At 45.5% G+C, this 60,948-nt stretch overlaps 2 protein-coding genes and 1 long non-coding RNA gene across 5 annotated transcripts; 1 reads left to right on the forward strand and 2 right to left on the reverse strand.

The window, feature by feature from the left end:
- Positions 1-22,470: 22,470 nt before the first annotated feature.
- Positions 22,471-34,953, reverse strand: kmt5c (lysine methyltransferase 5C). 2 transcript variants are annotated; one of them, XM_045715305.2, is made up of 10 exons: positions 34,616-34,953; positions 34,112-34,244; positions 33,707-33,872; positions 33,341-33,450; positions 33,063-33,226; positions 32,698-32,717; positions 32,318-32,454; positions 30,449-30,615; positions 28,903-30,183; positions 22,471-24,510 (listed from the first exon to the last, which is right to left on the reverse strand). In XM_045715305.2, the coding sequence occupies exons 2-10, from the start codon at positions 34,222-34,224 to the stop codon at positions 24,314-24,316; spliced, it is 2,355 nt and encodes a 784-aa protein (XP_045571261.2). In that variant the 5' UTR covers positions 34,225-34,244; positions 34,616-34,953; the 3' UTR covers positions 22,471-24,313. The 2 variants fall into 2 exon arrangements, with proteins under 2 accessions (XP_045571261.2, XP_014049366.3); XM_014193891.3 differs by having other exon boundaries at positions 22,471-30,183.
- Positions 34,954-40,266: 5,313 nt separating this feature from the next.
- On the reverse strand, positions 40,267-53,577 carry LOC106601579 (serine/threonine-protein phosphatase PP1-gamma catalytic subunit B). 2 transcript variants are annotated; one of them, XM_014193888.3, is made up of 8 exons: positions 53,426-53,577; positions 53,057-53,166; positions 43,197-43,328; positions 42,708-42,938; positions 42,510-42,614; positions 42,006-42,229; positions 41,265-41,399; positions 40,267-41,084 (listed from the first exon to the last, which is right to left on the reverse strand). In XM_014193888.3, exons 2-8 carry the CDS (start codon positions 53,109-53,111, stop codon positions 40,968-40,970), a joined length of 999 nt encoding a protein of 332 aa, XP_014049363.1. In that variant the 5' UTR covers positions 53,112-53,166; positions 53,426-53,577; the 3' UTR covers positions 40,267-40,967. The 2 variants fall into 2 exon arrangements, with proteins under 2 accessions (XP_014049363.1, XP_014049365.1); XM_014193890.3 differs by having other exon boundaries at positions 53,057-53,163; positions 53,426-53,554.
- Positions 53,578-57,264: 3,687 nt separating this feature from the next.
- LOC145875990 (uncharacterized) lies at positions 57,265-60,516 on the forward strand. Its single transcript, XR_014391389.1, has 8 exons — positions 57,265-57,597; positions 57,685-57,861; positions 57,952-58,013; positions 58,096-58,182; positions 58,270-58,311; positions 58,380-59,321; positions 59,603-59,714; positions 59,809-60,516. It is a non-coding gene; the product is annotated as an uncharacterized LOC145875990 (long non-coding RNA).
- Positions 60,517-60,948: the final 432 nt, after the last annotated feature.

The following is a 60,948-nucleotide window of genomic DNA, read 5'->3' on the forward strand; positions in this document are numbered from 1 at the left end:
ACAGTGGGGAGAGACTGTATATGTGTGTGTGGGGAGGGGTAACAGTGGGGGAGAGACTGTATATGTGTGTGTGGGGAGGGGTAACAGTGGGGAGAGACTGTATGTGTGTGTGTGGGGAGGGGTAACAGTGGGGAGAGACTGTATATGTGTGTGTGGGGAGGGGTAACAGTGGGGGAGAGACTGTATATGTGTGTGTGGGGAGGGGTAACAGTGGGGAGAGACTGTATATGTGCTGTGTGGGGAGGGGTAACAGTGGGGGAGAGACTGTATATGTGTGTGTGGGGAGGGGTAACAGTGGGGAGAGACTGTATATGTGTGTGTGGGGAGGGGTAACAGTGGGGAGAGACTGTATATGTGTGTGTGGGGAGGGGTAACAGTGGGGAGAGACTATTGTGTGTGTGGGGAGGGGTAACAGTGGGGAGAGACTGTATATGTCGTGTGGGGAGGGGTAACAGTGGGAGAGACTGTATATGTGTGTGGGGGGGGTAACAGTGGGGGAGAGACTGTATATGTGTGTGTGGGGAGGGGTAACAGTGGGGGAGAGACTGTATATGTGTGTGTGGGGAGGGGTACAGTGGGGAGAGACTATTGTGTGTGTGGGGAGGGGTAACAGTGGGGAGAGACTGTATATGTGTGTGTGGGGAGGGGTAACAGTGGGGGAGAGACTGTATATGTGTGTGGGGAGGGGTAACAGTGGGGAGAGACTGTATATGTGTGTGTGGGGAGGGGTAACAGTGGGGGAGAGACTGTATATGTGTGTGTGGGGAGGGGTAACAGTGGGGGAGAGACTGTATATGTGTGTGTGGGGAGGGGTAACAGTGGGGGAGAGACTGTATATGTGTGTGTGGGGAGGGGTAACAGTGGGGGAGAGACTGTATATGTGTGTGTGGGGAGGGGTAACAGTGGGGGAGAGACTGTATATGTGTGTGTGGGGAGGGGTAACAGTGGGGGAGAGACTGTATATGTGTGTGTGGGGAGGGGTAACAGTGGGGGAGAGACTGTATATGTGTGTGTGGGGAGGGGTAACAGTGGGGAGAGACTGTATATGTGTGTGTGGGGAGGGGTAACAGTGGGGAGAGACTGTATATGTGTGTGTGGGGAGGGGTAACAGTGGGGAGAGACTGTATATGTGTGTGTGGGGAGGGGTAACAGTGGGGGAGAGACTGTATATGTGTGTGTGGGGAGGGGTAACAGTGGGGAGAGACTGTATATGTGTGTGTGGGGAGGGGTAACAGTGGGGGAGAGACTGTATATGTGTGTGTGGGGAGGGGTAACAGTGGGGGAGAGACTGTATATGTGTGTGTGGGGAGGGGTAACAGTGGGGGAGAGACTGTATATGTCTGTGTGGGGAGGGGTAACAGTGGGGGAGAGACTGTATATGTGTGTGTGGGGAGGGGTAACAGTGGGGGAGAGACTGTATATGTGTGTGTGGGGAGGGGTAACAGTGGGGGAGAGACTGTATATGTGTGTGTGGGGAGGGGTAACAGTGGGGAGAGACTGTATATGTGTGTGTGGGGAGGGGTAACAGTGGGGAGAGACTGTATATGTGTGTGTGGGGAGGGGTAACAGTGGGGGAGAGACTGTATATGTGTGTGTGGGGAGGGGTAACAGTGGGGGAGAGACTGTATATGTCTGTGTGGGGAGGGGTAACAGTGGGGAGAGACTGTATGTGTGTGTGTGGGGAGGGGTAACAGTGGGGGAGAGACTGTATATGTGTGTGTGGGGAGGGGTAACAGTGGGGAGAGACTGTATATGTGTGTGTGGGGAGGGGTAACAGTGGGGGAGAGACTGTATATGTGTGTGTGGGGAGGGGTAACAGTGGGGGAGAGACTGTATATGTCTGTGTGGGGAGGGGTAACAGTGGGGGAGAGACTGTATATGTGTGTGTGGGGAGGGGTAACAGTGGGGGAGAGACTGTATATGTGTGTGTGGGGAGGGGTAACAGTGGGGGAGAGACTGTATATGTGTGTGTGGGGAGGGGTAACAGTGGGGGAGAGACTGTATATGTGTGTGTGGGGAGGGGTAACAGTGGGGGAGAGACTGTATATGTGTGTGTGGGGAGGGGTAACAGTGGGGAGAGACTGTATATGTGTGTGTGGGGAGGGGTAACAGTGGGGAGAGACTATGTGTGTGTGTGGGGAGGGGTAACAGTGGGGAGAGACTGTATATGTCTGTGTGGGGAGGGGTAACAGTGGGGGAGAGACTGTATATGTGTGTGGGGAGGGGTAACAGTGGGGGAGAGACTGTATATGTGTGTGTGGGGAGGGGTAACAGTGGGGGAGAGACTGTATATGTGTGTGTGGGGAGGGGTAACAGTGGGGGAGAGACTGTATATGTGTGTGTGGGGAGGGGTAACAGTGGGGGAGAGACTGTATGTGTGTGTGTGGGGAGGGGTAACAGTGGGGAGAGACTGTATGTGTGTGTGTGGGGAGGGGTAACAGTGGGGGAGAGACTGTATATGTGTGTGTGGGGAGGGGTAACAGTGGGGGAGAGACTGTATATGTGTGTGTGGGGAGGGGTAACAGTGGGGGAGAGACTGTATATGTGTGTGTGGGGAGGGGTAACAGTGGGGAGAGACTGTATATGTGTGTGTGGGGAGGGGTAACAGTGGGGGAGAGACTGTATATGTGTGTGTGGGGAGGGGTAACAGTGGGGAGAGACTGTATATGTGTGTGTGGGGAGGGGTAACAGTGGGGGAGAGACTGTATATGTGTGTGTGGGGAGGGGTAACAGTGGGGGAGAGACTGTATATGTGTGTGTGGGGAGGGGTAACAGTGGGGGAGAGACTGTATATGTGTGTGTGGGGAGGGGTAACAGTGGGGAGAGACTGTATATGTGTGTGTGGGGAGGGGTAACAGTGGGGGAGAGACTGTATATGTGTGTGTGGGGAGGGGTAACAGTGGGGGAGAGACTGTATATGTGTGTGTGGGGAGGGGTAACAGTGGGGAGAGACTGTATATGTGTGTGTGGGGAGGGGTAACAGTGGGGAGAGACTGTATATGTGTGTGTGGGGAGGGGTAACAGTGGGGAGAGACTGTATATGTGTGTGTGGGGAGGGGTAACAGTGGGGAGAGACTGTATATGTGTGTGTGGGGAGGGGTAACAGTAGGGGAGAGACTGTATATGTGTGTGTGGGGAGGGGTAACAGTGGGGGAGAGACTGTATATGTGTGTGTGGGGAGGGGTAACAGTGGGGGAGAGACTGTATATGTGTGTGTGGGGAGGGGTAACAGTGGGGGAGAGACTGTATATGTGTGTGTGGGGAGGGGTAACAGTGGGGGAGAGACTGTATATGTGTGTGTGGGGAGGGGTAACAGTGGGGAGAGACTGTATATGTGTGTGTGGGGAGGGGTAACAGTGGGGAGAGACTGTATATGTGTGTGTGGGGAGGGGTAACAGTGGGGGAGAGACTGTATATGTGTGTGTGGGGAGGGGTAACAGTGGGGGAGAGACTGTATATGTGTGTGTGGGGAGGGGTAACAGTGGGGGAGAGACTGTATATGTGTGTGTGGGGAGGGGTAACAGTGGGGGAGAGACTGTATATGTGTGTGTGGGGAGGGGTAACAGTGGGGAGAGACTGTATATGTGTGTGTGGGGAGGGGTAACAGTGGGGGAGAGACTGTATATGTGTGTGTGGGGAGGGGTAACAGTGGGGGAGAGACTGTATATGTGTGTGTGGGGAGGGGTAACAGTGGGGAGAGACTGTATATGTGTGTGTGGGGAGGGGTAACAGTGGGGGAGAGACTGTATATGTGTGTGTGGGGAGGGGTAACAGTGGGGGAGAGACTGTATATGTGTGTGTGGGGAGGGGTAACAGTGGGGGAGAGACTGTATATGTGTGTGTGGGGAGGGGTAACAGTGGGGGAGAGACTGTATATGTCTGTGTGGGGAGGGGTAACAGTGGGGGAGAGACTGTATATGTGTGTGTGGGGAGGGGTAACAGTGGGGGAGAGACTGTATATGTGTGTGTGGGGAGGGGTAACAGTGGGGGAGAGACTGTATATGTGTGTGTGGGGAGGGGTAACAGTGGGGAGAGACTGTATATGTGTGTGTGGGGAGGGGTAACAGTGGGGGAGAGACTGTATATGTGTGTGTGGGGAGGGGTAACAGTGGGGAGAGACTGTATATGTGTGTGTGGGGAGGGGTAACAGTAGGGGAGAGACTGTATATGTGTGTGTGGGGAGGGGTAACAGTGGGGAGAGACTGTATATGTGTGTGTGGGGAGGGGTAACAGTGGGGAGAGACTGTATATGTGTGTGTGGGGAGGGGTAACAGTGGGGGAGAGACTGTATATGTGTGTGTGGGGAGGGGTAACAGTAGGGGAGAGACTGTATATGTGTGTGTGGGGAGGGGTAACAGTAGGGGAGAGACTGTATATGTGTGTGTGGGGAGGGGTAACAGTGGGGGAGAGACTGTATATGTCTGTGTGGGGAGGGGTAACAGTGGGGGAGAGACTGTATATGTGTGTGTGGGGAGGGGTAACAGTGGGGAGAGACTGTATATGTCTCTGTGGGGAGGGGTAACAGTGGGGGAGAGACTGTATATGTGTGTGTGGGGAGGTGTAACAGTAGGGAGAGACTGTATATGTGTGTGTGGGGAGGGGTAACAGTAGGGGAGAGACTGTATATGTGTGTGTGGGGAGGGGTAACAGGGGGGAGAGACTGTATATGTCTGTGTGGGGAGGGGTAACAGTGGGGGAGAGACTGTATATGTGTGTGTGGGGAGGGGTAACAGTGGAGAGAGACTGTATGTGTGTGTGTGGGGAGGGGTAACAGTGGGGGAGAGACTGTATATGTGTGTGTGGGGAGGGGTAACAGTGGAGAGAGACTGTATATGTGTGTGTGGGGAGGGGTAACAGTGGAGAGAGACTGTATGTGTGTGTGTGGGGAGGGGTAACAGTGGGGGAGAGACTGTATATGTGTGTGTGGGGAGGGGTAACAGTGGGGGAGAGACTGTATATGTGTGTGTGGGGAGGGGTAACAGTGGGGAGAGACTGTATGTGTGTGTGTGGGGAGGGGTAACAGTGGGGAGAGACTGTATATGTGTGTGTGGGGAGGGGTAACAGTGGGGAGAGACTGTATATGTGTGTGTGGGGAGGGGTAACAGTGGGGGAGAGACTGTATATGTGTGTGTGGGGAGGGGTAACAGTAGGGGAGAGACTGTATATGTGTGTGTGGGGAGGGGTAACAGTGGGGGAGAGACTGTATATGTGTGTGTGGGGAGGGATAACAGTAGGGGAGAGACTGTATATGTCTGTGTGGGGAGGGGTAACAGTGGGGGAGAGACTGTATATGTCTGTGTGGGGAGGGGTAACAGTGGGGGAGAGACTGTATGTGTGTGTGTGGGGAGGGGTAACAGTGGGGGAGAGACTGTATATGTGTGTGTGGGGAGGGGTAACAGTGGGGGAGAGACTGTATATGTGTGTGTGGGGAGGGGTAACAGTGGAGAGAGACTGTATGTGTGTGTGTGGGGAGGGGTAACAGTAGGGGAGAGACTGTATATGTGTGTGTGGGGAGGGGTAACAGTGGGGGAGAGACTGTATATGTGTGTGTGGGGAGGGGTAACAGTGGGGAGAGACTGTATATGTGTGTGTGGGGAGGGGTAACAGTAGGGGAGAGACTGTATATGTGTGTGTGGGGAGGGGTAACAGTGGGGAGAGACTGTATATGTGTGTGTGGGGAGGGGTAACAGTAGGGGAGAGACTGTATATGTGTGTGTGGGGAGGGGTAACAGTGGGGGAGAGACTGTATGTGTGTGTGTGGGGAGGGGTAACAGTGGGGGAGAGACTGTATGTGTGTGTGTGGGGAGGGGTAACAGTGGGGGAGAGACTGTATATGTCTGTGTGGGGAGGGGTAACAGTAGGGGAGAGACTGTATATGTGTGTGTGGGGAGGGGTAACAGTGGGGGAGAGACTGTATATGTGTGTGTGGGGAGGGGTAACAGTGGGGGAGAGACTGTATATGTGTGTGTGGGGAGGGGTAACAGTAGGGGAGAGACTGTATATGTGTGTGTGGGGAGGGGTAACAGTGGGGGAGAGACTGTATATGTGTGTGTGGGGAGGGGTAACAGTAGGGGAGAGACTGTATATGTGTGTGTGGGGAGGGGTAACAGTGGGGGAGAGACTGTATATGTGTGTGTGGGGAGGGGTAACAGTAGGGGAGAGACTGTATATGTGTGTGTGGGGAGGGGTAACAGTAGGGGAGAGACTGTATATGTGTGTGTGGGGAGGGGTAACAGTGGGGGAGAGACTGTATATGTGTGTGTGGGGAGGGGTAACAGTAGGGGAGAGACTGTATATGTGTGTGTGGGGAGGGGTAACAGTGGGGGAGAGACTGTATATGTCTGTGTGGGGAGGGGTAACAGTGGGGGAGAGACTGTATATGTCTGTGTGGGGAGGGGTAACAGTGGGGGAGAGACTGTATATGTCTGTGTGGGGAGGGGTAACAGTGGGGGAGAGACTGTATATGTGTGTGTGGGGAGGGGTAACAGTGGGGGAGAGACTGTATATGTGTGTGTGGGGAGGGGTAACAGTGGAGAGAGACTGTATGTGTGTGTGTGGGGAGGGGTAACAGTGGGGGAGAGACTGTATGTGTGTGTGTGGGGAGGGGTAACAGTGGGGAGAGACTGTATATGTGTGTGTGGGGAGGGGTAACAGTGGGGGAGATACTGTATATGTGTGTGTGGGGAGGGGTAACAGTGGAGAGAGACTGTATATGTGTGTGTGGGGAGGGGTAACAGTGGGGAGAGACTGTATATGTGTGTGTGGGGAGGGGTAACAGTGGAGAGAGACTGTATATGTGTGTGTGGGGAGGGGTAACAGTGGAGAGACTGTATATATGTGTGTGGGGAGGGGTAACAGTAGGGAGAGACTGTATATGTCTGTGTGGGGAGGGGTAACAGTGGGGGAGAGACTGTATATGTCTGTGTGGGGAGGGGTAACAGTGGAGAGAGACTGTATATGTGTGTGTGGGGAGGGGTAACAGTGGGGGAGAGACTGTATATGTGTGTGTGGGGAGGGGTAACAGTAGGGGAGAGACTGTATATGTGTGTGTGGGGAGGGGTAACAGTAGGGAGAGACTGTATATGTCTGTGTGGGGAGGGGTAACAGTGGGGGAGAGACTGTATGTGTGTGTGTGGGGAGGGGTAACAGTGGGGGAGAGACTGTATATGTGTGTGTGGGGAGGGGTAACAGTAGGGGAGAGACTGTATATGTGTGTGTGGGGAGGGGTAACAGTGGGGGAGAGACTGTATATGTGTGTGTGGGGAGGGGTAACAGTGGGGGAGAGACTGTATGTGTGTGTGTGGGGAGGGGTAACAGTGGAGAGAGACTGTATATGTGTGTGTGGGGAGGGGTAACAGTAGGGAGAGACTGTATATGTCTGTGTGGGGAGGGGTAACAGTGGAGAGAGACTGTATGTGTGTGTGTGGGGAGGGGTAACAGTGGAGAGAGACTGTATATGTGTGTGTGGGGAGGGGTAACTGGGGGAGAGACTGTATATGTCTGTGTGGGGAGGGGTAACAGTGGGGAGAGACTGTATATGTGTGTGTGGGGAGGGGTAACAGTAGGGAGAGACTGTATATGTCTGTGTGGGGAGGGGTAACAGTGGGGGAGAGACTGTATATGTGTGTGTGGGGAGGGGTAACAGTGGATGAGAGACTGTATATGTGTGTGTGGGGAGGGGTAACAGTGGGGAGAGACTGTATATGTCTGTGTGGGGAGGGGTAACAGTGGGGGAGAGACTGTATATGTGTGTGTGGGGAGGGGTAACAGTGGGGGAGAGACTGTATATGTGTGTGTGGGGAGGGGTAACAGTAGGGGAGAGACTGTATATGTCTGTGTGGGGAGGGGTAACAGTGGGGAGAGACTATATATGTGTGTGTGGGGAGGGGTAACAGTGGGGGAGAGATTGTATATGTGTGTGTGGGGAGGGGTAACAGTAGGGGAGAGACTGTATATGTGTGTGTGGGGAGGGGTAACAGTGGGGGAGAGATTGTATATGTGTGTGTGGGGAGGGGTAACAGTAGGGGAGAGACTGTATATGTGTGTGTGGGGAGGGGTAACAGTGGGGGAGAGACTGTATGTGTGTGTGTGGGGAGGGGTAACAGTGGGGAGGGGCAACAGTGGGGAGAGACTGTATATGTGTGTGTGGGGAGGGGTAACAGTGGGGAGAGACTGTATATGTGTGTGTGTGGGGAGGGGTAACAGTGGGGGAGAGACTGTATATGTGTGTGTGGGGAGGGGTAACAGTGGGGGAGAGACTGTATATGTGTGTGTGGGGAGGGGTAACAGTGGGGGAGAGACTGTATATGTGTGTGGGGAGGGGTAACAGTGGGGGAGAGACTGTATATGTCTGTGTGGGGAGGGGTAACAGTGGGGGAGAGACTGTATGTGTGTGTGTGGGGAGGGGTAACAGTGGGGGAGAGACTGTATATGTGTGTGTGGGGAGGGGTAACAGTGGGGGAGAGACTGTATATGTCTGTGTGGGGAGGGGTAACAGTGGGGGAGAGACTGTATGTGTGTGTGTGGGGAGGGGTAACAGTGGGGGAGAGACTGTATATGTGTGTGGGGAGGGGTAACAGTGGGGAGAGACTGTATATATCTGTGTGGGGAGGGGTAACAGTGGGGAGAGACTGTATATGTGTGTGGGGAGGGGTAACAGTGGGGGAGAGACTGTATATGTGTGTGTGGGGAGGGGTAACAGTGGGGGAGAGACTGTATATGTGTGTGTGGGAGGGGTAACAGTGGGGGAGAGGCTGTATATGTCTGTGTGGGGAGGGGTAACAGTGGGGGAGAGACTGTATATGTGTGTGTGGGAGGGGTAACAGTGGGGGAGAGGCTGTATATGTCTGTGTGGGGAGGGGTAACAGTAGGGGAGAGACTGTATATGTCTGTGTGGGGAGGGGTAACAGTGGAGAGAGACTGTATATGTCTGTGTGGGGAGGGGTAACATTGGGGGAGAGACTGTATATGTCTGTGTGGGGAGGGGTAACAGTGGGGGAGAGACTGTATATGTCTGTGTGGGGAGGGGTAACAGTGGGGGAGAGACTGTATATGTGTGTGTGGGGAGGGGTAACAGTGGGGGAGAGACTGTATATGTCTGTGTGGGGAGGGGTAACAGTGGGGGAGAGACTATGTGTGTGTGTGGGGAGGGGTAACAGTAGGGGAGAGACTGTATATGTCTGTGTGGGGAGGGGTAACAGTGGGGGAGAGACAGTATATGTGTGTGTGGGGAGGGGTAACAGTGGGGAGAGACTGTATATGTATGTGTGGGGAGGGGTAACAGTGGGGGAGAGACTGTATATGTGTGTGTGGGGAGGGGTAACAGTGGGGGAGAGACTGTATATGTCTGTGTGGGGAGGGGTAACAGCGGGGGAGAGACTGTATATGTCTGTGTGGGGAGGGGTAACAGTGGGGGAGAGACTGTATATGTCTGTGGGGAGGGGTAACAGTGGAGAGAGACTGTATATGTGTGTGTGGGGAGGGGTAACAGTAGGGGAGAGACTGTATGTGTGTGTGTGGGGAGGGGTAACAGTGGGGAGAGACTGTATATGTGTGTGTGGGGAGGCGTAACAGTGGGGAGAGACTGTATATGTGTGTGCGGGGAGGGGTAACAGTAGGGGAGAGACTGTATGTGTGTGTGTGGGGAGGGGTAACAGTCGGGGAAAGACTGTATATGTATGTGTGGGGAGGGGTAACAGTGGGGGAGAGACTGTATATGTCTGTGTGGGGAGGGGTAACAGTGGGGGAGAGACTGTATATGTCTGTGTGGGGAGGGGTAACAGTGGGGGAGAGACTGTATATGTCTGTGTGGGGAGGGGTAACAGTGGGGGAGAGACTGTATATGTCTGTGTGGGGAGGGGTAACAGTGGGGGAGAGACTGTATATGTCTGTGTGGGGAGGGGTAACAGTGGGGGAGAGACTGTATATGTATGTGTGGGGAGGGGTAACAGTGGAGAGAGACTGTTTATGTGTGTGTGGGGAGGGGTAACAGTAGGGGAGAGACTGTATGTGTGTGTGTGGGGAGGGGTAACAGTGGGGGAGAGACTGTATATGTGTGTGTGGGGAGGGGTAACAGTGGGGAGAGACTGTATATGTGTGTGTGGGGAGGGGTAACAGTGGGGGAGAGACTGTATATGTGTGTGTGGGGAGGGGTAACAGTGGGGGAGAGACTGTATATGTGTGTGGGGAGGGGTAACAGTGGGGAGAGACAGTATATGTCTGTGTGGGGAGGGGTAACAGTGGGGGAGAGACTGTATATGTCTGTGTGGGGAGGGGTAACAGTGGGGGAGAGACTGTATATGTCTGTGTGGGGAGGGGTAACAGTGGGGGAGAGACTGTATATGTCTGTGTGGGGAGGGGTAACAGTGGGGGAGAGACTGTATATGTCTGTGGGGAGGGGTAACAGTGGAGAGAGACTGTTTATGTGTGTGTGGGGAGGGGTAACAGTAGGGGAGAGACTGTATGTGTGTGTGTGGGGAGGGGTAACAGTGGGGGAGAGACTGTATATGTGTGTGTGGGGAGGGGTAACAGTGGGGAGAGACTGTATATGTGTGTGTGGGGAGGGGTAACAGTGGGGGAGAGACTGTATATGTGTGTGTGGGGAGGGGTAACAGTGGGGGAGAGACTGTATATGTGTGTGGGGAGGGGTAACAGTGGGGAGAGACTGTATATGTGTGTGTGGGGAGGGGTAACAGTGGGGGAGAGACTGTATATGTGTGTGTGGGGAGGCGTAACAGTGGGGGAGAGACTGTATATGTCTGTGTGGGGAGGGGTAACAGTGGGGAGAGACAGTATATGTCTGTGTGGGGAGGGGTAACAGTGGGGGAGAGACTGTATATGTGTGTGTGGGGAGGGGTAACAGTAGGGGAGAGACTGTATATGTGTGTGTGGGGAGGGGTAACAGTAGGGGAGAGACTGTATATGTGTGTGTGGGGAGGGGTAACAGTAGGGGAGAGACTGTATATGTGTGTGGGGAGGGGTAACAGTGGGGAGAGACTGTATATGTGTGTGTGGGGAGGGGTAACAGTGGGGGAGATACTGTATATGTGTGTGTGGGGAGGGGTAACAGTAGGGGAGAGACTGTATATGTGTGTGTGGGGAGGGGTAACAGTAGGGGAGAGACTGTATATGTGTGTGGGGAGGGGTAACAGTGGGGAGAGACTGTATATGTGTGTGTGGGGAGGGGTAACAGTGGGGGAGATACTGTATATGTGTGTGTGGGGAGGGGTAACAGTAGGGGAGAGACTGTATATGTGTGTGTGGGGAGGGGTAACAGTGGGGAGAGACTGTATATATGTGTGTGGGGAGGGGTAACAGTGGGGAGAGACTGTATATGTGTGTGTGGGGAGGGGTAACAGTGGGGAGAGACTGTATATATGTGTGTGGGGAGGGGTAACAGTGGGGAGAGACTGTATATGTGTGTGTGGGGAGGGGTAACAGTGGGGGAGAGACTGTATATGTGTGTGTGGGGAGGGGTAACAGTAGGGAGAGACTGTATATGTCTGTGTGGGGAGGGGTAACAGTGGGGAGAGACTGTATATGTGTGTGTGGGGAGGGGTAACAGTGGGGGAGAGACTGTATATGTGTGTGTGGGGAGGGGTAACAGTGGGGAGAGACTGTATATGTGTGTGTGGGGAGGGGTAACAGTGGGGGAGAGACTGTATATATGTGTGTGGGGAGGGGTAACAGTGGGGGAGAGACTGTATATGTGTGTGTGGGGAGGGGTAACAGTGGGGGAGATACTGTATATGTGTGTGTGGGGAGGGGTAACAGTAGGGGAGAGACTGTATATGTGTGTGGGGAGGGGTAACAGTGGGGAGAGACTGTATATGTGTGTGTGGGGAGGGGTAACAGTGGGGAGAGACTGTATATGTGTGTGTGGGGAGGGGTAACAGTGGGGGAGAGACTGTATATGTGTGTGTGGGGAGGGGTAACAGTGGGGGAGAGACTATATGTGTGTGTGGGGAGGGGTAACAGTGGGGGGAGACTGTATATGTGTGTGTGGGGAGGGGTAACAGTGGGGAGAGACTGTATATGTGTGTGCGGGGAGGGGTAACAGTAGGGGAGAGACTGTATGTGTGTGTGTGGGGAGGGGTAACAGTCGGGGAAAGACTGTATATGTATGTGTGGGGAGGGGTAACAGTGGGGGAGAGACTGTATATGTCTGTGTGGGGAGGGGTAACAGTGGGGGAGAGACTGTATATGTCTGTGTGGGGAGGGGTAACAGTGGGGGAGAGACTGTATATGTCTGTGTGGGGAGGGGTAACAGTGGGGGAGAGACTGTATATGTCTGTGGGGAGGGGTAACAGTGGAGAGAGACTGTTTATGTGTGTGTGGGGAGGGGTAACAGTAGGGGAGAGACTGTATGTGTGTGTGTGGGGAGGGGTAACAGTGGGGGAGAGACTGTATATGTGTGTGTGGGGAGGGGTAACAGTGGGGAGAGACTGTATATGTGTGTGTGGGGAGGGGTAACAGTGGGGGAGAGACTGTATATGTGTGTGTGGGGAGGGGTAACAGTGGGGGAGAGACTGTATATGTGTGTGGGGAGGGGTAACAGTGGGGAGAGACAGTATATGTCTGTGTGGGGAGGGGTAACAGTGGGGGAGAGACTGTATATGTGTGTGGGGAGGGGTAACAGTGGGGAGAGACAGTATATGTCTGTGTGGGGAGGGGTAACAGTGGGGGAGAGACTGTATATGTCTGTGTGGGGAGGGGTAACAGTGGGGGAGAGACTGTATATGTGTGTGTGGGGAGGGGTAACAGTGGGGGAGAGACTGTATATGTCTGTGTGGGGAGGGGTAACAGTGGGGGAGAGACTGTATATGTCTGTGGGGAGGGGTAACAGTGGAGAGAGACTGTTTATGTGTGTGTGGGGAGGGGTAACAGTGGGGGAGAGACTGTATGTGTGTGTGGGGAGGGGTAACAGTAGGGGAGAGACTGTATGTGTGTGTGTGGGGAGGGGTAACAGTGGGGGAGAGACTGTATATGTGTGTGTGGGGAGGGGTAACAGTGGGGAGAGACTGTATATGTCTGTGTGGGGAGGGGTAACAGTGGGGGAGAGACTGTATATGTGTGTGTGGGGAGGGGTAACAGTGGGGGAGAGACTGTATATGTGTGTGTGGGGAGGGGTAACAGTAGGGGAGAGACTGTATATGTGTGTGTGGGGAGGGGTAACAGTGGGGGAGAGACTGTATATGTGTGTGTGGGGAGGGGAGGGGTAACAGTGGGGGAGAGACTGTATATGTGTGTGTGGGGAGGGGTAACAGTGGGGGAGAGACTGTATATGTGTGTGTGGGGAGGGGTAACAGTGGGGAGAGACTGTATATGTGTGTGTGGGGAGGGGTAACAGTGGGGGAGAGACTGTATGTGTGTGTGTGGGGAGGGGTAACAGTGGGGAGAGACTGTATATGTGTGTGTGGGGAGGGGTAACATTGGGGGAGAGACTGTATATGTGTGAGTGGGGAGGGGTAACAGTGGGGGAGAGGCTGTATATGTCTGTGTGGGGAGGGGTAACAGTGGGGGAGAGACTGTATATATGTGTGTGGGGAGGGGTAACAGTGGGGGAGAGACTGTATATATGTGTGTGGGGAGGGGTAACAGTGGGGGAGAGACTGTATATGTGTGAGTGGGGAGGGGTAACAGTGGGGGAGATACTGTATATGTGTGTGTGGGGAGGGGTAACAGTAGGGGAGAGACTGTATATGTGTGTGGGGAGGGGTAACAGTAGGGGAGAGACTGTATATGTGTGTGTGGGGAGGGGTAACAGTGGGGAGAGACTGTATATGTGTGTGTGGGGAGGGGTAACAGTGGGGGAGAGACTGTATATGTGTGTGTGGGGAGGGGTAACAGTGGGGAGAGACTGTATATGTGTGTGTGGGGAGGGGTAACAGTGGGGAGAGACTGTATATGTGTGTGTGGGGAGGGGTAACAGTGGGGGAGAGACTGTATATGTGTGTGTGGGGAGGGGTAACAGTAGGGGAGAGACTGTATATGTGTGTGTGGGGAGGGGTAACAGTGGGGGAGAGACTGTATGTGTGTGTGTGGGGAGGGGTAACAGTGGGGAGAGACTGTATATGTGTGTGTGGGGAGGGGTAACAGTGGGGGAGAGACTGTAAATGTGTGTGTGGGGAGGGGTAACAGTGGGGGAGAGACTGTATATGTCTGTGTGGGGAGGGGTAACAGTGGGGGAGAGACTGTATGTGTGTGTGTGGGGAGGGGTAACAGTGGGGGAGAGACTGTAAATGTGTGTGTGGGGAGGGGTAACAGTGGGGGAGAGACTGTATATGTGTGTGTGGGGAGGGGTAACAGTAGGGGAGAGACTGTATATGTGTGTGTGGGGAGGGGTAACAGTGGAGAGAGACTGTATGTGTGTTTGTGGGGAGGGGTAACAGTAGGGAGAGACTGTATATGTCTGTGTGGGGAGGGGTAACAGTGGGGGAGAGACTGTATATGTCTGTGTGGGGAGGGGTAACAGTGGGGGAGAGACTGTATGTGTGTTTGTGGGGAGGGGTAACAGTGGAGAGAGACTGTATATGTGTGTGTGGGGAGGGGTAACAGTGGGGGAGAGACTGTATATGTGTGTGTGGGGAGGGGTAACAGTAGGGGAGAGACTGTATGTGTGTGTGGGGGGAGGGGTAACAGTGGGGAGAGACTGTATATGTGTGTGTGTGGGGAGGGGTAGCAGTGGGGGAGAGACTGTATATGTCTGTGTGGGGAGGGGTAACAGTGGGGGAGAGACTGTATATGTCTGTGTGGGGAGGGGTAACAGTGGGGGAGAGACTGTATATGTGTGTGTGGGGAGGGGTAACAGTGGGGGAGAGACTGTATATGTGTGTGTGGGGAGGGGTAACAGTGGGGGAGAGACTGTATATGTGTGTGTGGGGAGGGGTAACAGTGGGGAGAGACTGTATATGTGTGTGTGGGGAGGGGTAACAGTAGGGGAGAGACTGTATATGTGTGTGTGGGGAGGGGTAACAGTGGGGGAGAGACTGTATATGTGTGTGTGGGGAGGGGTAACAGTGGGGGAGAGACTGTATATGTGTGTGGGGAGGGGTAACAGTGGGGAGAGACTGTATATGTGTGTGTGGGGAGGGGTAACAGTAGGGAGAGACTGTATATGTGTGTGTGGGGAGGGGTAACAGTGGGGGAGAGACTGTATATGTGTGTGTGGGGAGGGGTAACAGTGGGGGAGAGACTGTATATGTGTGTGTGGGGAGGGGTAACAGTGGGGGAGAGACTGTATATGTGTGTGGGGAGGGGTAACAGTGGGGGAGAGACTGTATATGTGTGTGGGGAGGGGTAACAGTGGGGAGAGACTGTATATGTGTGTGGGGAGGGGTAACAGTGGGGAGAGACAGTATATGTCTGTGTGGGGAGGGGTAACAGTGGAGAGAGACTGTATATGTGTGTGGGGAGGGGTAACAGTGGGGGAGTCTGGTGAAGTTCATTTCCAATCAAGGGCTTTGGGATGGAGATGCAATATGGCAGTCGTACCAACAATCAATCAATCAATCAATCAATCAATCAATCAATCAATCAATCAATCAATCAATCAATCAATCAATCAATCAAATGTATTTATAAAGCCCTTCTTACATCAGCTGATGTCACAAAGTGCTGTACAGAAACTCAGCCTAAAACCCCAAACAGCAAGCAATGCAGGTGTAGAAGCACGGTGGCTAGGAAAAACTCCCTAGAAGGCCAAAACCTAGGAAGAAACCTAGAGAGGAACCAGGCTATGAGGGGTGGCCAGTCCTCTTCTGGCTGTGCCGGGTGGAGATTAGAACAGAACATGGCCAAGATGTTCAAATGTTCATAAATGACCAGCATGGTCAAATAATAATAATCACAGTAGTTGTCGAGGGTGCAACAGGTCAGCACCTCAGGAGTAAATGTCAGTTGGCTTTTCATAGCCGATCATTCAGAGTATCTCTACCACTCCTGCTGTCTCTACAGAGTTGAAAACAGCAGGTCTGGGACAGGTAGCACGTCCGGTGAACAGGTCAGGGTTCCGTAGCCGCAGGCAGAACAGTTGAAACATATCTCATCCGCCACCTGGTGGAATGGACTTTGTGGATCTGAGGCTCTTTCCCTTGTTGCCTCCATCATCCTCCAAATCCCACCAACATCAGCCTCCTCAGAGCGCAACTGGTCCTTGTTTGGGAACACACACACCAAAGCACGCAACAGGCTGACCAATACAAGGGTTGACAAATTGGTGGCCATCTGGGCAAAAGTTTTTTGAGCCTGACAACGAGCCATCCTCAAACAGTGAAGATGAGGCCTCAGAGTCTGATGTTCAAGAGGTGGACATTGAGGAGGTCCAGGGAGAAGACATGGAAGCCTGAGAGGAAGACAACCAAAGAAAAGTCTTCATACAACAACATTAAGCATGTTACAAGACAGATGGCTAGAACAACCCATTCAGCTTTAGTTTCTAGACTATAATTTTACATTTACATTTACGTCATTTAGCAGACACTCTTATCCAGAGCGACTTACAAATTGGTGCATATTTTACAGATGTATGTTGAAAAAGTTTTGGGGAGATGCGATGGATCATTGGGGATCATTCAATATTCCCTTTCTTTTGTTGTTCAGTGAAATCATCCCATGTGAAGATTCAAGTCATTTAACTAAAGTACAATTTGTACCTAAATTGTTTATTTTTTTTTCTATTGGAAGGATTTAATCATTTGCAAATATGTCTACTTATGATAAAGTAAAAGCTTCATGTTCTGTCTCCATATGATATGGTAAATATATCCAATGTAAAAAACATTAATTTGCATATATTTACATTAATTCCCATATATTCCCGTTAATTCCAACGGAAAGTTTCCACCTCTGAATATTCCCCAAAATGTGCAACCCTAACAATGAGAAAAAAAAATCCAGAAAATCACATTGTAGGATTTTTAATGAATTTATTTGCAAATTATGGTGGAAAATAAGTATTTGGTCACCTACAAACAAGCAAGATTTCTGGCTCTCACAGACCTGTAACTTCTTCTTTAAGAGGCTTCTCTGTCCTCCACTCGTTACCTGTATTAATGGCACCTGTTTGAACTTGTTATCAGTATAAGACACCTGTCCACAACCTCAAACAGTCACACTCCAAACTCCACTATGGCCAAGACCAAAGAGCTGTCAAAGGACACCAGAAACAAAATTGTAGACCTGCACCAGGCTGGGAAGACTGAATCTGCAATAGGTAAGCAGCTTGGTTTGAAGAAATCAACTGTGGGAGCAATTATTAGGAAATGGAAGACATACAAGATCACTGATAATCTCCCTCGATCTGGGGCTCAACGCAAGATCTAACCCCGTGGGGTCAAAATGATCACAAGAACGGTGAGCAAAAATCCCAGAACCACACGGGGGGACCTAGTGAATGACCTGCAGAGAGCTGGGACCAAAGTAACAAAGCCTACCATCAGTAACACACTACGCCGCCAGGGACTCAAATCCTGCAGTGCCAGACGTGTCCCCCTGCTTAAGCCAGTACATGTCCAGGCCCGTCTGAAGTTTGCTAGAGAGCATTTGGATGATCCAGAAGAGGATTGGGAGAATGTCATATGGTCAGATGAAACCAAAATAGAACTTTTTGGTAAAAACTCAACTCGTCGTGTTTGGAGGACAAAAAATGCTGAGTTGCATCCAAAGAACACCATACCTACTGTGAAGCATGGGGGTGGAAACATCATGCTTTGGGGCTGTTTTTCTGCAAAGGGACCAGGACGACTGATCCGTGTAAAGGAAAGAATGAATGGGGCCATGTATCGTGAGATTTTGAGTGAAAACCTCCTTCCATCAGCAAGGGCATTGAAGATGAAACGTGGCTGGGTCTTTCAGCATGACAATGATCCCAAACACACCGCCCAGGCAACGAAGGAGTGGCTTCGTAAGAAGCATTTCAAGGTCCTGGAGTGGCCTAGCCAGTCTCCAGATCTCAACCCCATAGAAAATCTTTGGAGGGAGTTGAAAGTCCGTGTTGCCCAGCGACAGCCCCAAAACATCACTGCTCTAGAGGAGATCTGCATGGAGGAATGGGCCAAAATACCAGCAACAGTGTGTGAAAACCTTGTGAAGACTTACAGAAAATGTTTGACCTGTGTCATTGCCAACAAAGGGTATATAACAAAGTATTGAGAAACTTTTGTTATTGACCAAATACTTATTTTCCACCATCATTTGCAAATAAATTCATAAAAAATCCTACAATGTGATTTTCTGGATTATTTTTTCTCATTTTGTCTGTCATAGTTGAAGTGTACCCATGATGAAAATTACAGGCCTCTCTCATCTTTTTAAGTGGGAGAACTTGCACAATTGGTGGCTGACTAAATACTTTTTTGCCCCACTGTACATAGTCCCCCCCATTTTAGGGGACCAAAAGTATTGGGACAAATTCACTTATAAGTGTATTAAAGTAATCAAAAGTTAAGTATTTGGTCCAATATTCACAGCATGCAATGATCAAATCAAGCTTGTGACTCTACAAACTTGTTGGATACATTTGCTGTTTGTTTTGGTTGTTTCTGATTATTTTGTGCCCAATAGAAATGAATAACTAACTCATTTTGGAGTCACTTTTATTGTAAATAAGAATAGAATATGTTTCTAAACACTCCTACATTAATGTGGATGCTACCATGGTTACGGATAGCTCTGAATGAATCGTGAATAATTATGAGTGAGAAAGTTACAGACACACAAATATCCTACCCCAAGTAATTAGTATTTTGGGGGGGGGAGGTATGATATTTATGCCACTGTAACTTATATATGGGACCAAATACTACACCTTTGACTACTTTAATACACATAAGTGAATTTGTCCCAATACTTTTGGTCCTCTAAAATGGGGGGACTATTTACAAACAGTGTTGTAATTTCTTAACGGTTCACCCGATATGGATGAAAATACCCTAAAATGAAAGCTGACAGTCTGCACTTCAACATCATAGTCTGCATCATTTCAAATCCAAAGTGCTGGAGTACAGAGCCAAAACAACAAAATAATTGTCCCTGTTCCAATACGTTTAGAGCTACCGGTATATCAATTAACTCAATCTAACAAAATAGTTGAAACCCCAAGCTCTAAGAGCAAAGAGTCTGACATTAAACTACTAACAGGAACTGTCAGAAAGAAAGATGTTCATAATAACGATAAAAGCCATATCCCTGGCCATGGAGCTGACATATTTATTCAGTCCTCTCTCTGTCCAAGCCATAATTTACACTAATGCCCTGACACCACCAGCACTGGACACTCATTTGGAGCTTCAGCCTCCTGTCACCTGGGAAATAATGTCCTGCTACACTACCTCCTTCTAAGCCCTCTGCTTTCTCTCTCCTCTCCTCCATCTCTGCCCTGCTCTCTAAATCCAGCTCTTCTCTCCTCCATCTCTCTTTTCTCTCTCTCCTCTCCAGCTGAGCTCATTTTTCAGGGTTACAAATGGGGGTGTTCTCTCTCTGTCTCTCCGCTCCACTGGCAGAGTGACTGAGCTGTACTCCTACTGTACTGTCTACCGCTGGTCTCCTCTAGACTCCAACACCAAGTCCACTCAGTCCGTCTCAGCCATCTCTAAGACTACACCACTACACTACACATGGCTACAGCTACTCTCTGCCCCTCTGACAGCCTGTAATCACCAGAGGGTGTTAAACATGGGGGCAGAGGAGCTAATGCTGCTACATACACCATATATACAAAAGTATGTGGACCCACCTTCAAATTACTGGATTTGGCTATTTCAGCTACACCCGTTGCTGAAAATGGAGCATACAGCCATGCAATCTCCATATACAAACATTGACAGAAGAATGGCCGTCATAGGATGCCACCTTTCCAACAAGTCAGAGCTTCCCCGTAAGTGCTGTTATTGTGAAGTGGCAACATCTAGGAGCAAAACAGCTCAGCTGCGAAGTGGTAGGCCACACAAGCTCACAGATCATGACTGGTGAGTTTTTAAGTGCGATGCCTCTGGAAGCAACATCAGCACAATAACTGTTTGTCGGGAGCTTCATGAAATGGGTTTCCATGGCCAAGCAGCCGCACACAAGCCTAAGATCACCATGCACAATGCCCAGCGTCGGCTGGAGTGGTGTAAAGCTCACCGCCATTGGAGCAGTGGAAATGCATTCTCTGAAGTGATGAATCAGGTTTCGTCGTCCGACGGACGAAGCTGGGTTTAGCGGATGCCAGGAGAACGCAACCTGCCCCAATGCACAGTGCCAACTGTAAAGGAGTAATAATGGTTCGGGCTAGGCCCCTTAGTTCCAGTGAAGGGAAATGTTAACGCTATAGCTTACAATGACATTCTAGATGATTCTGTGCTTCCAACTTTGTGGCAACAGTTTGGGGAAGGCCCTTTCCTGTTTCAGCATGACAATGCCTCTGCGCACAAAGCGAGGTCCATACAGAAATGGTTTGTCGAGATCAGTGTGGAAGAACTTCACTGGCCTGCACAGAGCCCTGACCTCAACTCCATCAAACACCTATGGGATGAATTGAAACGCCAACTGCGAGCCCGGCCTAATTGCCCAACATCAGTGCCCGACCTCACTAAGGCTCGTGGCTGAACGGAAGCAAGTTTTTTTAATGTATTTTTGATTTCACCTTTATTTATTAAGTCCCCGCAGCAATGTTCCAACATCTAGTGGAAAGTGTTCCCAGAAGAGTGGGGGCTGTCATAGCAGCAAAGGGGGGACCAACTCCATATTAATGCCCATAATTTTGGAATGGGATGTTCGACGAGCACGTGTCCACATACCTATGGTCATGTAGTGTATATTTAAGAGTTGAGTGGAATTGTGACATACAGTAGAATAGGAGGAAGAGTGGGTGAGGCATTATAGAATAATTGAAAAAGGAACATCACCGTTGTTAAAGATGGCCCGTTTCAGTTCCCTGAGCCAGTAAAGGAATCCTTCACAGTGTGTGGCCTATTTTGCACATATGTGGACTAGGCTGTGTGTAGGTGAAGCTGATGGTGCATGGTGTGGATTAGTACCATGTACTAGCATTTATATTACTGATTTGATGTACATGTTGGTGTCAGCAGGTACTAGCATTTATATCACTGATTTGATGTACATGTTGGTGTCAGCAGGTACTAGCATTTATATCACTGATTTGATATACATGTTGGTGTCAGCAGGTACTAGCATTTATATCACTGATTTGATGTACATGTTGGTGTCAGCAGGTACTAGCATTTATATTACTGATTTGATGTACATGTTGGTGTCAGCAGGTACTAGCATTTATATCGCTGATTTGATGTACATGTTGGTGTCAGCAGGTACTAGCATTTATATCACTGATTTGATGTACATGTTGGTGTCAGCAGGTACTAGCATTTATATCGCTGATTTGATGTACATGTTGGTGTCAGCAGGTACTAGCATTTATATCACTGATTTGATGTACATGTTGGTGTCAGCAGGTACTAGCATTTATATCGCTGATTTGATGTACATGTTGGTGTCAGCAGGTACTAGCATTTATAGCACTGATTTGATGTACATGTTGGTGTCAGCAGGTACTAGCATTTATATTACTGATTTGATGTACATGTTGGTGTCAGCAGGTACTAGCATTGATGCTAAGGGCTGTAGGATCATTCAGAGGTTGGTGAAATACCTCAAAGGATCCGGTCTCTTAGCACACTCAGATCGCCTCTGTCTCTCCCTCTCTGCTGCCTGCTTCTCTGCTCTGCTTGTCCTCATTATGGAAAAGCTGTTCCACTTGGCATCACATTTAACCCCTCACTTTCCACTGAGACAAGCAAAGTGGGTCACAGGATCTGAAGCGCTAAACATGCCAATGGGAAGTACATGCTGCTGCACTTAGAGAAGAGGCTAGAAACAAGACTAAAAACTGAGTGATGGAGAAGATGGGAAACAGGCAGGAGGCTTAGTGACAAGACGTAAATGACAGTCATATACTGTATGAATAAAGAGAAAGACATTACAGACTGGAGAGGGACACACATCCAGTCAAGAAAGGAATATGAAAGCTTGTGTAAATATGTCGAGGAAATAAGGAAGTAGTTGCCTGAAGGAAGCTTTCAATCTAACAATCAAACCAGCATATTGTTTTTCCACCCCTAAACATATGCACTGTTAGAAGTTTGGTATTTTCATAAACTACAGTATAACAAAATGGCTGAATGAACAAATAAGTCAATATAGTTTACATCATTTTCTGTGGACTACAATGGTTGCAACCAAACAAATTCAGTCAAATAATATAATTACTGTATTTAATTAAGCAAAATGATTAACTAGCTAGGCACTGTAAGCTAACATTACAAGTTGAACATAGCATGCTTCAGACGATCCACAAATCTAGAAATGGATCATGGTTCATAATACAGCTTCATGCGACACGACACAAGGGGGTTTGTTGAACCAATAAATACATGTCATACCACGAATAAATTGTGAAGACACATCCAAAGCTTAATTCAAAAAAAGAACGCATTTTTCTTTAATGATTTACATTTTACAATTCTACAGCCGACCATTAGAATGTTTACCTCTTCAAAAGGCTGATTATATATCACCACCTGAATCAACTCTAAATCTCGGTCCAGGGGAGACGTTGGGGAACCATAAATGAAATGTTAGATTTTTTTTAAAGTAAATAAACAATATGTTCTATCATGTAATATAAACAAACCTTTCATATCTGGAACAATCAATATTATATGTAAAATATTAAATTACAATAAAGCACCATTTTCAATAATAATAATAATAATAATAATAATAATAATAATAATAATACAGACATGACTGCTTCATGGTTTTACATAAGATGATGTAGTCCTATTGAGTACCTCTGTTGGATTGCTACTGGAACGATGTCTAGATGAGGAAAGTGGAATGCTCAAATGACATTACACACGTGTAAGAGCAACGTCCATTTCAAAAATGTGAATCTCATTCATGGATGTAAAAATAATACATGCAACCACGTGGCTGACTACACATTTCTCAGATAACATTTCATTGTGATCACCATCTACACAACTAACCTAACCAGTGTGATCCAATTAAGTAATGAGCGAGACAAGACTAAAAGCAAGATTATCAAGTAACTGTCCTTGTTCTAATTCACAACAGATTGCTTTGAAGTTGCTTCATAAATAATGCCATAAGCACCAAGTATTCTCAGTGTGGATAGAGGGGAAAGAAGGAAGGGAGGGAACACAAAATGTACCCACTTAGTCCAAGTTGCCCCACTAATACAGTATCATCTACCCCTTGACCTACACAAGACCAAAGAAAAAAACGAATTCTGCAGAAAACATTGCAGTCAGTCTCCCACCCACCCGGTCTCCCTCCCTCGAATACTGTGGGTGCTCTGGACAGCGGCTGCAGAGCTGCAGTTCATGTCATGCACGCCACCCCTCAGTGGAGTTGTCCTGGAATTTACAGGCCTGGAAGTCATTCTACACTACACACACTGTTGATGCACTGTGCATTTCTTAATGCACCATTGACTGCTAATCTTCACTCAAATTGGCAAGGCAGTGCACAAACATACCATATACAGAAAAGCATGGTACCTAAAATTCCTCCTCACTCCCACACACACTTGCAAGTCTATGTACTTAGTGAAACAGAGCAGATCCAATAAAACTGTACATTTTAGAGCTCGTAGACAGTACTTAAACCGACTGGAATCAAAGCCCTACTGCCCAAAATCACAGAAACATGATAGAGACACACTTGTTTTAAAACTTAAAAACTAATTTTTATGTCAAAGTAATCATGTTGTAGAATGTGCAAACGGTTTGTTTAGGCCTATCTTCCTGACATGTCAACTTTGTTACAGTACAATAAGAAGGCCTCCACATACCACTAACTAGAGGGTTCAATGTGCCCACCTTGAGGCTAACCTCTGCTATGACAGACTATGAAAGGACGTCATGCCAGAAAAGCATTGTGGAGACTGACTGATCTATTCACTACATATTTTCCTCTTGCAAATCACTGAACTTACACAGAAGATGGTTGTATTCACAAAATAAATAGAAGTAAAACTGTTAAGCATAAGCATTACTCGATCCCCACAGATGTCAATAAAACCTTCTCTGAGACATTCATATCATAACAGTATCCAAGAGAGGGATTAGAACAAACACCAGTAACCATTAAACAAACATAATGATAGGTAGACTGTGTAAATTGCTGTTTAAAAAACATCAGGGCAGAGATATGCTCCTCATGAACAATTCTGTACAATAATGTTGATATATTACAAGCTGCATCAAAGTCAGATGAGAACAGGTATAAATCAGTCTGTATACTGGAGGTCCAGATCCACTAGCCCATCAGTAACCACTAGCCTCAGTCTTTTGGGCTTACGGTCTGAGACCGGGGTACTCAAGGAGTGGGAGGATGTGGGAGCATGGTGGGATATTGGTGGGTGGTCTATGGGCTGGCACTGCTGTTGTATGTCCCTCTTGCAGTGGTCATCCTGGCCTTTAAGCCCTGAAAAGCCCCCCACAGAGAAAGATGGTGAGTGTGAGAGTTGGGGTCCACATGGCTCCAGAACCAGCCTTCCCTGGGTGCCCGAAGGCTCCATGAGGCAGCGGTACGTATAGTTGGTGGGTGGAGACCCTGGGTAATCTCCCAGGCCCATGGTGACTGAGTGGTCACCAGTAAAGTTGACCACATAAGGTGGACCTTGGTGACCATAAGAGTAGGAGAAGGAGGAGGAGGGGGGCTGCTGTTTGTTAGCTGGTGTCTGTGATCCAGAGGGAGAGTTGTGTGCTACTTGGGGGCTATTGTGCTGAGACATAGAGGGAGAGAGCGAGGTGGAAAAGGTCAAGTCTGAGGAATCGTAACACAGTTTGTCAGGTGACGCCGATGTGGCATAGGAAGAGTGAGGGTTCTGGGAGTGCACAGCAGCACAGGGCTTGTCCTGATTCAAACGTTTGCCATGGGGAGACCCATAACTCTGAGGTGCTTGGCTGGGGAAAAAGAAAGGCCTTGGGAGAGTGGAGAAGTTTTTGCTGCCGAAGCTGGTTTCAGTGTATTGAGGTTTGTCAGAGGGCGACTTCTCCAAAGCTGTCGTTGTACTTTTACTGGATGTCTGGAAATAATCTGGATGGACTTTGTCATTGGGAAGATTTGACTTGATGGGGTAGTTTGATGCATTGAGACGAACTGGATCTTTTCCTGAAATGATGCTATAACTGGGCATGCTACCTTTATGTCCGCCAGTGCTAAAACCTGAACATTTGTTACTCTGGTGGACCTTGTCAGTGTCACTGTACCTAGATTTGGCAATATGAGGTTTGGCCGCAATTTTAGGGTTGCCAGCGACAATATTAACTTTAGAAGGGGCACTATTCAAATTCTGACTTGGTTTCCCTCCTTGAAACTTCAGCACACTCTGGATCACACTAGAGCTTTTGTCATACGTGTTGCGAAAAGCATCTCCTACATTAGGATTTAATTGTGAGCCAAACTTGTTAGAAACCACTTGAGGTGAATGGACGGACTTGACTGAGTAATTCTGGGGCCCAGTTTTGAAGGAACTTGGCACTGGCTGAGAGGTGGAAAAAGATTGAGATTTGTTGGAAGAGCTCATCAGGTGGAAGGGACCCGGAGTTTTGACTTGAGGCTGGACCTTAGAAAAATTGGAATGAGCAGAACTAGCCTTAGTACCATTGGTGCTCTGATTGAGAACATTGACTGGGGTATTGTGGGAATGGGAACAGATGGATGGAGTATTTGTATTAAACATGAATGATTCTTTCTGAGAGTAGTGGGTTTTGGCTGCTGAAGATAAGGCTTGTGTCTTAGAATCTTCTTTTGACAATTTCATCCCAGGATTTTTCATCAAAAAGCGATCCATGAAAGTCCCCTCAGCGCTGCTCAGGGGTGTAAAACAAAAATTTGCATTGAGCTGTCCTCTGTCTTTGGAAGTATCCTTAACTCCACAATCCAAAGGGAGAGACTCATTTTTGGAGCACACAAGACCATTAAGAAATTGCTGATCCTCTGCATTGAAGATACTTCCTGGGCTTGGAGGGCCAAGGTATGGGGTTTCTGGGTTCCAAGCATCCGAGGGGCTATGAGAAAGGGGACTACTAAAGGGCCCGCTGGGTGGATCCATTGGACAGAGGTCTATTGGAGAGGTTTGGAGGATGTTCTGTGGATGATAGAACCCTTCAAGATTGAGACACTGGAAGTCGAGGAGATCTTCACAACAATTAGCAAAGCTGGATTCTGTGGAAAGCATCCTTTCTGGAAAACTGAACGGTGGAGACTGAGACTGAGACTGGGATGGAATCTTTGAGGTGGAAGCAGTGTAATCAGAAGGTATGTTTTTTTCTAAGGATTGTGACTGACATAATCCTTCTGAGAGTCTAGAAAGACTGTTGTCTATCTGTAGCAGGTTATGACTAAGACAAGAAGTTCCCATCTCTCCAGTTGCAACCTTACGAGCAGTCTCTGTTTTCTGCCTTTCTTTCCGTCCCCTTCCCCTTCCTCCCTTATTAGTGATTTTTGGCATGGCCCTATCATTCATTGTTTCAGGAGCATAGGCCCTCACATCAGAACCCACAGGTTGAGGTGAGTTAAGGGTCAAGGGTGAGAGAGATAAAGTGAGGGGGGGAGGTTCTTTTTTCAGAAGAACAGCAGAGGAATCTTTTAAAGTGTTGCACTTGATTGCACTGTTGAGTTTCTGGCAGGTGGGCGGTTGAGAAGGGCACTCTTCTTTTGGCTTAACGCATGTCATTTCCTTCTTCTCTTTTTCAGACTTTGCTTCACTCTGCTCCAACTCCTGGCTGTCCACCTCCCATACACCCTGTATTTTTCTCCTCAGTTTGATCCGTGGCAAGGGTTGGTCCTCATCCTTTACTTTGTGTTCATGCAGTGCCCCACTGTCAACCAAACTACTCTCTACTCCAATACAAGTATCCTTCACTTGTTCTCCGTCTTCAGCCAAGGATGGAATATCTTTCTCTTTTTCACAGATTCTAACAGGACTTGGTGTGACTTGATAGTCACATTGCAGTCCCCCCACTCCGACAGATATACCCTCACTAGAAGTTGTATGGCCCTTTTCTCCTGGCAGTTGCTTTACTCCATAAATAACCTCGTCTAGCACCTCATTTATCTCTACCTCACTTATCTCTACCTCACTGAGCTCCCCCTGTTCCTTTTTTTTCTCTTTCGAGTCTACAGCTACAACCTCACTTTGCCTGTTCATCAAAATGGGACCTCTATCTTTCAAACTCCCCAATCTGTCTCGTCTAACTTTACGTCTCTTCCAAAATCGTACGTCATGAGTCTCCTTCCCATCTACCTGGGCACCCTTCTCCATTTCTAAGTTTAAGATTGACACAGAATCTAAAATGGCCCTATAAGGCTCCAATTGTTGTGAATCAATAGACTTTTCTGCTTCAATAATCAAATCCTCTCCTCCTGCAGGTCTGTCCAACTCCCACACTTTACCCCTCTTTCTCTTAAAACGAATTTTGAAGTTGAGGCTCTGCCCTTTCCCGTTCTCTTCCTTGCATGTTTGAGAGGCGAGTGAATTCAGTAACTCAGTATGTGATTCTGTCTTCTTCTCTCCTTCATTTACATGTTCTTTTTTAGAATCCAGTGAGATTTCATCATGTCCTGCTTTGTGTTTGTCCTCATCAGATTCATTCTCCAGTACCTCTGAGTCTCGGGTCCCTCTTTTATACTTTCCTGCACTCCTCCGTGGCCGGTCTTGTTCCAGCTGATTGACTCTGGGACGCAGCATTCTGGGCGTTGCATTTTGTTTTGCTGTCCTCTTGATGGTCTGTGTCCGAGATTGGACCCAAAACTCTGAAACGGTAGACTTAGGGTCACTATTAGACCGCAACCCACCTCTACCGCTGTCCTCCAACACTTTGATAGCTTTGATTTCTCTTCCTGAACACAGAGTAAGATTCTGCCTCAGCTCTGTGGAGGGTTTGAGGTCCTTGGAGGATGGCTCTGACACAGGAGAGTTGATACTCTGCTCAGAGTCAGTCTCCACAGAATTACGGAACATCCGTTTCTTCAGAGGAATGTTGGCCTGGGTGTGTGTCTGAAGATATTCTGAAGAAGGAGGGGGAGACTTGGAAAGCCTATCTTTCGCTGGGATTAAATCATCATTACTTTGTGGCGAGTGAATATGCAAGTCTTGGCCTGGACCCTCAAGTTTCAGCTTACTAGCCCTTCCTTTCCCCCGTTTGGAAATTAACATACTTTGTGTTTTTGCATGAGGCAAACTATTTGTCTGTGCATCAGATAATATATTAACCTCTTTCCCGCCATCATTATTTGCCTTTCTGCCATCTTCCATTTGCTTATGGTTGGAGGAAATTAGATCTTTCTTTCCTGTGTTCCCACTTCCTGAGCCCCCAGCCTTCTGATCCCGCTCTTTTCTTAGAATATCAGAAAGTAGAACCCTCACCTGTTTGATGACAACACCCTTCTTGTCCATAGTTATACTACTCCCCTTTTTTACCATTTCAGACACCCTCTCATTCTTACCTCCATCCTTTCTGATAATGCTGTCACAACTTCTGCTATTTTGTCCTCCTGCTTTTCCATTACTCTGTTCTTCTGCATCATTTCGCCCTCTAAGCACCCTCTTATCACAGCCAACAACTTGAGATTGTACACTTTTACTATTTAGTTTTGCCCCTCTGTCAATGTCTTTCACACTCCCCCTATGCCCCTTCCCAGCCACACTAACCTGTTCCCCCCCACCAGCAGCTTCTATTTCAATGACCTTCTCACCTGCCCCTTTCTCACCATGTAATAAATCGACTTTCACCACAGCAGTCTGTCCCTTTCCTACATCAACTTTGTTAACCTTAGCCTTGAAATACATTTCCCTCACCCCTTTCTTACCTTCAGCATCTGACAACTCTCTGCCTGCTTCCTCCATGGACTTCTGCTGGGACCTGGACACTCTGGTGTCTGCCTCTCCTCCCTGTGTAGCTGATCTAGCCATCTGTTCTGCTTGCACTGGTACGCTGCTCTCTCTTCTCACAATGCCCTTTCCCTCCAATCCTGGACAGGCCCTTTCTTCTGCTACACTTCCCGGCACAGACACTCTTATCAAGCTAACTGTGACTTGCTTCAGTCCTGACATTACTGGAACATGGTCAAGTGAGGGGGAAGAGAGAGAAATGGTGCTAGGGGTGGTAGTGACAAGGGGAGTACTAATGGGTTTCTGGTGATTCCCAGGCTTCTTGGCTTTGTCCAAAGCACTTTGGCAAACTTCAACCCTTTTACCAGAGGGTTTGCTCGCCACAAGTGTCCCATCAGTCCCCGATTCTCCAATGGTTTTGATTTCCACTTTCAGATCCACTGGTTTCTGATCTGCACCCTGAGCCTTGCTGCCTTTGGGCCCGCCTCCACCAGTGTATGTTCTGTTGCTGATGTATGCCACATCATTGTTGTTGCCGCTGGTGTTATTTTCGATGGTTATGCAATTGGTTCCATGAATATCTTTGATAACATTGTGCGTGGCATCTTTTCCACTACAGCTATCCATGTGTTTCTGAGGACTTGCGCTGTTGCTTTTTCTGCAAATGGGTTTGGTGAGTTCAATGTGCTTGCTAATGATTTTGTTGTTCTTCTTGGCTCTGGAAACAGACTGGCGTGTGTGACAGTTTCTGATCATGCTCCTTGTTCTGGAAGAGATCCTTGTCTGGACAGATACTTTTTCCACCACTCGAAGGGGCTTGCCACCCAGTATCTGTCCAGAAACTGCTGGTCCAGCATTCTGTTGAGAAGACAAGGAAGGGTGAAGAGTGAAAGGCTTCAGGTTTAACTCACAAGTATTGCTGCTCTTCTCTTTTTTGTCATTCTCTTTGGTTGTACAGTAGAGAGCAGATTGTTCCTTCCTCCACTTGTCTTTTGTCTCCACATGTTCAAGCTGGTGCAGCAAGGCCCTCTCTTTGCTGGTGGGGTCCTTGCAGCTCAACAAGAAGTTGAACGTGTGGCGCCGTACTCGAACCCTAAGGTTCCTCAACACCACCTCTGATAGGGATGGCATTATCAGCCGTTGCTGCTTGATTCCCGATATCCTCCTTTGCCCCTCCTGTTTCAACCTTTTGGTCTTCCTGCTCATCATCAGAGCATTTCTCTTCATCTGCTGGGTAAATGAATTCCTTGAAGGGATAGCTAAGACAGGAAGACAAAGAACTAAGAAATTCAGGCAACACCAATAGCATAACAAATAAATGCATACTGCACCTAACATTACATTCTAGTTGCATACTGTCACTAACTGTCTTATCTGCAATACATTTAGCAATAAAGACAGTTTATTGCTCAATGACCAATACGTAGTACCACTTGTATTTTCCTAGAATTAAAATTTCAGGCATTGTTAAAAGACATGAACATCATTAGCTTAAAGTTTGAAACGAGAGACAAACAAACTTACCTGAATTTGAAAATGTAAATGTAGGCCGAAATGTAGGAGGACAGGGTGCTTTCCCTCTGTTAAGACGAAGGTCTGTGTCTCTGAGGCGGTACTTCTGGCCAGACAGGTCATTAGAGTCATCACAACCAGGCTGCCTCTCTCTGTGTCGGAAGTGACCCTCTCCTTTTCTAAATAATAAACAAATAGTATAATGTTACACGTCATTATATAGTACCAGTCAAAAGTTTGGACACATTCAAGGGTTTTTCTTTATTTTTACTATTTTCTACATTGTAGAATACTAGTGAAGACATCAAAACTATGAAATAACACGTGGAATCATGTAGTAAGCCAAAAAAAGTGTTAAACAAATCAAAATATATTTTATATTTGAGATTCTTCAAATAGCCACTCTTTGCCTTGACAGCTTTGCACACTCTTGGCATTCTCTCAACCAGCTTCATGAGGTAGTCACCAGGAATGCATTTCAATTAACAGGTGTGCCTTGTTTAAAGTTCATTTGTGGAATTTCTTTCCTTCTTAAGGCGTTTGAGCCAATCAGTTGTGTTTTGACAAGGTAGGGGTGGTATTCAAAAGATAGCCCTATTTGGTAAAATACCAAATCCATATTATGGCAAGAACAGCTCAAATAAGCAAAGAGAAACAACAGTCCATCATTACTTTAGGACATGAAGGTCAGTCAATGCGGAAGATGTCAAGAACTTTGAAAGTTTCTTCAAGTGCAGTCACAAAACCATCAAGCGCTGTGATGAAACTGTCTCTCATGAGGACCGCCACAGGAATGGAAGACCCAGAGTTACCTCTGCTGCAGAGGATAAGTTTATTAGAGTTACCAGCCTCAGAAATTGCAGCCCAAATAAATGCTTCACAGAGTTCAAGTAACAGACATCTCAACATCAACTGTTCAGAGGAGACTGTGTGAATCAGGCCTTCGTGGTCAAATTGCTGCAAAGAAACCACTACTAAAAGACACCAATAAGAGGAAGAGACTTGCTTGGGCCAAGAAACACGAGCAATGGACATTAGACCAGTCAAAATTTGTCCTTTGGTCTGGAGTCCAAATTTGAGATTTTTGGTTCCAACCGCCGTGTCTTTGTGAGACGCTGTGTGGGTGAACGGATGATCTCCGCATGTGTATTTCCCACCGTAAAATCATGGAGGTGGTGGTGTTATGGTGCTTTGTTGGTGACACGTCTGTGATTTATTTAGAATTCAAGGCACACTTAACCAGCATGGCAACCACAGCATTCTGCAGTGATACAGCATCCCATCTGGTTTGGGCTTAGTGGGACTATCATTTATTTTTCAACAGGACAATGTCCCAACACACCTCCAGGCTGTGTAAGGGCTATTTTACCAAGAAGGAGAGTGATGGAGTGCTGCATCAGATGACCTGGCCTCCACAAACCCTCGACCTCAACCCAATTGAGATTGTGAAGGAAAAGCAGCTAACAAGTGCGCAGCATATGTGGGAACTCCTTCAAGACGGTTGGAAAAGCATTCCAGGTGAAGCTGGTTGAGAGAATGCCTAGAGTGTGCAAAGCTGTCAAGTCAAAGGGTGGCTACTTTGAAGAATCTAAAATGTATTTTTTGATCTGTTTAACACTTTTTTGATTAGTACATGATTCTATATGTGTTATTTCAAGGTTTTGATGTCTTCACTATTATTCTACATTGTAGAAAATAGTAAAAATAAAGAAAAACCCTTGAATGATTAGGTGCGTCCAAACTTTTGACTGGTACCGTATGTATGTATGTATGTATGTATGTATGTATGTATGTATGTATGTATGTATGTATGTATGTATGTATGTATGTAAATTAAGCTGGTCATTCAGACAATGAGCAGATATGTCTCAATCCTCTCACCTCTCACAGGTGCAGCATTCACACATTTCATTGTCTTCTCCAAAAAAGCTGTCGCCATAGTAACAGGTGATCTCCTCCCCAGGTGCGATGGGCCTCACCACTTTTACACAGCCTCCATTCTTATCGCCAGGAACAAACTGGAGAGAAGGGGGAGGTGAGGGAAGAAACAAGGTGACATCGCTAGCCCTGGGGATGTAACACTTCCAACAATAAAACCATAATAGTACAAGCACAATACACTGACGAAGAGGATAATAACAATAATCATGTATAACAACACTTCTATAAAAAGGGAACAATGCTTAACAGGAACAAACACACAGAGTGATTAAAAATATAGAAGAGTAACATGACTAATAATACATAACATTGTTGATTACCTTACAGTTTGGTCTGCAGTCTTCACCCAGGAAACAGAAACAAACGTATGGTTACAATACAGATATAACAACTTAAAAACACTGGAAATTGTGCCATGCGTCTGTATAATAAAAGTATTGACCATTAGCAAATCCTGTGAAGCTCTGCTGTAGGTGAGCACATTAAATAACAGGATTACATGAGTGCATTTGATTTGATCACTCTAGATCTAATGTATGACTTGTTAGGAATGCCTAATTAAGAGAAATCCCATAAGCAGATGCTCTGTCTGTGTTTTCTGTGATAGGTATGCACAGTGGGTTTCTGTTTTAGTGTGTGTACAGTGTGGCAGACAGTAACTGGGGTTGAATCTTGAAAAACTCACCGTGGTTGATGAAAGCCGCAGGCCCAAGCCAGAGTTGTGCACAGCGCTTACGAGTGGAGTACATCACACTAAAGTCATTCACCCCTGCTCTCAGAACAGCACTGTCTGCTGGACTCAGCTCGGCTATACAACCCAACAGAACCTCCATCCGCTCACCTACAAACCTGCAGCATTCAGCATCAGAGTTAAACATGATATATAAAAACACAGACAAGATTTATGTCATCTGCAGTTACACATGACTATTGAATGAACTGTTAAAATAAGTTGATCCTTACCAGTGCTTGGTAGAGGTTATCTTTGCTCCGTTGGTTTCTGAAGAGTATCGGTCACATGACTCAATCTGGACACCACTATCCAACAGGAAGGCACAGAGGTAGCGATACACCTGAAGAAATAATAGCTGTCAAGACCATGCATATAGCCAAGCATCTTCATGCACACAATCATGAATACCCACAGAGTGAAAATAGGTAATATTAGCTAACTACCCAAACTAATAAGAAAAAAATGACAGAGGCCAACAAAAGTAAATGAACAAATTTAAAATTACACTGACTAAAGAAAGGAAGGGGCAATCAAAAACTTACTTCTAGTGCACACTGATATAACAGGGTTAACTGATCCTGCAAACACACACTTACATGCTGTTTCAGTAGTTCCAGACGATGTGTTCCCAGTCCAGTGAAGTAGTCACAGGCCCAGTCTCCCACTGTAAGGGCCTCAAAGGTGGCCTGCAAATCATGTGTGCGTTGGAAGCGTAGCAGAGTCTCTTTGAGGTAGCCCCAACGACGGACCTCTGGGGGGGGACTGCAGGGCGACAAGAATTAGGTGTGTGCTGTTCTTTGCAATTGTGAATTAACTTTTCCACTTCTCTTTGAAGAACGCTGAAGTTGTGCCTTAACTGCCTGATGAAGACTGATTACTAGACGCATAGAGGAACCATCATGACCAAGCACAAGAAAAATGGTACAATGCATACATTATGGCAAAAGTTTGTCATTTCACACACTTTTGTCAAATATAATGGATAGGTTTAAAGAGATTACCTGACATTCATTTTATGAGTGCTGAACCCCAGCAAGGGGTCCAGCACCAAGCTGGTGGCCAGATCATCCGTCTCACACAGCTCCATCACACTCATTTTACTGCATCCGTCCATCGCCTCCCACCATCAGCATGCTGAAAGGACAGGGGGTCGGGGTCAAGGGACAAGGCGATGCGACTGACAACCACCCACAACTGAGTCAAGTCGTCCTCATATCCCCATACAAGCTAACATTAGCCTTTATGTACGGCTTCGATAAGCTAGTTCTAGCTCAAACATCAGTAAGGTTATGTTAGAAACAAGCAAACTGACCAGCTAGCTAGCCTTCTGATTTTGATGTCTAAATTAGCATCATAGCTAGCAGCTAGGTACCGCAGGACATAGCGTTAAGCTGAAAGTCTAGCTAGTTAGCGTCTGACTCAGGCATAAGTAAACACGATAAATATAACTAGCTATATTGATTTATATAAAAGTCAGTCTACAGTTATATTTAGCATAACATTACCTGGGAGTATTTGATAACGAAAGCCGTTAGCTTGATTGTATCCGTAGTGGTTGCTAGCTAGCCGCTAGCTGGCTATGTCAGATGTCGAGTCAGCTAGCTAACGTTACGTAGCTAGCTGATCCGCCAAAACACAGCACAATTTCTTGGTGTTGCCTCGTTGATTCAACGCTGCAAATGTAATCAAATTAGCTAGTTTCCACAGCAAAACGACTGACCCGAGGGAAGGAATATATATTTTTTTAATGTTTGTTATTCTCGTATCAGAAGTTGGGCGAACAACCACTGAGGTATGCGAGTAACACTGCTGCAGTGAAACCGAACTAGGGCCATATCCGTTGTTTTTCATTGGCTAGTGCCAAGGTCAATTTTACGCCCGTTACGAAATCTCTCACAGGCCATTTGTCAATAGGGAGAGGATGTCCTTTAGTTCTAGTAATACTGTTGGTTGTACCTGGTCATAGTAGGTTGGGTTTCAGTTGCTTGAATGGACAGTCGTTATTTATAAATGTCAGTTTAACAGAACTTTCACGTTAAACATATTGATAACCCTCTCAAATAACTGTTACATCGACAGAATCCATGGCTAAGGACCCCGTCTCAGCCATCTACTACATTGGCGTAAGCAGTGGTATGTCAGTGGTCCTTCATGGTCTTGCTGGGTGTCTTGCACGGGACACCGAGGGGATAACACATCAGTGTAAGCTTGTAACTACCCAGGCTTGAGGTACAAATCATTGTAGATCGAGCCCATTCCAACACACCAACTACACTGAAGTTTTGGGCCAGTTTTCCAGACCTTGATTAAGCCTATACGCCTGGGTTAAATACAAAGCCAATATTACGATGTTGGCCTATTAAAATTAATTTACACAGGCAGACCAATTCTGATATTTCTTCCTACCAATGGGTCAACTGAAATGTGATTGGTCAAAATACCAATTATTGAAAAAAGATCATAATTAGGCTGCCTGTCTAAACGCAGCCAGTGTGAGGCAATAGAACACCTAGCAGATGTCTAGATTTAAGAAGCCAGAAAACTGGAATCACTGAGGTTTGATCAAGGACAGTGGATACCACCCCCATGTCCTATGAACAATTTTCAATCTATGGCGCCACTGAATAAGGAAGACATGCAAAGTCCCCCTATACCAGCAAGGGCCTGATTTTGGCCCCAGGTGGTACCCACTACAATCAGACAGATCACATGTTTACTTGGCCAGACATTTAACTTTCCAAGGAAATGGTAATATCACTGGAATTCACATTAGTGCTCACTAAAGCAAGGAGACAGTTTCACATGATTGAAGGCATCCAAAATTGGAGCTGCAATTTATTACAATGCTCTTGTGTCGTACAACAGGGATAATGTCACGTGCACGGGTAGAGGACATGGAGTGTCATGCGTCAAGCCCTCACTGACAGCAGCTTGTGTCGCACGTCTTGCACACACAACCAGAGGCACACTTGCTGCAACCAGTCGGGCAAAAGGAACAACAATCTGGAGAAATGATAGAAGAGATTAGTACTGATTAATGACCATGACTGGTTTTCTAACAAGACCTGTGGCTGCTATATAACAGGCCTGAAGGCATTTTATCTGGGCTAAAAGTTCAGCTGAATGTTACAGACATGCCACTAGTGGCAGCATCCAGAGTTTGACAGTGGATATTCCATTTTAAAATTATTATTTAGATATTGCACTAAATGCTTACAATGTAAGGAAAGATATGCAACTCTAATTTCAGGTGAAGGATTCCTTTAAAGCAGGGTTTCCAAACTTGGATCTTGGGCCCATGTTTAGATTTTTGCCCAAGCACTACACAGCTGATTCAAATAATCAAAGCTTGATGAGTTGATTTGAATCCACTGTGTAGTGTTTGGGCAAAAATCAAAGCGTGCACCCAAGGGGGGCCCCAGGACCGAGTTTGGGAACCCATGCTTTAAAGGGACACTAGGATAGTCAATTTAGCTCTTAAATCTCAATGGTGGGTTGCGCGTTGACACTGGGCGGATTTGATAATGCCAAGCAGCGGGGCACAGCCCATGATGTGAGCGGGCAAAGGCGGTGAGGGAGGAGCCGGTTCGCAAATCGAACAATCATTAATCTGCACCGCACCGAATTTGCAAACTAGTTGTTTTCATGGGGAAGGCAGCTAGTTAGAAATTACTATTACACGTGAAGGAAATCCTACTTATTACTCCTCTCGCATAATTACGTCACTTAGAGCCGACTTCGCCGTGGGCTTTCTCCGGGCACCTGGCTCACGCCCAGGAGGCAGCCCGTTCTTAAACGAACGCAATAATCTCTCGGTGTAATGCACGCCTACCCGGGCCCATTTTTTTTGTTCGAATCCTCATTGGTTTGGGATGTTCAGTCTAGAAGACGTGGTTACCAATTGTTCACAACTAATCTGTAAAGTTAAAAAAATTAAAGTCAATCTGCACTTGTTACAGCTATTTTGACAAATTCACGACATGTACCCATTGATTCTTTAAGAATTTAACTTTAATGCGCTTAGTTTAACTGTCGTAGGCCTATTCCATCAGCACACAATATAAAATGCTTACAAAAGAGAATACTAAAGCTACAACTATATATTAGTTATTGGATAGTCAGTCCTTACATCCCATAGCGAGTCTAAGTGTACATTTCTCCAGCTCCATCCGTTAAAGTGCAATCCGTCGAAACAAAGCGACGCTATCAAATACACATATTTAGCAGAAGTTACTGTGGGTATAACAATTTTGTTCCGAGCTCAAACAGATCAACACATGCACTTACTTTGTGGCACATCAGCAGTTTGTACAACTGCAGCGTCCAGCTATAAACAAAACACGTCAACTACTAAATTAATAAGGGTCACCTGCACTGCAAATCCATTGTACCCGTTCAGGTCAATTCGGAATTTAGAGATCAATTACATTAGGCAAACTTACTTTTTGAGCAATCACAAGGATACATTTACAGTTTGAATTATATCTTAGCCCAAACAATTCACCAAGGCTGACCTGACTCCGTTCCAGTTTCGCTTTGTCTGTTATTGATTTGAGATTTGGTTCAGCTGTTTTATATGATCGGAATTGATAGGGCAATGTGCAAAATAGAAACGTGCATTGATGCTCCGCCTATTTCTCCCTATAATACAATTTTACTATAAATGATTTCCTATAGATTAACTGCATACGTTGTTGTATACACTAGATGGCGCCCATTTAAAATGTAATCTCAAACATACAATATGTAGTATGTATCACATTATGGGTAATTCACCATTAGTGGCCTATAGCGTCATTTTATCTTACATTATACACAAACCATGGCTCATTTAAAGTTCCATTATGGAATATTGGCCGTTTCTTGAGACAAAAATGGCCCACAATTATGGACAGTAATATTGTCCAGAAATTACTTCTTTAGACAGAAGGGGGGCCAACCTCCCCACACCCATGAGCAAAAGTTTATATTGCACATCATGCATACGAACCATACAGCCAACACTCGAGAAAAACTTCCATATTGTATCATCTTTAAGACAAAAACAGACAAAGTACAAATTCACTATTTTTTATTTTCTACCCGGTAACAGAGACAGGATTTGTGATTGGTTGGAAAACAAATTACATAAAAATAAAACATTATCATTTTATTTTTATTTAACGTTTTTGATTCATTTATATTTCAGCTTTTCTAGCCTGGGGCGCGTTCAGCAGGACTTAACGTTTTGATACGTTCGGATAGAAATAGGCTATGTAGAACAAACGCCTCTGACATGAAGAATACGAACGCATCAGCTCTATTCATGCCATTTCTATCTGCAACGTTCGACAACGTTTGGCAACTGAACGTGGCCTTGTATTGCCCCCAGCGACAGTGCATTAAGGAAAAACGTCCCTGATTGGTTAAAATAAAATAAAAAAGTTTTACATTATCACAATATCTATATTGCCCTAGTCCTTGAAATAAAAGTTCAAAAGAAATAAGATTAATATCGATAGTTACAGTAGATTGTTGGTGATGTCTTAATGATTTTAGCAAATTAATTATCTGACCAACATTACAAGCAGAACGTTTGCCTTGCTATGAACAGCGTAGGGTCGGGTGAAATTGGAAGTTGTGAAGTATCATTCAGGACAGCAATACTAAGACCTGCAATGATCCCCAAAACAATTTATCTTCAAGTTGAGGCATTGCTCTACCCTACTGCCTAAAGCATGTAAGCAAAGCTTGTTTCCAAAATGCATATTTAAAAAAAATTGCAAATGGTCTACATTACAGCTCTGAATCAGTCTCAAAGCCTTGTCAGAAAACAAGCCATTGACAATTCCGACAACTTGAAACTCCTACCTTGTTATTTTATCAGCAAAAAAGTTTCCAACCCAAAATGTTCTCTCTAATAGTACAGCTCTTTTAAAAACAAGCATATTACCTTTCCATGTAACATATTGTATATCAAGCATTCAATATCCTTATCTAACAGCAAATAACACTTCCTCTGGTCAATAGATCATAACATGTCATTAAAATTAACACTCCTTGGTCTCACAATATGATCCATTTTCTTTATAAACTACAAAGCCAAAAAACCTTGAGCCATGTGCTCTTTAAAAAACATACTGCCGCCTATACACCATGAATGCACTCAGTACTGTTGGGGGCACATTGAATGTACAGTACTCCTGATCCCAGTCTTCAGTGAGATGACGCAATGGTGAGTGTTGTATGAAATGCACCTCCTAGTGGAGAGGAGAGAGCACTAGAAGCAGATATGAGCTAGCTACTAAAATGTGAGAAAGAACCCAGCACAGGAAATGAGCATTAATGCTGTCTGGCAAGTTGTTACACATCTTTAAATATAAAAGAGAAGAGAAAAACATGAGCTGAGTAAGGGGTGGGGGGGCAGATGCAAAGTGGGGTGAGAATTGAGATATGACATTCTTTGACTACTCAGAACCCAGAGGGAAACTACTGAGCAAAATGGGAGACGGAATATGGAAGATGGGGGGGGGGGGGGGGGGGGTGAGAACCAGAGAGATGAACATTGACCTTGTTTAAAAGGATAGGGGCAAGGAGAACACATTTTAAGGAAAGGAGATGATAGAAAATAGCTAAGCAAAAGACCCCAAAATGCTGTACAGGAAATGGGTATTTCTTGGAGCCAGCAACCTATGCCAACATCCCACCCTGAACAAAGAAAGCTTTCGATACCGTTCAGACAAGAGAAGAGCAAGTGGGAATGACAAAGGGGGTAGAGCAGGGGTGTCAAACTCATTGCATGGAGGGCTGAATGTAACTAGGCAAGTCAGTTAAGAACAAATTCTTAACACTAACCCGGGCAACACAGGGCCAATTGTGCGCCGCCCTATAGGACTCCCACTCACGGCTGGTTGTGATACAGCCTGGAATCGAACCAGGGACTGTAGTGACTCCTCTAGCATTGAGATGCAGTGCCTTAGACCGCTGCGCCACTCGGGATCCCTGAAATTCATTACTATTTAGTGACCTTAATTCATCCACCAAGTACAAGGGTGGAGCAAAAACCCATGGAAACGCAACCCTTTGTGGAATGAGTTTGACACGTGGGTTAGAGGAATTTAATATAAACAAATCACAAAGAAATGGTGAGGTGAACATAGTGAACAGTGTGATGGAATATTTTAAATAAATGGTTCTTTATTAATCATCGGCTTCCAAATAAACTAAAACTCAAGGATTCAAACCTTTTTTTATGCATCTACAAAAAAAAACAAAAAAACAGAAAAGCAAAACTATTTCACATCCATGATTGCATTTTCAAATCATTGGTTTTGGGAGAGAAAAAAAAATAAACGTGTCCACTTCTTGATCTTTGTGAATCCATAAACTAAAAGGGTCCATCTGCACATATCCACCTGTGCTCTCAGTGTGTGGTGTGTGCCGTTGTTACCATCTGACCATGCAGATTGACCCCATTCCATACACACACCTCTCAAACAGGATGTACAAAAGCTTGTGTTGAGCATCAAAACAGTGCAGGGCCCTAACAAACAGTAAAGGCTCCTTTGCCCTCCTCTCCCCCCCCCCCAGGTGTGCATTTACATCACTGAAAGGAAGGACCAATTTCATCTACAAAGTGACAGGAGAACAGAGCAGGGGAAAGGAAGGACATACAAACAGAATACAATAAACCTCTCTTTCAGACACACACAGACATACATACACTCAAACAGTTAAAAACAGTATCAGAGGAAAAGAGGACCGAACCCTAGGTACTGTCTGCTTTGTTGCTGTTTGGTGATGAGGGAAAAGTAGGGAGGTAGAGAAAGAGTGTGGGGGGGGGGGGTGCTTGGTTCAGGGAGGGGGGTCCAGTGGGTGTTATTTCTTGGCCTTTCCGCCTTTGGCGGAATTCCGTGGCGGGGTGACGGGGCGTCCAGATCCCATTCCTCCACCTCCACCATAAGAGTAGAGCTTCTTATCCGCTGGCTTGAGAATCTGAAGAACAGAGGCTTTCTTTAGACAGCTATAAATATACATATACTCCTACAGACTAAACACTGCAGCACATAACAGGTAAGACAGAGGACTGGCAGAACTTACAAATCTAGACAGACAGGAACAGCCAGACTGAAGGAGAGAGAAAAGGGGCAGAGAGAAAAGCAGAGGAGTACACACCTGAAAGGAACACATGAGGGTCTCATCCACACTCATCATGGCACCGGCATTATCAAACTCTCCACAGTAGTTAGGGGCAGAGAAAAGAGTAACAAGCTGTCTCTTTGCAAAGAACTCGTAACCGTCTTCTACCACCTGAGGACAGGAATGAAAGAGGTAAGAACGCAATGAAAAATAAACAGGAAAAATACCAGGAGTGGATAACCAACAACTGCAGGGCAATCAGTACATTTCAAACAGAGGAGTTACCATCTTAAATGAACACAACCTCCATCGCCAGTAAACACACAAAATGACACGCTTTAAAGATGGAATCCGCATCAGGGGAAACAGAGCCACTGTTCACCCCAGCACCTTTGTTGTTGTTTGTGTTGTGAAACGGAGGAGAGTCGTCTTCGGCAGCATGGACCAAAAACTTGCAGTACATAATCTGCTGTTCTATCGCGAGTGCAATGATGTCAGAGAGGAAAAATAGGGTTTGTTGTTTACAGCAACTTCTGTTGTTGTTGTAATATCACAAACAGACGTGGCAGTGTCACCAATTAAGGATTCCAGCTTTTAAAAAGTGCTTCAATATTTTATGTAGGTGCAATGACCTTCGATCATCTGATTTCCCTGATTAATAACAAGATCCCTCTATTCTTCCAACACTACCATTGGTCTGACAGTGTCCTGCAAAATACTCTCTTCCCAGCCCCTAACCCCCATCCAAAACTCTAAGCCACTGAGCTAAGCCATTACCTGATGTGCCCTGCATATAAGGTCCATGTCGTGTTTGTGCAGAAATTTGGCCACCACGTCTGCCCCGAATGTGAAAGAGACCCCGCGGTCGTTCTCGCCCCAGCCTAGGACATCTTTGTCTGGGTCGGCCCACAGCAGGTCACACAGCAGGCCCTGGTCAGGCACATCTGTGGGTCGCATCACTCTGCGCACCTGCTCCATGGACTGGAGGTCTGGAGAGAGGCCTGGACAGAACATAGCACACAGAAACATTACATCACCATACAAATGAATGATGACTGCCATGATACTGTCTTCTACCACCAAGAACAATAACATCTGAAATCACACCTTGATAACTACCACCTCTTATCGACCGTATAGTGTATACACGAGTCATCTTCCACCACAAATACTTAAGGGGAGTGATTAATCCAAACGATCATGGGGCCCCCAAGTGCTTATTGATAAGGCCCACAGGAGAAAGACCCACACACTCAGACCATGCAAGCATACACCACCCACCTCCATGGCAGCAGAAGATCTTCTCATCTACAATGGCAGCCACGGGTAAACAGTTGAAGCAGTCTGTGAACGTCTTCCACAGCTTGATGTTATACCGTCTCTTACCTAAAGAGGAGCAGGGGACATTACTAAATGGCTATTCTCTGTGTGTTCCGGTCTCCTGTTGTTAAGCATGTGTTCCAGCTTCTCGGCACTTACACTCATCATAAAAGCCGTAGATACGGTTAATGGAGGCACACTCGTGGTTGCCACGCAGCAAGAAGAAGTTCTCTGGGTATTTGACCTTGTAGGCCAGAAGCAGGCAGATGGTCTCCAGGGACTGCTTCCCTCGGTCCACGTAGTCCCCTAGGAACAGGTAGTTGCTCTCTGGGGGGAAGCCTCCATACTCAAAGAGCCGCAGCAGGTCGTAGTACTGACCGTGGACGTCACCTGCAGGGGGCAGCACAGAGGTGGCCAGTCAGTCACTACCACACCCTCCCTGACTACATTAGATCTGTGTGTGTATACAGGCCGTTGGACTGAGATAGCAAAGGCAATTAGAGATTAGAATTCTACAGTAAATCAGACAATCAGTCGTGTTGTGAAACCTTGGAGCTTTCACTATCAGTTATGTGTCAGATTTGCTACACTGACATTAATTACTATGAAACCAATTTCAGCCATCGTAACTTATCCAATATGACTCACCGCAGATCTTGAGTGGTGCCTCAAGCTCGAGCAGGATTGGCTGGCTGAGGAAGATTTCGCGAGACTTGAGGCAAAGGCCACGGATCTCGTTCTCTGTCAGCTGAACGTTCTTGCCTGGCCGAGAGCCCTTAACTAGAGAAGAGAGAAAGACAGAGCAAACAGAGTGAGGACTGACGTTGCGCTTATTGGAACAAACATGCTAGGCCAAGACCATGGAAACAACACATACACAAATAGCACAGCCACAGATCTAACACACAGTACACCAGAGCAGAGAAACCAATCAGTATCACAGGCCCCGCTGACAGCACAACCCTGAGCATACTGCAGAGCCAAGGTGAATCTGCTCACACAGCACAAGCCAGGAGGATGAACTATTTGACGTGAGAATCTCAAGGTTACAGAGCGTGAAACCTAAATGAAAATGGGGTTGGGGTCTTTGTTTCTGAGCACTCAAGGCTAGGGGATGATGATGATGGCAGTGTTGAACTGAGCACCAGCAGAAGGTACAGGCCTGGCTATGTGTCTGAACAAATGTGTACAGTGTGCACCCAGCCCCAGAAGCACGTATGAACACACCACCTGCCTGTCTGCTGATGTAACCAGGACAGAGAGGCTGCAACGGAAAGAGGCACACGCAGCGAATCTAACACTGTACTCAGAGGGTGGACGACTCAAACAAGGATCAAATACACTGCCCTTCAAATCAAAGTAGGCCTAAATCACAATTAAATAAACACATCATTGATGGCCAACTTCAGAGCTCTCTGGTTACAAGTGCACCGCATGCAGTCTGGTAGCATAGGGTAGCCTGTGAACTGACTGCAAACGTTGCTAGGCCGCCTCTGACCACACGGCAGGCTAGTAGTAGCAGGATGGTAGTAGCAGGCAAGTCTGAGATTTGGTCAGGTCACAAGGGACACATGCACAGTGCTGCGCTGAGCATCTTCCTGAGGCATGCTCCTGGCTGTCCCCTAACTCTTCTCACTGGATCTCAAGAATCTTACGTTTGTTGAGTATAGTAGCTAGTTATGACATTTACACACATTCTACCAGGAAAAAAAAAACCCACCCTGTGGCTGTGTAAATGTTAAGTGTTTATCAAGCAGAGGCGCAAATCCACAGTGCAACTGATATGATAAGTGTTCAATGATCAACACAGACAGGTGATCAGCTCTACTGGAGCCACAAATTGGTAAAATGTTTAATGTAGTTAACGCACCATTGTAGCTCTGGAGCAGGGAATACTCATAAGTATGTTGGCATGATATGCAGAGCAGCTTGAGGCTTTTGTGGCGCTGCAGGTCAAGTACAGGTTTAATATGATCAGCTGGATGAGGCTCCTACTTCAATCTCAACACTCCTCCCAAACTAAAACCTTCACTATAGCTGCATGGGATCACCACAACAGCACATCTATAGTCAAACAAATACAACAGTAGGACTGTATTCTTCAGAAATCCTGTTTGCATGACAAGCTCCAGGCAAGGATATAACGGAGCATGTAGTAAGTGTATTGCAGTGACTCATGATGGACGGGGGAACTTGTGCAAGAATGCGCATCAGGGTTGTTTGTGTCACAGAATCAATTCCACTCCCTTTCCTGCACGTTCTGCTGTCTTCCCTAGGTGCAGGTGAAAAGTCCAATGCCAGCGCTCTATAAACCATCACAGGAGAACTAGGCAATGACAAACAAGCATCAATAGAAAACCTTCTAATATTCAACCATAGACACTTGTTGTGCTCCATCATGCACCTGGTACTGTAATTGCTGAAGCTAAATGGGGTATCGATACACTTGAGAGCAGAACAATAAAATTGCCTGAAACCCTTCAGTGACATTCTGCTTTACAAGCTGGGTGCAGACAGTGTTCTTTACAAAAACACACACCGGGGTTAATTGAACACTTGTCAAAGCTCTGACAGCTCAAACTGAACGATGCTGACCATGCCAAATACCAAACTAGAGAACATGCAGTTGTCACACAACACAATGCCACAGATGTCTCAAGTTGAGGGAGCGTGCAATTGGTATACTGACTGCAGGAATGTCCACCAGAGCTGTTGCCAGAGAATCTAATGTTAATTTCTCTGTCATAAGCCGCCCCCAACATTGTTTTAGAAAAATTGAGGCCAGTTGGATGTACTGACAACTGCATACCACCTTGTGTAGGCGAGCATTTTGCTGATGTCAACGTTATGGTATGGGCTGGCATTAGGTACGAACAACAAACAATTGCATTTTATCAATGGCAATTTGAATGCACAGAGAAACCGTGACGAGATCGTAAGGCTCATTGTCGTGCCATTCATCCGCCGACATCACCTCATGTTTCAGCATGATAATGCACGGCCCCATGTCGCAAGGATCTGTACACAATTCCTGGAAGCTGAAAATGTTCCAGTTCTTCCACGACCTGCATACTCACCAGACAACTCACCCATCAAGCATGTTTGGGATGCTCTAGATCGACGTATACAACAGCGTGTTCCAGTTCCCGCTAATATCCAGCAACTTCACACAGCCATTGAAGAAGAGTGGGACAACATTAGGCTTGGGGATTCGAACCAGCAACCTTTCAGTTACTGGCCCAACGCTCTAACCACTAAAGCTACCTGCCACCCAACTCTATGCAAAGGAGATGTGTCACACAAGATACTGACTGGTTTTCTGATCCATGCCCCTACCTTTTTGTAAGGTATTTGTGACCAACAGATGCATGTGTATTCCTAGTCATGTCAAATCCATAGATTAGGGCCTAATGAATTTATACCAATTGACCGATTTCCTCATTTGAATTCTAAACTCAGTAAAATCTTAGAAATTGTTACATGTTGCATTTATATTTTCGTTCAGTGTAGTGCTTTCACAAAAATATATTCTGCCCTAATAAAATCACAGGCAGTGGGAGAGAGGCAAACACATTTGTTCTGAAAATGGAGGATGGAAACGGACGAGGACTTCCAGGTAGGACCTCAGCAATAGATCTAAATAAGCAGTGTCATGTTTGGGCAGCAACACAGGCCTTGGCCCTAAAGAGTGAAATGTGGGTATAAATAGGGTAGTGCTGCTTGTCACTTTAAACCTGGATTAGGGTCGGCTAAGCCATGACAGAGCTTACTCTAAAGTTAGCCACATGGCCAATGGCAACAGTGAGCTTAGAGAAGGGGCGTGGGGGATGGGGAGGGAGTCAGACAAAGGGCTTTCCGCTTTACTGGTCACGGGATAGAAAAGAAAAAGTTGGACAAGCACAATAGGAAAGCCGTTGGGAATCAACAGTTGGCTGGCTTCAGATTCCCCACCTGATATGTCCATGGCTGATATGGACATCCTCTTAGATGGTGACAGGTGGTGGTAGTAGCGGCCTGGACTGACCGTTCAGATGTACAGGTCAGGAGGCTGATGGTCAATCCCATTGAAACTAGTCATACCGTCACCACATCTAACTGCCCATGTGTTAAGGTGTACAAGGTGCAGCTAAAGGTCGCTGGCGGTCAGTCACCATTCTCTGACAAACGAGTGATTAAGCAACCAGAATGCAGTTACCTTGGCCTGTCACTACATCATAGAAATACAGCAGGATTGGATGGACAAAAAGCCACAGGTGATGGTTTATGGATTGGCCAAGACTTCAAAACTAATTTAGAAAATGCCATACATGATGTGATAGGCTAATTATGACAACTCTCACGACAGAGGCAAACACTCTGCCTTGTAATGAGTTGCCACACCACAAGAGGAAAAAGGTCCGCTATATATACTGCCAGTACAGCTGTTTTTTTCTTTTTCCTGAACTTGTCAGACAACCTTATCATGGACAGAGTAGAACACGGTTTCCACAACACTTCCAGCCATCAAGAGCCACAGTCAAAGTCAGAAGGGGCTAGGGCTGAGCGATATATCTAATTAATTTGAATGTGCATTTTAGCGCGAAATTCCAAACACATGCATCTCAAGAATAAAGTTCTCCCATTTTTATGAGCGTTTATGTCTGCTTGTCTTTTTACTCCAGTGCTGTGCGCACCTTCCCATTCACACCAAGCCCCTCCCCCTGCCACTCACAACAACAAAGTTGAGACTACTTCTTTCTCTATGAGAACAAGCCGTTTCAACTGGCTATTTGCATTTGAGGTTTGGTACTACAGAATCATTCATATGGACACCGAAACACATTCGAGATATTTTACTGTAATAGAAAAGTGAACCTTTCCAACGATACCCTTTTTATGTCTCAACTCCCAAAATTTAGCACAGATCAGACCCTGTCTAGTCTACTAGCCGTCTAGCCTGTTTTATAAATGTGCAAAGAGCATAAAAACTAACAACTAAAACATTATGAAGCTTCTATTTGATCAATTAAGTAGCAAATAAGCCATTCCATTGTTTATCAAAATTCAACACCCATTTAAAATAAATATATATATAAGGGCCTAATGAATTTATTTCAATTGACCGATTTCCTAATTTGAATTCTAAACTCAGTAAAATCTTAGAAATTGTTACATGTTGCATTTATGTTTCCGTTCAGTGTAGTGCTTTCACAAAAATATATTCTGCCCTAATAAAATCACAGGCAGTGGGAGAGGGGCAAACACATTTGTTCTGAAAATGGAGGATGGAAACGGACGAGTCCACGAGGACGACATATATATATATATATATATATACATATACATACATACACACACAGTCGTATGAAAAAGTTTGGGCACCCCTCTGAGGCTGCATAATAATTGACTCTGTCGTCACAGAAAATGATCACAGTGACATGCCATTCATTTTCTAATAAAAGCTGAGTACTGGGGTATTGTCCAGACAAAGATTTTTAGTGTAGCAATATTAAGTTGTATGAAATTAAATCAGATGTGAAAAATAGGCTATGCAAAAATGTGGGCACCCTTGTCGTTCTGTTGATTTGAATACCTGTAACTACTTAGCACTGATTAATTGGAACACACAATTGGTTTGGTGAGCTCATTAAGCCTTGAACTTCATAGACAAGTGCATCCAATCATGAGAAAAGGTATTTAAGGTGGCCAATTGCAAGTTGTTGTTCTCTTTGACTCTCCTCTGAAGAGTGGCAACATGGGGGCCTCAAAACAACTCTCAAATGACCTGAAAACAAAGTTTGTTCAACATTATGGTTTAGAGGAAGGCTACAAAAAGCTATCGCAGAGATGTAAGCTGTCAGTGTCCACTGTGAGGAACATAGTGAGGAAATGGAAGACCACAGGCACAGTTCTTGTTAAGGCCAGAAGTGGCAGGCCAAGTAAAATATCAGAGAGGCAAAGGCGAAGGATGGTGAGAACGGTCAAAAACAGCCCACAGACCACCTCCAAAGACCTACAACATCATCTTGCTGCAGATGGTGTCACTGTGCATCGTTCAACAATTCAGCGCACTTTGCACAAGGAGAAGCTGTATGGGAGAGTGATGCGGAAGAAGCCTTTTCTGCACACACGCCACAAACAGAGTCGCTTGAGGTATGCAAATGCACATTTGGACAAGCCAGCTTCATTTTGGAATAAGGTGCTGTGGACTGATGAAACAAAGATTGAGTTATTTGGTCATAACAAGGGACGTTGTGCATGGCGGCAAAAGAACACAGCGTTCCAAGAAAAACACTTGCTACCCACAGTAAATTTTGGTGGGGGTTCCATCATGCTGTGGGGTTGTGTGGCCAGTGCCGGTACTGGGAATCTTGTTAAAGTTGAGGGTCACATGGATTCCACTCAATATCAGCAGATTCTTGGGAATAATGTTGAAGAAATCAGTCACAAAGTTGAAGTTACGCCGGGGCTGGATATTTCAACAAGACAACGACCCAAAACACTGCTCAAAATCTACCCGGGCATTTATGCAGAGGAACAAGTACAATGTTCTGGAATGGCCATCCCAGTCCCCAGACCTGAATATCATTGAGAATCTGTGGGATGATTTGAAGCGGGCTGTCCATGCTCAGCAACCATCAAACCTAACTGGAGATGTTTTGTAAGGAGGAATGGTCCAAAATACCTTCATCCAGAATCCACACACTCATTAGAGGCTATAGGAAGCATCTAGGAGGCTGTTATTTTAGCAAAAGGAGGCTCTACTAAATATCGATGTGATTTTTCTATTGGGGTGCCAAAATTTATGCACCCGTCTAATTTTGTTTTGATGCATATTGCACATTTTCTGTTAATCGAATAAACCTCATTTCACTACTGAAATATTACTGTGTCCATCAGTTATTTGATATATCAAAATGAAATTGCTGATCCAAACACCCAATTATTTATAAAAGGAAAACATGGAAATTGTCAGCGGTGCCCAAACTTTTTCATACGACTGTGTGTGTGTGTGTGTGTGTGTATGTATGCATGTATATGTGTATATATATATATATATATTTTTTAACCTTTATTTAACCAGGTAAGCTAGTTGAGAACAAGTTCTCATTTACAACTGCGACCTGGCCAAGATAAAGCATTGACCTCCATACAAAAACACCTCAGTTAACGTGCGAAAAATATAAAAACACCATCTGCTGGAGAAGACAGATTTTGGGCCCAGCTATCCCTCTTGCTTCACCTCTTCCTCTCTGGTGTGACTCACAAATTTCAGTTAATTACTATAGCTCCTGCCTTGGGCCAATCAGTGTCATCGTTCACCCAAGTTTCATCAAACTCGGGCCAGTGCTGTCTGAGATGGCGTTTTTACTAACGTACGAACAGAGACCGATCCACAGTCCCCTACCTGATTTCATTGTGGGAAACAAAGTGGACAGGCTAGTATGTTGTTCAAACAGTTGGAGACAGACAACATGGTGGAGCCAAAGATTTGTTATAACTAACCCAAGATTGGAAACGCCAGGCTGTGGTCTATGGGAACAAATGAGTCATAGTGGGCAGAACAAGCAAGGAGTGGGCAGAGCCAAGCAAGAGAGGTCCTATTGGCGCGTTCTAGCATATATTTGCATATTTCCGTTAAGGAACACCTACTCTGAAGTGTGTGCAATAACTCAATTTGCCCTTGCACTCCTTCTAAACAACATTTTAATTGTTTTACTTTGACAAAGGGTAAAATCTCCAAAACTTAGTCCACACTTCATAACGGATTCTAGCTTTGAGAACAGAAAACTGTGTTGAGGTCAAATGTTCATCGAGGAGAAAATGATCATGATGTCGGCAAAAATCCATCTCGTTCCATCTTGTCTCACTGCAGGACACTAGGCTCTCTCTCATCACCATATTAGGTAGTGAGTGGAAGTGTCAATCGGATGCTTCACACTTATACAACCGATGAAATGTCTGGATTATTGTTCTATCTGTGGTGGAGCCCTACAACATGATGCACCGCTATTACCATGATGTAGAGGAGTGATAACACCGAGAAAACAGACATGTGAAAATGTCTAGGTTAACTGCAGTACCATTACAGTCAATAATTGTCAAAACAGAAATAAGCTATAGCCTATAAATTGATACGGTAATAATCTGTATACATCTAGATCAATAGATTTCAAAAAGGAAAGAACAAAACAGCAGATCCAGGTGTTTGAACACCTGATGTGACTTTACACCAGTTAGACCAGACTTGGAGAGAGACATTTTTTTAATCTAACTAGACAAGTTCCAAGAGCAGCAGAATGCCCCACTTCCTGTTTTTGAACTGTTCCCAGGCCAGCAGAAGCTCATGTCTGGCTCAGCCACTGTGCTCATTACAGCGGAAGGCCCCTGCAGATTTAGTAGCTGGAGGGGTTTATGTTGGTCTGACAGCCTCAGGTCTCCCATTACGCAACATTTATCATACATTTAAGTTTGCTTCTGCCCCCCCCCCCCCCCCCCCATGTACACACACAGTCCTCAAGGCTCATATCTGTTACTATAGAAGCCATCATAAATCTAAGGAGTGGCCAGGACTGAGGGTAGGCAAACCTGTGTGGTATAGACAGCTTCTCCCATGCACCAAACACTAACACCTACATATTATTCAACAGTCATTAACCTCCACAATACTCCAAGAGTGGTGTGGTGGTTACAAACAGAAACACGGATAGCGGAATCGTTTTAATCCATCAATACGACCATAAGCTGCCCACAACAAAAGATGTGTTCAGAGTAAAAACCCAAGAGAAAGACACTAGGCCTGCTACTTGCAAACAACACTGTCCCTCACATTCCCCAAGTCTGCCCATATTTCTACTATTCATGCTTCAGTAGCCGATGTGAAATACCTAGCTAGTTAGCGGTGCGGGCTAGTAGTGTTCAATTACTACTAGCCCGCACCACTAACTAGTGCTGGCTCAGAGCTTGAAGTGGTTGTTGCCCTAGCACTTGAAGGGACACTGCTTTTGTGGAGCTATAGGTAATGATGCTTCTTGGGTGACAGTTGGTGGTGTTCAGAGGGTCCTTGGTTCAAGCCCAGGTTGGGGCAAGGAGAGGGACGGAAGCAACACTTCATTACATTACAAATCTACTGGGATCGCAGAGAATGTAATGTGCCATAATGTTTCCACCTCTAGTGTTTACAGTATGCACAACTTTCACCCCTGCTATAAGCTACTTGGCCAATGAAAAACAAACCCAAATCTGGATATTCCCTTTACTTTATAATGTAGTAAAGGCCATTGGCCTTCTTTAGACAGACAGAGTCTAAAACCAGGGCACTGATGTTTCCTGTCCATGGAATTTGGAGTATCACAGTAGTACATTATCATGGTGGAAACAGTTGTACCGAATGAAAGCCAGTGTGACCCATTGGTGCCCTTCACTCTGTGTAACCAACCACTAATGATATGGCTAAACCTATTGTAGCTTGCATTTATACAATAAAAGCAAGTTATTACTTCAGCAAGCACGCTTTCAGCACATGATAATTGCATCCGCAGCCCTGAAAGACATGCTTAAGTATGCTTCTCCCTCATCCAGGCATGAATTGCAATGGGCCTGCTCCTACATACAGCATCCTCCATTCAGGCTGCAAATATATCACTTTCCTCCTTAACTATTTTTAATGGGCATTAAAAAAAACTGAAAATATGCATACTTTATTTAACAATTTGTCTTTTCGGACAATTTAGGATATTGCACATTCTTGGTTGAACATAGTGTGCAACATGTTAGATTGTCCAAAAATATAAACAATTGTGGTGGGAAATTGTGTTTAAAAAATAAAGTAAGCATATTTCCCTTGAATGGAGGATGTTTTATGTACAAGCCGATCCATAGGGGGACACTAGTTTATTACCGGGAATGCACATCCAACCTATACGATAGTACATGGGCGCTAGAGCTGTACTATCGTCTGCCTAGGCTACTGTACAACCGGTGTGTTAGACATAACTAGCTAAATACTGGCAAGCAAAAAACGACATTATGGAAAGATTGGATGCAGGAAACAGAAACGAATGGTAAACAAAACCTACTAACCGACGTTACTGGCTAGCTTTGCATTCATTATTACAACAGCATACACCAGACAGAACACATTTAACGTTGCAGTAGCTAGCTAGAGTTAGTTAGCTAACACAGCACCATCGTAAAATAGCCGTGTTTGTCATCTTAATAATGATTTGCCATTAATACTAATATTACAACAAAATTGGCACATCAGGCCGAGTGATAAAGATTGAAGCAGCAAGCCAGCCATCTCTCATTTGCCCTACTAGTTCGTAGACCTAGGTAACGTTATCTCGAGCTCTAACCCGGACACATCGTTTCAAAGAGAACAGCTAACTTGACGTTAAGCCTGCTAACATACACCAGACATCGTTAGAATTCCGACGCTTCTTTGAAAATACAAATATCCAAATAGCAACTGATTCGTAATTAATCAAATTAAGTGGCTTGATTCCTAGTTAAGTACAAATCCTCACCTTCCAGAAGACGCTGTATTATGGAGTCGATGTTTAATTTGTCCGGCTCCGCCATTTTACTTTTTTTTTGTCGTGGTTCAGGCAGTCAAGACCTTCGTTTCGTGTTGCTTCTTCGATGAGACAAAAAAACAAGTACCGATCAAGTTAAACAAACAACTAGGCAGCTTATATTTTGTTGTCAAATTGAGGGAAAAAATGTCATTTGGCTTTACTTTCCCTTCCGTGTTGTAGCTAGCTGGCTAAATGAGCTAGCTAGTTAGTTCAAGCTAGCTAGCCGATGTTAGTTAGCTAACAAACCAAGCTACCCGCTTTAGTTATAGCTAGCCAATAATGAATGATGCAAATACGAAATGTTAACATATAATCAACCTTTGATTTGACAATAGTCTTCCCGTGTAGAAGACAGGGCCTTTTCAGGTCTGTTTTGTGTCTTTTTGTCTTCGTATTTCAGAGTCCCCCTTTCTCTTCCCCCACTGAACTTAAAAAGGGCCGTGTTGTTCAGGGGAAGCGAGAAGAGAGGGGGTTGACACTAAGGCGAGCTTTAGATTTACTCAATGATGATTGGGTGACTGCATGATTTTGAACCCATGTTGTCGTTTTCCATTGGATACATTGTACATCCGTCACACACTGGTGCCCCACCTCCAGCTGTTTTACGGGTGACATCAACGGTCGTCACTAGTTACCACTACTGAGGTATAAATAACTACCACAGCCACAAAGTCAGAAACTCCGCCTATTTCTACAATGTATCTTCTTAAAATGTGATTTTAGACCTAGCCTTTACCATAACCACACTGCTAACCGTATACCCAACCCTAACCTTAAATTAAGACCGAAAAGCATGTTTTCAATGATTTTTACGATATAGCCAATTTCGACTTTGTGACTATGCTATCTAGTGGAAACCGACGCCAACGGGGTCGGTACCGGCAAGGACTGCCATCGTGTGTTAGAAGTTAAAAGTATAAGGCATATTTTGCATTAGTGTAGAGGCTAGGGTTTCCCAAACTTGGTCCTGGTTTTTGCCCTATCACTACACAGAATATTCAAATAATGTAGTAGTTTAGTGTGTCGTGTGTAGTGTATAACTTTGTGGGAAGGTAATATGTGGATGTTGTGCAACCCTAACCCATCTCTTTCCCGACATTCCTCATTCCTTCCCATAATCTCCACAAATTGACATTCCACCATTACAGGTCAATATTACACAATCCTCCTCCTTACTCGTTCTTTACCAGCTTTCCAAATCCATCCCTCACCTCACTGTGTTTCTATTTGTCAGACAGTTTCGACAGAGGTATGGGATAAACTTTTCCTTGGGGGTGTGGGTTATGGGGTGGGACATTGTGAGTTCTGTGCCTTGTGATACAGGTAGGGGTAGGGGAGGGGGTGACTTCAACTGAATTCACAGTGAATCATAGGCTACATGTTTACTATGAATCAGAGCCTAAATGTGTGAACTCCAAATGATTCATGGTTTCAGGATGGTATTGAGAGACCTCTGCTGTTATTGTTGTTCATGTCTTCAATCTATACAACCAAAAATAAACAATTTATCTTTCACTCACATATCCTTTGTTTTCATTTTTTCATGTAGTCGGTAGTGGGTAACACTTTATTGTCAATCTGTAGATGCTCTTCAGACTATCCGTAACATTTAAACTATCTACTAAGCCTAGCCCTAACCCCAAACTGAATCCTTATCCTAACCCTAAACTTAATAACCCTAGCCCAGGCCCTAACCCTTACCCTAACTCTTATTCTAAACCTAACCCTAACCGTAACCTTAGCAAGCAATTTCTTATCAACAGATAGTTTGTTGTCAGTATGACCATCTGTAGTGCGTCTACAGATGGACTATCCAGACAATCCAAATAAAGTGTGACAGGGTAGTGAACCTCATTTTGCAGTAGCTTGGTGGTAGTTGAACTAAATTTGAATCTAGGTAGTGTTTTCAGTATTGAATTACTTTTTTGAGATGTAGCGGTGTAGCTAACAACTGGAAGTACACACTACTTTTTTGCAAAAATATAATATGGGTGAAGTGGGCAATCATTTCCTTTCTTTTTCAGCATCAGACCTTCATAATTCTCACTTGAAACAGTTTTTATGTTTTATTGTTTTTATTCATTTATTTGGATCCCATTAGCTCTTGCAGAAGCAGCAGCTATTCTTCCTGAGGTCCACACAAAAACATAAAACACGACAAGTAACAAAACACTGATAAACTGACAGACAAGAACAGTCACACAAATGTAAAATACAATGAAATACAAACAATACAATTAAAGAATAATGTGTGTGTAGATTGTGTGTGTGTTAGATTGTGTTTATGTGTGTGTGTGTGTTTGTGTGTGAGTGTCATTTCACAGTCCCTATCGTGTCATTAGATGTTGTTTTATAATTTAGCTTTTTACTTTAGTAATAAGAGATGGAAGGGAGTTCAATGCGATCACGGCTCTGTATAATACTGTGTGTTGCCGTTAATTTGTTTTGGACTTGGGACTGAGAAGAGACCCCTGGTGGAATGTCTTGTGGGGTATGTGTAGGTGTCTGAGCTGTATGTAATTTGATTATGCAGACAATCAGGAATTTTTATCACAGTAATATTTTTCATAAAAACTAGAAGAGAAGCAGTTCATCTCTCATCAGCCTTCAACCAGGAAAGACTGGCATGCATGTTGTTGATGTTAGTTCTGTATGTGCCTTTTAGGCCAAGGCGTGCTGCTCTGTTTTGAGCCAGCTGCAGCTTTGCTAGGTCTTTCTTTGTTGCATTTGACCATTTTACCAGACAGTAATCAAGGTGGGACAAAACCAGTGCCTGAACAACTAGTACAGTTGATTTTTGTGTCAAAAACGTAGAACATCTTTTTATAACAGATATACCCCTCCCCACCTTCACAACAACTTTGTCAATATGACTTGACCATGATAACTGATATCATTTAACGTACTCCAATGTCTTTTTCCATTGTGTTTTATGTCATTTATCTTGGTTAGGTATTATAATTTCTTCTTCTTTTTGTTAAGTTTAGTCACACATTTTTTCAATTTACAGTGTCAACCAATCAGTTGAGCAGCCAGACTTGTTTGCCACCTCTTTTGCACAATTTATTTTAACCATATCATTTTTCAATTAATCATCAATCCAGGGGGCTCTAGCAGTTCTCACAGTTAGTTTCTTAACAGGTGCATGCTTGTCAACAATTGGCATACATGAATATGTCACGAATCCCACCGAAGGCGGTTCCCCTTCCTGTTCGGGCGGTGCTCGGTGGTTGTCGTCACCGGTCTACTAGCGGCCACCGATCCCTTTTTCCCTTTTCGGTTGGTTGGGTCTGATTGTTTTCACCTGTTCCTTGTTGGGGTTTGATTAGGTGTTATTTAAGCTGGAGATGCCCGCTTGCTGTTGTGCGGGTTTGTTTCTTTTGTGTAGTGTTGGTGGATGTGTTTATTTGCATTTACGCAGTACTGTAGTGGGTCCTGTTTTGCGCCTAGTGTATTTGGCGTGACCGTATTCAGTTCTGTATTAAATTGCATTCGTCCTACCCTCTGCTCTTTGCACCTGATTCCTGCACCCACGCGTTACAGAATAACTTTACAAATACTGCATTTGGATTCACTTCCTCATATACATCATCAGACCAACATACATATTTCAACAAAAGATTGCTGATATTTTTTTTTGTATGATCTCTTATAAATTACTTTAGGCCCAACCTTTGGCACTTTGAATTTCATTGTTATTGTCACAGGGACCACTTTTACATTCACACCAATATCCGGGGGCCTGTTGCACAAAAGTAGAATTAAGACATCCGGGATAAATGACTCAGCTGAGCTCAATGAAGCCAAAACATGTGCGTCCAGGCTTAATTGGTTGCACAAAGACCAAGCCAGGATGAGCAGACACGGATTCATTAAGCCAGGTGAAACCAATCCTGGATAGGTGCGCGCTCACGGCTCACTCAAATAGACCCCGCCACAGATCACAGATTAACTGATTTACCATGGCAACTAGAGCCGCGTACTTTTCCCCGTCGGAAGCACAAATCCTCATGGAGGCATACGAGGAGGTAAAATATATAATTAAGAAGAAAGGCAACACCGCCACAGTGATAAAGCAAAGAGAAAAAGCGTGGCAAAGTATTGCAGACCGCCTGAATGCGTAAGTAGTGCACAATTACACAGTCACCGCTCCGCTGAAACATCACAATTACAATTCAAATATTTAATTCACATCTCCAAAAATGCAGTTGTACTGTAATTATGAAACGGTTAAATTTTTAATTGAAATGCACTGCAGATATGAGTGAAATTGTGTAAAGTAACTCCATCACACTGTATAAAGCTATGATAGATTTTTTGATATTTTTACTGAAAACAAGACAAAAATACCAAGTAATTTTTTGCAGTGTGACTCCATTAAATGTGTGTGTGTGTGTGTGTGTGTGTGTGTGTGTGTAGATTAAACATGAACGGGCCAAAACGGACATGGCAGCAGGTCAAAATCAAATACAAGAACATTCTGCAGAATGGTATGGTCCCTGACTAATATTTAACAAAGCACAAGCATATATTGTACCCAGAAGGTGCCTGCTCACACATTGTCTGTACTGTTTTAGCAGTGAAAAAGAATACCCACAGACAAGGCACGGGTGGTGGGTCACCAAAGGCTGACCTTACCCCAGCAGAGGACATGGCCTTGGAGCTAAATAAAGGCAGGCCCGTCTTAGAGGGGATCCCTGGGGGGAAAGAGACGAGCATAGGTTCCTCCCAAGATGCCACCCGCTTCATTCAAGGTATGTCCTTCCATCTCTACATGGGATACAACCACATTCATATTGAATCAATTTGGACTGTCTGACTTTGGTTTACCTATTGCCTTGCAGTGTCTGGCAGCACTGTGTTCCTGTTAGAGCCACCAGCACAAGCACCAGACGATGCTGATCCAGTGAGTACTCCATCAAAGGCATACTGTAGGCCTGGCATGTCTTGTCTACTAGCTTCAATATGAATCCGATTAAATGTGATAGGGTGAAGGCCCCAGTGCAGCAGCAACAGCACATGATGGAGACGATGATGAGGAGGAGACCATCTCTCTGGATTCCAGAAGGCATGAGGTATCATGTTAAGACTGTGAAAGTACTATTTACTCTACAATGGTGAGGAGTCCTCATCAAAATCAAAAAATCTAATTTCTTTTACAGGACCCAGATGCTATACAGTGGGAAAACCAGCCTGGCAACATAGTGCGTATTAATAAAAGGACACCACATCCTGCCAAATTCCAGCTGCGCTAATTGTATTGTGTTCACAGAGCTCACAAGCTATCAGAAAGTTGTATGGCAACCACCTCCGGCGCCAAATAGAACTGGCAGACATAGACATTCAGTACAAGAAGAAAAAGATGGAAAATCTTGCACTGGAGTCCGAAATAAAAAAGAGGACAATTAGGAAACTGGACCTTGAAATAAAAAAACTTGAGAGGGAGGTGAGATATGCCTTCAATGTACACTGTATGCTAACTGTAACACAAATGTATTAATCATTATTTTTCTTTCCTCCCCCAGCTCCAAGAAGATGACACAGCTCAAAATAAAAATTAGGTATATTCTCGTAAAGTCAAGTGAGCCATGACATATGAGCTCTTATTGTGAGCACACAGGACGGTGGCATCTTTCTAAGGTTTTTTTTATTTTCCCAGCAATCAGTACAACCAAGTCATCGTTATAAGGCATCGCCCTCTTTTGCCCACCCCCCCAGCACCAGGTGTGGCCACTAGCCTATATGAAGGCCCAAAATTGTGTGTTCCTTTCTGCTCTGACAATGGCATGCCCATTCGTGCGAGATGTGGTGGATGAAGAAGCACTTGTGCTGAGGAGAGCCTTCAGGCGAGAAAGGGTCTTCAGGGACCGGTTGGACCCACTGGCCTTCCCTGATGACCATCTATATGAAAGATACAGGTTTTCTGCAGATGGCATCAGGTATCTATGCAGACTACTGGGTCCCAGGATTAAGCACCGCACTGCACGGAGCCATGCACTGAGTGTGGAGCAAATGGTTTGTGTGGCCTTGCGCTTTTTTTCTAGTGGAGCCTTCCTGTACTCAGTGGGGGATGCAGAACAGCTGAACAAGGCCACAATTTGCCGCACAATAAGGAGTGTGTGTCTGGCTATCAAAGCATTAGCAGATGTCTTCATCTCCTTCCCTGGCCACAGAAGACTCTGTGACATCAAAGAGGAGTTCTATAGGATTGCAGGTAAGAGGATCTACAAATTACAGGACAACTGTTAACACATAGTAGGATACTCATTACTTTGTGTGACAGGTTTCCCCAATGTCATTGGTGCAGTGGACTGCACACACATAAGGATAAAAGCCCCCTCAGGTGCCCATGAGGCCGATTTTGTGAATAGGAAATCCTTTCACAGCATTAATGTTCAGGTGAACATAACTTTTTGATATTGTCCATTGACGAACACTCTGCATTGCCAGTGATGTGCATTGATTGGTGTAATATTCCTCATCTTATGATTTCAGATGGTCTGCAATGCTGACTGTGTGATCAGCAATGTTGTGGCAAAATGGCCTGGCTCAGTCCATGACTCCAGAATCTTTCGGGCCTCTGAAATCTATCAGTGCCTATCACAAGGTAAGCCACACAACCCCTATTTATAACCATCATGGCTGTGTCAAGAATATCACTGTGTTTATGAGGTAGTAATGATGAGATTTTGTGTTGACAGGTGAATTCTCTGGTGTGCTGCTGGGAGACAGGGGGTATGGCTGCCAGCCTTTTCTCCTGACACCTTTCACAGACCCCCAGGAAGCACAGCAGGCCTACAACCATGCCCATGCCAGGACCAGGGCCAGAGTTGAAATGACCTTTGGCCTCCTGAAGGCACGCTTTCACTGCCTTCACAAATTAAGGGTCAGCCCTGTTAGGGCATGTGATATTACTGTGGCTTGTGCTGTCCTCCACAATGTGGCCTGCCTGAGGAAGGAGAGGGCCCCCAGAGTGCCACCAGCCATGGACTGGGACAATCCGGCAATCTTCCCTGATGACGACAGTGGTCGGCTGCTGAGGGACCAATATGTGTTGAATTATTTTAGTTAGTATGTGTGCTTTCAATTTTGGTTAAATATGTCCTGCGGTGGCAGAGGAATTGGGTTTTTTTTGGGTTCGTTTTTTTACGAATTTGGCCTCTTATGATGTTTGTGCGGTATACTGTGTGTAATACAAGGCTGCAGGGAGGCTACTGCATCCATTCATTTGTCTGTTCAGTTGATGTGTATGGATTTGTCCTGCATTTATTTTAGTGTGCAGACATGCAGGGTGTGTTATATACAGACCTTTGAATGTGTATGTATCATTTTGTATAATATGCTTGGATTCTGTGCTTTCCATCTTGTAGTCACTGTGACTTCAGTTTCGAAAGGAGCTGATGGTTTACCTGCTTTGTTTTGTCCTTATTCAATAAAGGAACATAATGTTACACATTGTGTTTTTATATTCATATGGAATGTGTATTTGTTTATATGACAGAGTACTAGGGCCACACTGAAGAAAAAGGATAAAGTCATAAATTTATGAGGCTGGTTCTTTCTGCAGAAAAGCTACATATTGTTTTTACAGTTTTGATACTTATGACAATGTGATACTTAATATTCTGGCACATCAGCATGTCTTTGTTTATGAAACCATACTGAAGTACAATTTCACGAAATGCCCCACATCTGTCATTTTAACAACTGTCCTCCTTTAAAACAACCGGTTACAATATTATTACTTGTGTTTTTATCCCCTCTGTGGCCCTAATATTCTATCATTTTATATATAGCCTTATAGTCTATGGGAAACTGTAAATTATCTAATGATAGCAACA

The sequence above is a fragment of the Salmo salar genome, chromosome 03, assembly GCF_965601325.2.
Source record: "Salmo salar chromosome 03, fSalSal1, whole genome shotgun sequence".
Classification (NCBI taxonomy): domain Eukaryota; kingdom Metazoa; phylum Chordata; class Actinopteri; order Salmoniformes; family Salmonidae; genus Salmo; species Salmo salar.

Bases quoted from the DNA above. Each gene is read 5' to 3' on its own strand.
- kmt5c (XM_014193891.3), bottom strand. From the start codon at position 34,224: ATGGACGGATGCAGTAAAATGAGTGTGATGGAGCTGTGTGAGACGGAT. The intron at 33,873-34,111 runs GTAATCTCTTTA...GTCGCCCTGCAG, and splicing joins ACTCATAAAATGAATGTCAG to TCCCCCCCCAGAGGTCCGTC. The intron at 32,718-33,062 runs GTGAGTTTTTCA...TCCTGGGTGAAG, and splicing joins TGCGGCTTTCATCAACCACG to ACTGCAGACCAAACTGTAAG.
- LOC106601579 (XM_014193888.3), bottom strand. From the start codon at position 53,111: ATGGCGGAGCCGGACAAATTAAACATCGACTCCATAATACAGCGTCTT. The intron at 42,615-42,707 runs GTAAGTGCCGAG...GCTCCTCTTTAG, and splicing joins CTACGGCTTTTATGATGAGT to GTAAGAGACGGTATAACATC. The intron at 41,400-42,005 runs GTAATGGCTTAG...TCCTGTCCTCAG, and splicing joins TTATATGCAGGGCACATCAG to GTGGTAGAAGACGGTTACGA.